We start from the raw sequence: 72,089 nt of genomic DNA, 5'->3' as shown, positions 1-72,089 counted from the left end.
GATTGTCATGCATCACACCACTTTTATCCCTTGTGGTATATGCAAACCTGATGTCAATAAGTTGAGAAGGGGATCTCCTGTGCATAAATCACAATTAAATTTTCACTTTATGGAATTTTTCAGACTCTGGGATTTAACTGACAAACACAAGTGGTCAGTTTTAGCAGGCTGCAGAGCTTCACATTACCTGGATAATACAAGTGTCATGGGACCATGATGGGAATGTGCAAGATAAAGCAAGCCTTAAATAGTGTTACATGAATCACGCTGGTTAGGCTAAAAATAAGAAGTTAAAAAATTATTTTATGTTTTATCTTGAATATATACTTTTTCTGGTTATTTTTTTCCTTCCATCCTTCCATTGCTGGAAGTAAAAATACTCTGCCATTTGTGATGTTCTGAAATGAAGATTTTAAGACAAGAAAATAACAACAATAATCAAGTTTGGGGTCATTGCTCCATCTGTTGTCTGCTGTGTTTGACTCAACTAATATGGTATCGCATGTACAACTAGAAAAGACGAGTACAGTGATGTTCCTTGCAGGTACTTCCGACACTTATGAAAGCACTTGTGAACATGACTTCGGCAACCTGCTGACATTTCCTAACCGTGTGTTCCAGGCTTCTGTACCAGTCCATTCTGAACACACGTGATGTAAGTGATCCAATTTTCAAAACCAAGTCCAATGAGACAGTATTTTAAAATCTATTTCTCATTATCCAACTCAGTGAGAAGATTCTTACACAAGCTTTTGGATTGCATAGTAAATAAATACCCATTTAATCTGTTTACATATGAGACACAAACCTGATTATTCACTCATAGCAAATGTTTTACAATTTAGGTACCAAATAGATTATCTGAAGATAGAGTTTATGTAAGTACAGAATCTATTCAAATACAAACTCAGGTGTGATAGTGAATGTCAAGGTTTGGTTTTTATGTTAGCCTTATAAAAATGCAGCTGAGAAAGTGATTGTTATGTTTCTCTGTTGAACTTCTGGGATGTCAGTTTTTGTATTATTACTTGCAACTAGCTTTTTAATTTTTACTGTTATTTGCCTTTCACAGCTAATGAAGACAAATTGTCAGATTGCTCAATTACATTTTATGTGGGAAGAAAACAGGAATTACAAGGTCAGTCTGTGAATTTTTAAGGAAACAACACAGAGAAGCTAAACAACTTTAATTCCTAGCTCCAGAAATTAATGTGTAGTATTGTTTTCCTAAAATACAGAACCATCTTATGGCTTTTTAAATTACTGTATGAATAACAAATAAGCCTATTTTGTATAGAAAGTAAACAGAAAGTTCCCATTTCTTCTTGTCAGGGGGATGCCCATAAGAATTTGTGATAGGCATCTAAATGTGGAGGTGAGTAATAAGCAGGTATTGACTTCTATTGAGATCAGTATCGAGATTTGTTGACCCAAAGAGGTTACAATTGACTGAAGAGTGGAGCAGTAAATCTTGCTATTGAACAAAAAGCAGAAGTCAATACATGTATTATTATAAGCATTTTTCTTTTGGAAGAGATAATAAGGGTGGAGTGGTTTAAGACTTTAGATTTATAAGGCAATGACAGCATACAGCTTCTATTATTTAGTCAAAGGATAGAGAGTGCCTGAGGTTTGGGTTTTTTCGTTGGGGTTTTCTTGGATTTATTTATTTTTAGTACAGCTTCACCAGTCATGCCAAAGCATTAAAGCCTGCATCAACTTTCACATCATAAACCCTTATTCTCATTGTTTTATAACTCAGCTATAACGATTATTTTGAGATTGAAATTTGGCCTGCAAGCTCTTTGCCTAAGAATCATTTTTTTCCCCAGAAGGGTGAAAGGAATAAAGAAGATCTATTGAACTATTTATTGAATGTTAGAGGAGCACAAAAAAGACATGTTGTGATTTTTATATAATTCAAGATTTAGATTGTATTCTTTATTGAATATTATTTTCTTCATAAAGCAAAGATTTACTTGATCATAAAGGTGGAGACTGCAAATGTTCTTCCAGTGCTTTCAAATGCTTGCTAAAATTAGTCCATGCCTTGTATTGTAAACAAGTATTTTTATGATTCTTGTATTTTAGTCCATTCCATTATGTTCTGGTCAGTGCATTATATTTTAGGTTATTGCTTGGGGAAAAAAAAGAATATGATACAGCACACAGAAGAAAACAGAAATCCATCCAGCTAAAGATATTAAGAGTATTAAAATTCCATACATCTCATAGTGAGAGTGACTGTAAAAAAACGTTTAATTACTATTTTAAAACGTGTATATCTGCTGCCAGTAGAAATGATCCTTCAGTGCCTTCAAAATTCTCCAACAAAAATAATTTGTTTTCTATTGCAGAAACCATCTGCCTCCCACCTTCCTTCACAAGACCCTCTTCCAGTTATCCGGGATTCAGGAACTTGTTCAAATTTAGGACACTCACTGAATCTCTTTCGCAACACAGGCTACAATAAATGCATCAGACATATACTCTGCTCTTTGCTCTGGGTTGCTGTGAAATTTAAAAACAAACTCCAGCTCGTGGTCATTATCTTGGACACACTTTGTGACCTGGTCCCTCTGCAGATGAAGGCTGCTTTGAGTCAAGCACAGCTCTGCTGGCAACATGGCACTTTTTGTGGCAGGAGTGAGGAAGCTTCCTTCTGCAGAAAACAGAGAGGAATAAACACCCCATCCAAAACCTGGGTCCAAGCTCTGCTCTGCTCCCTGGTGAAGTGCTCTCTGGTGGTGGCACTCTGATTCAGTTGCCTCCTGCACTTCCTCATGGGTGGCACTGCTTGCAGTGGCATTCAAAGCTGTGAATGACTCCACTGTTGCCTATAGCTGGGACCTTTTCCCTGCCATGCTTCTCCTTATCTCTCCTGAAGCATGGGGGGACAAACACAGGACTAATTTGGAGTTTCTTCTTCATTCTCCTAGTGAGTAATGGACTTTTCCCTTCTTGGAGAAATTCTCTTCCTGACTCCATAACCTCAAAAAGAGTATTGTCATGGAAATTATCTACTGTTCTGTCAGGCCTCAGCACCCTGAAAAAGGCCTTCAGAATTTCCTACAAGAGCAGTATTTCCAAAATCACTGCAGAAATTGGCTTATTCTGAATTTAATACTATTTTCTCTCTCTATTTATGCATGTCCTGTTCTGGAAAGGTATAGGAGAGAAGAGCAATTGTCTCGTCCCCTGTTTTGCTCCACAGGAAACATGCATGAACATAAAAATTTTTTCTCTGATGGATTTGATGTGTTCTGGAGGCCTCAGCTATCCACAAGGCTGACCAGTATTTAAGGCCCTTTGACTTTTCTCCTTGAAATAGGAAAGAGTGAAAATGCAGAAAAACAATTTTACAACAATGAAAAATGTTGTAGCTACTTTTTTCTCTGTAATGTAGAGTGATCATTGGTACTTATGCTGTACTAACAGGGCATCTGTCTGGGGATGCTGGTATGGTCTTCCTCCCAAACATAAATGAGAAGCTCAGCTTGTACTCTCACCCAATATACACAAGCAGCCTACGACACCTTTCCTCATTTCACAGTAAATATATATAAATCTCTCTATTTGAGTGTGGCCAGAGAAGAAGTCTGAGTTTGTTGTTAAGAAGAAGTCTGTCTTAGCGTATCTTGGGCTCCAACTGTACTCAACAAAATTATTGGAATGTCCCACTATGTCTGATTCTTCCCATTCCCCTCAAGGTAATGTATTTCAAGACTGCTAGCTAAACTATGTGAAGGAATAATTTCTTTTCCCAAGTAAGCTTCTTCCTGGGAGAGCACTAGGTTTTCAGAAGCCACAGCATCCAACCATGTTTTGCCCACCTTATTGCAGTTTCTGTCTATTCACTCTGGTGACTTTAAATCAGTTGGCATTTCCAAGCTGTTATAAAGGCTGTCAATGGAAATCTATAGCTACAAAGGGCCCACAGATTTCTGCAAACTTACTGAAACTTCATTCATTTCTGCTTACAAGACAGTTTCCAGCCTTCCTCTAGGGATAATGCGTGCTGTTTAATGACATACAAATTAGCATGTCTACTTGTTTTTACCAGTGTCGTAATGGTAGCAGTTACTGATACAGGTCATTAGATGGAAATAAAGGAACTCAACTAAGTTAATGGTGAAAAACTTCTGAACTTACGATGAGCAGGTCTGAGGGTTTCAAATGAACCTTTAAAGTACTGAGCTTCAGCATTGTCAGATTCTGGGTTGTGTCTTCTTGGTGGGGGAAGATTTTTTAAAATTCTGCTTTTACATATTTTTATTTTAAAAAATCACCTGCTTTTTGGTGTATGAACTGTCTAAATGACTTTATGTTTGCTAGTCTCCATTTAAAATGTGCTTATAGCAAGTTAACTGTAAGCTGGATTAGTGAAGTAGAAGGGAAAATCTACTTACCATGACATCCTTTTTCTGAAGCTCAGGCAGGCCACCTCTGCTCCTTCTGAATGACATATACCTTTTTGAATAGTATAGAATTTAAGCACAGTATTAACTGATAATACAAAATACTCATTGAACTGCTAAACACTGGGCTGAATGTCCCACTTGAAAATGACGGCATCTTTCCTAGTTTGAAAATAATGTGTCTGTGCTCCTTTTCCCATAAGTACAACATTACCTACTTAGGTCATAACGACCTGATTTTTATTTACAGTGTTAAGTAATATGGTGTCAGAATAATGTAATGCAGATATAGAATGTGACTTTTAGAAGATATACACTAGGATGCTTTATTTGGAGTTTATTAGTGTTCACAGAGACATCTGGGTCATGAGGGTTTTGATCACAATTTGCTCTTCCTGATTTTCGACTGTTCAAAAGTTATAGTGTTAAAGCTAGAGATGTATTGCTCTCACCATTGTTTGCCAGAGTGGTATTAATAGTAGAATGATGTCAAGCCAGACAAATTTAAACTGGGAAGGTAACTTTTTTAAAAAAGGTATGGGCATGGTGGGTTGTGTAGAGGAAAACCTTTCCAGTGTCATGGGGCTTGTAAGCCCAAAGGAAGTTTTTATTATGGTCAGTAGGGGATGTTGAAAAATGAGAAGTTGAAGAGCAAAAATGTAGTTCTAGCTGATTCTTGATCTTGCTGGGCAAGGCTGTGCTTTGACTCCTTTCAGGAAAGCACAATGCTCACCTGTGCTAGTGCCCAAAGCACTATGTAATTATGAGAATAACACTGAATTTTCTCCCTCCCGGCCTAGCCCGGCCACCTCTAAAAAAGCAGCAAGTGTATGGTGACATTGACACAGACCTGCCTTTGTGGCTTGGCTTGCCAGTGTGCAAATCTATGATTGTTGCCCTTAGCATGTATTTTCTAGCGTTGCTCTTGGTTGGTTCAGGGAGAAAGACTAATAGTGTACCTTTAAAACAAGTTCGCTAGTCAGGCCAGATTGTTGTCTTTTCTTTCCTCCCACACTTGCAGCCTTATTGTATTTAATAGCACATTTCAAGGCTTTTTTCTCTCTGCTCCCTGTCACTCAGAGGTATTTTAAAGAGGATTTAAAACAGCTATGATTTGTGCTTAATCCTTGATCCCTTTTGCCTCCCGCCCAAGCTTGCTTATTCACTGGAAATGGTAACCTAAGTCCACATTTTACAGCTCTAGTTTATAGTAATTTTGTCTTACGCCTTTGGAGTATAAATGATTGTTCAATTCAGACATTCAAAATTAAAGTGAAGTTGCCAGTGGAAACGGGTGCTCATTATACAATGAGCGAGGACAAATAAAAAGGTGCCTGCGTATAATAATCAGAAGATATTGACTTTTGTTGAGGTTGGGATCACAATTTATTAACCCAAGAGGTAAATATTGACTGAAACTTTGGGCAGCTTTTATTTTTTCCTTTCCTTATAGGCCAGAGAAGACTGCGGAGGATTTATTAAATAACTCCATCTGCCTGCACAGTGAGACAGAGACTTTTGCATTTTGCCTGCGGTTTTATGCTTATCTTTTGTTCTGGCTCTCCCAAGGGCAACACGATTTATAGCATATTTTAGAGGAAAATTTTAAATCATGCTAATTGCTGTTTCTTTGTCATTGATTCTGCTCTTCAGAAGCTAGAGCCCTTCTGAAAGAGGTTTTGTTTCTGAAGGCTCCTTCAGATGATCCCAGCCCCAGCCTGGCTGTCTACATTTTGTCTCATGGCCTGGCCATCTCCCCCTCTGATGTCTCAGAGCCCATTGATTTTGGTCTACAAACACCAGAGTACTGCAGCAGCCCTCAGAAAAGTGCCCTTGGGAACGGTGACTCCTTGTGCCACTGAAATCCTGTTCGCTCTCCAGAAAGGGCTTTTCAACTGAATTTTTTGCCTGCTGCAGAGACCCTCATTTGGCTAAAATGGGGACCTGAAACTGCTATTTTGCTATCTTGAAAAACCAGACTTTTGCCAGGTTTCATTCATCTTTGACTGCTCCATCCTTCCAAAGGGCTGCAGTGTAGTCTCTATGCTCGGAGGCTGGTAGACACGCAGTTGACACAGAGGGACAAGTTCCTTAGTACAACATCCTCAAACTCTTCTAAGACAGTTTGTGCTAAAAGCATATGTTTTGGATTTATGAGGCATTTACGACCTTATTCTGAGCCCTTGCTTGCTTTAAATGCAGCTGCATTTTTTGTTTGTATTCACCTGTTGGTTTTGTTGTTACTGGTAGTTTAGGGGGTGACAGAATTGTGGTTGACACTTTAAAGGAGGGACCAATCCCTGCCCCTGGAGCTACCTGTGGAAAAAAGAGCTGCCAGCTGCCACTTTGCAGCCACTGCCTTCCTCCCACCACATTCCTGCAAAGCTTGTGGCCTGTGACCCTGCTTGCTTCCAGGCCAAGAGAGATGGTGCAGTGAGATTCAACATGGCTTTCTGCTCTTACAGGTTGATTTCTAGGTTGCTTCTTTTGTCTTCCCTTTCTTCCTCCTCCTTCTCTTTCTCAATCTTGCATTTTGTCAGATAACCTGTTGCTTCTTTCTGAGCGTCCTTGTTGCCAATTGGCTTGTTTCTTTGCTCCCACATCCTTCTCAGAGGAAGTTTTTGTGTTCAGAGTTTGATTCTATGAAGCAAGGCCAGCCAGGATTTGGTTTCCATATGTTGCTAAATTTCACAAAATAACTCCAGTGAGTTTTTAGCAGGTGAGGACTGCTTAGTGAGAGCTGCAAATGTGCTTTCAAAACACTTTATTGAACCCGCTGAAAAAATCCATCTGTGAATTAGGAGGATCTTTCCTGCTGAAACCCACATTTTGGCTTCACTGAACCAAGGAACCTAACCCAAACAGTGACACAGGCTGATTTAAACATTGCTTTAATCACTCGGTTGGGTTAGAGACTGAAGTGCTGCTGCTGCATCTCGGAGACTCCAAGTCTGTTGCACACTTAAAAGTGACTGACTTGTGTCTGCTGTAATGTAGCCTGTGTGACCTGATCCAGTGGCACCCATTACCTCTACAGAAGAGGCCCATAAAACACTTTTGGGCTCAGACCAAAGTAAAAGGGCCAGAGGAAATGAGTTTAAAAGCCTGAGCACATCTCCCAGTGGACATAACAGTCCACATCACAAAATTTATATACATAATTTGAAATAATTGGCAACTTCAGGAAGCAAAGCAAAGAGGTAAGTGGAGCTACTTTAGCCAATTATTTATGAACACCTTTTGCCTTAGATGCTTCTGTAAGGAAAATCTTGCTTGCTTGGTAGTTCAAATCATTGATGCCAAAGCTAAAATACTCTGTTCCCTGCTATAAATGAGAATCACACATTTGCTGTCTATTTAACAAGCACATCTGCTGTAGTTTGAAATTTAAATTATTTGTCTCCCTTTATTTCCCAATGCTCAGATTAAGACTCTTTCCCTCCCCAGACTCTGCTACTTCTTAGTTGCCCTCTAAGTATTTTGTATGAAAGGTCATGGTCTCACAATACTGACTCCTTGCAGAGTTCAATTGTCTCTCTTTTGTAGGATAAAGTCATTCCCCATTTCTGCAGCAAGGGAGGTCCCCTGGCAGCAAAACAAATGCGGTTAGTTATGTGTGGCATGAACCTCAGCTGCACTGGGAGCTGAGCTCCCGATAACATGTAACGGTAACATATCCAGAATTACAAGGCCAACCCATCACCCCCTTTCAAGAAATTTAACTATGAAATGTTTTGCTTTGCCTAGGGAAAGTCTGCTTGGGTCTATCATCTAGTTCCCAGCAAGGTGCGGCACTCCTTGTGCCCCTGTTCCTTAGCAGGAGGAATGGCATATAACGAGGTCAAAGAGACTACAAATGTCATGCCATAAATCAGTGGCTCAGCTTAGACAGAAGCCCAAAAGGCTCCCGCTCATCTGGTGTAAACTGCCTCACTCTGCTGCAGCCAAGAGATCTGACAGCAGCAGATTTGCCCCAAGAGCTTCTGAATTCCCACTTTAGATTTATCTGACTGGTATTTCGGGTATCACTCTCCCTGCTGTCAATAGTGGAAATGTTATTAATATACTTCTAATAAATATTTTTCAATTATAGCTTCATAGGATATCCATGCTTCACCCCTGCTCACAAATGTTATGTTGAGAATATGTTCTTATAAAAATACCAGTAGCCATTTTTGTTTAATTTAAATTTAGATTTTGCCCTAAACAAATACTGATGTGCCCTGTATATTTTTACTGCCAGATTATGATTTACTAACTCCATTTTGGGGGTTAAAGAGAGCATGACCTTGTTCCATATGAATATTTAAAGATTACCTTGCACATGAAATCAGATGCTGACACAAGTCTCACAGGACTAAGAGGTTTTTAATCTTTTGAAGAAGCACTGCCACACTGAAATATATATTACTGCATTCAAAACAGAGCATGTAACAAATGTCCCACTAGCAGGCATCAGAGACTGCAAATTTAATTCAGTGCAATCTGGTCCACAAATACCAACTTTTTTCTAGAAAGGGAATGGCAATGCCAGAAAGGCCGTTGCTTGACATCACAGCAAAGGCCAGCGGCAGCGTCTTGGACATTGCAGGAAAAAGAGTTTACCATCCTGTCCTAAATGCAGGAGCTTTTTTCAAAGCAATACATTGATGTTACTCTTTCAAAAAGGTGAAAGTTTGCTTACATTTCTGTACAAATGCGATTTAGAACAGTTTAGGAACTATGTGATTTTTGTTGGTACCATTGCACAAGCCTAAAATATTAACATCTCCTTAATTTCTTTTAATACAGTTAGTTAAGAAAAAAGTCAGAGCTTTTTTAATAGAAAACAGAAATGTTATGTTATGTTTAACATAAATGAGTAATGTTAAGACTTCTATTAGACCACAGTTATTTTCTTTAAAAAAAAAAAAAAAAAGTTTAGCCTATCAGCATTTTAAGCTCATTTCTTTCCACTACACCTAAGCTTCAAACAAAAATATGAGCAGACAAGCTATAGGAGAGACTAATTGATTTGTCATTGTATTTTAGATGTACTCAGCTTGTACGAGGTCTCTGATTACAATAGTTCCTCTGTTTTGATAGCATCATGGAGGTTTTACAGGATTTGAAAATGATGACAGAACTGGCTCTTTTTAGTCTTCTTTGGGGTAGAGGACAGAGGTGGCAGCCCACTGGCACTGTTCCCTTGTGTCATATTTCTGATAGGGAATTGCAGTGTGTCCCCAGCTTACTGGCACCTCTGGGAATTTGCTGTAATGCTGCCAGAAAGGACTGGTATAGTTTGGGGGTAGCCAAGACATTAGGTTGATGTGGAAGAGTTTGGGTATTAGAGGATTCTAGCCCTGAGGAATTTAAAGCCTATGAAGGTGCACATTCATTTCCAAATCACCATCTGAGTCACCACTATGTTTGCCCTTAAGTTTATATCCTACTGCAATAGTCATTGAAAGGAAAAAGAACTAGACCTTTCCTTTGGGAGTTATGGAGGCAATGCTGGAGGATTTGGTGCAAGGGGGAATGAGATCACCCCTTCTTGGAGATGCAGCTCTGCTTGCCTTGAAGTCTCCCAGCTGACCACCTTTTTTGTATTGCTGTTCTGCAGAAGGTAGTATTGTCACAACCTAACTCTCACCTGGCCATTTCACACACAGGGTACATCATCTTTGTTCCCTTTACAACCATTGGGGAAAGGGGACCTTCCTTTTCCCTTAGCATGACCTCCCCAGATCCCTCTTTCTCCTGCCTGTCCCTTCTCCCAGCAAGATAACTAGGAATGGGAGCGGATGCCAGAGAAACATGTGAACCTTCTAATTGAGTAAGGACACAAAAGAAGATAGTAAAATCCTCATGGAGACTTTCACCTTCAGTGCCTTCCAAACATTCAGTCTTAGTTCAACACTTTTGCTAGTTGGCTTATCTATTCCACTTTAAATCTGCTTATCTTCTCAGATTTTTGTGGAGACAACATTTATTAGAAGTGGTTTTGGTCACTGTAAACACAATTTGCTCTGTTTTATCTTAGATTAGTGTTTTTCTCAGAGTGACTTACTAAGACCATCATACTGCTAAGTCTCAAAAAAAGATTTTCAGTGAGTCACAAGTGCAGCAGGATGGCATGATGCCCTTCCCAGAAATAACAACTACAGATGCATAAAAAAAATTAGAGAAAATTTGAGAATCTAAAGTTCATCGTAAAATCTGCAACACTTGTGTTATCAACTTTGCTGATAGTGCAAATGGGATTGAACCAACCAATAAGTGTTCTGGTTCAATGAATTCACTTACTGTTTATGATCCCTCCGGTCATATTTTTAACTGTTTTGGCATTCCCATTACATCTCCCTAAATGTTCTTCAAGCTGGTTCAGTGCTCTCAACCAAGAAGCTTGTGAGTTCGTGAGGGTTTGTTCTTGATCATGAATGATTCATGAAATGAGCTTAGAAAACTAAGTTTAACATCTTATTCAATGTGGAGGAAAAAAGAGCATCTTCTCCCATACTTTGTAACAACTTGGCTAAGAAGGGAGAGTCTCAATGTCTCATTTTAAACACTAAAATTCAGAGCATCTGTTGCTTTTCCAGCTCAACCTCATATCTACCAAGAAGCAAAGGAAGCATTTACATTTACTACTGTAGTCAGGCTAAAAACAAGACCTTTGTTTTTCATTTTACTAAAACATTTTACCATACACCTCGCAGCACGGTATAGCCAGGCTGTCAGAGCGCAGCTGAGAGCCAGCAAATGCTCATGTTGCCATTTCTCACTCACATTTCATCGTGTTATATTTCCCTCTAAAAGCTATGTCTGAAATCAGTTGGTCTTGTTTTTAATTGTTTATGGCTGATTCTGATTCTCTCTTAAGACAACAGAAAGCATATAACCTGGGGTGTTAAGTGCCTTTTCTTCCTTCTCCTCCCTCTTGACCTCTGTGTACAGCGGACAGAAATGCCATGTTCTTTACTACCTCATTTCTGATGTATATGCATGGCATTCATAGCCTGGGAACTTACAGCTCTGTGTCCCTGCTGTGCATGTTCTATACACATGATGTCTGAGTCTTGGTTTTCACACAAGCAAAATGGAAATAATTTGTGTCGCTTTGATGTGCTGATAAAAGTGCTTTGTGAGACCTAAATATTTATTTGTGGAACAAGCCATGGTGTGTTTGGAAGCTCTGTGTAGCAAGGGGTAGGAGGAACACAGAGACATGGATCTGATGCAAAAAAATTGGGAAAAACAGAGGAGGCCCACAGTTATTCACTTTCTGTTCTTTGTCTCCTATACTAGCTGTGCAAGAGGATGAGGATTTTTCCTTGTCCTTTGCTGAATGAAAAGACAACATGAGAGCATATATCTAGGGACTCCTGCTGAGAGAATAAAACACAATAAACTGAGAATGCTATGGTGAGAGATATATTTTGCTTGTATAATAGATATTTTGATCGAGAGCTATAAAAAGTTTAAACATAACATGCAAATTAAAATAAATTCAAATGCTTTTGTTATTCAGTCTCAGGGGCTTTTCTTTGTCCTTTGGCTTTTTTTTTTAAGCTGGAAAAATTTTTATCTTGTGGCTAAGAGAGTTATGAAAAAAAAATAGAAGTACTTCTAAACAAGGTCTTCTAAGGTGTTGTCTGGGACTATGATTTTAAACTGGTCTTGCATTAATTGCAGTTTCTCTGTCTGTTTGCTAGGCCATTGCCATGCCATATTAATGTCTCAGTGCTTTTATCTAGCCCTCCCCTATTCTCTGTTTGTTCTTCAGCGCGGATGAAGAACAGTATGCAAATATAGAATGCTTTCTATGTTTCTTTCTTTAGAGATATAAAAGGATTTTTTAAAAAGACAAGTTGAATATATGGCAATAAAGACGTACATCTTCAGAAGCAGGCAAGTTACACTCCCTCTGCACTTCACAACTGAAGCACAGTTTTTGCAAAGAAAGAGTTTGTTAGGAGAACCACAGAAAGCAGGATTTCCGTAATGATTTGCAAGGAAAAATTCTGTAACACATGGCACTGTATTTCCTTCAGATCTGCAGTCCTCTTGGGACCAAATTCTTTACTACTTAATCACTGCAGTAATTAGAGATGATGTTGGCAAGTGTTCATTGAACGTTGTGTGATTTTACATCTTAAAACATTTTGGCGTTACTTTCCATTTCCTTTATTTGGTGTGTTCTTGTCCATCCCCTGGATGATTACACACAGCTGGCCTTTTCTTTGGGAGCAGGTCAGTTTTGTAATTGAGAGCTGTGTTGGTCTGCACTGATAAAAACAGGGACTAAACTGCTCTATTTATGATTCATACAATAATTTGCCACTAAACATTTTTAATAATAACTTGTACACAGGTGACATGATGTGAAACAAATCTCTGAGTGAAACAGAGGGTTCCAGCCACAAAAAAAAATGGCCTTGACCTGCAGTGAACCTCCAGAAGTTAAAACAGCAGTACCAAAGTATGAATGAACACCAATATGGATGAAGCAGAGCTCTGTAGATGAAGAGCACGACAGTATCAAACCCATGTGTGAGAGACGACCCTGGTTATGAGCAGTGCCCAGGGGAGGGCAGGCTGTGAATGGGGGCTCAGTCCTGCTGCCCCAGGGACCCACAGTCAGCAGCATCCTCATAGTGCTGCTCCTTCCTCTGTCTGTTGCTCAGCATTGACCTGCTGCAGTGGTTCCAGGTGAGGAGAAAGGGAAAAATGAAAGGACTGTTCAACCATCAAATGCATCATTTGAAACATCCGTCAGCAGAGTTGGAATAGGGGGATTTTTTGTATGTTCTTAATAATTGCTATCAAAATAGCAAACCTGGCTTCTCTGCATTTCAGATCTGTGACCATAGCTGCTACTTCAGGAAAGTAGGAAAGAAGCTTCTCACAAGAGATCATAACAGCTGAAAACTACGTGAGTATTATCTGATATAATCCAAATATCATCTTTGTTAACTGTCTTATCAAGGTAACAATGTCCAATGGAAGATCCCTGCACTACTTTTATAAGCTTAGTCTGTCCTTTTGCATTCTAGATCTTAATCTTAATTTTTCAAAATGTTTGTGTGTCTATGTTACTTTTTAAATAACCTTTGATGAGATGATGGAGCCTTTCAAATGTTAGATGTGGAGGGTACAGCAATGGCGTGGCTGTGATGGACACCTCTCCCTGACCCCATGTGTTTAAGTATCCTTCCAGCTGGGCAGACAGTTAAATCCAACTGAGGTGTCCTTCGCAATTTGCATTTGTCTTGGCCAACAAATGGTTTTAATTTCCACTTTCAGTCTCATTTCTGACAGGCCGAAATAGAAAATCCATAGAATTTAAAGTTCAACTTAAATGACAATTGGCGTGACTAATGACCTTTTGTAAGACAAGGTGGTAGATTATAATGCCTTTTGAAATGCTTTCAGAGGAGGCAAACAGTAAAATTATATGACAAATGAAAAAAGGGAAAAGAAAACAAACTTAGTAATATAAGCAAGCTTTAACACCATTATGCTCTTAAATTATCTCTTCACAGCCTACAAATCTTTGCTTTGACTCACTCGTACCATACATCTAGCAAAGAGAGAAATAATATTTTTTTACTGCTCAATTATAATTGATAAACTACTGTATCATTTTAAAATGTGTGAAAGCCAAAAAATACACAAAAAATAACAAGAAAATAGTAGGTGAGGAGCAGCATATTAAAATGTGCTGGAACTTTCTGAGCTACCTTTATATACATCTCTCTATGCCTTTGTATACATCTATATGGAGAATCCAACTGTTCCATCAAGGACTTGAGAGCAATTGTATTCATGCAATTAGAAACACATTAATTAGGCAAACCACAAACCAAAGAGGTAATTTTGGCATAGTACACGTACTCTGTAGGGCACTGAATTTAATAGGGTCTGATGTGTTGGAGAGCTTCCATACAGGTGTATATCTAAGGCTCCTGACCGTGCCATGTGCTGCCGAGCCCTGCCAAAGCGACACAGACCGATCCTGCAGGTGGGCAAGAGGCAGTGAGAGTGCTGTGGTGCTACTCGAAAGCCTGTGTGAAGGCACTGAAAAGAAAAATAAGTTGTAACAAACATATCTAAGAACCATAAATGAGAAATTCCTCGTAATTCAAGTAAACTACGACAGTTTAGGGACCTGAAAACGGAGACAGGCTGTAACACTGATTCTGGTCTTAACCTAGCACTGAATGTTCTAGGGACAGGCAAGTAGTCCTAATGAAAATTAGTAATGCACACTAGCCCAAAACTGATTAAAGAAAATCACCACTCCTTCTAATTCTGCTTACAAGCCTTTCCTGCAATATTGATTATTTTTCAGAGGTAAGTGATAGTATCTACTCTTTCTGCAATTAACCCATAAGGTGGTTTTAGATGTCCACTGAAGTCCAGAATTACCAGGATTCTGATATCTCCAGAATAATGCTAGTTTTGTGAAAATTTCAGAAAAAAATTCTGTGCTAAGGCTGATGTCTCTGCTACTAGATGAAGACACCTATTATTCTAGTAGTGGCCTGATTTACTAGGGGACAAGTTCTGGAATTGTTTGAAACTAGAATTCAGATTGCATCTGGCCAATTGCTTTCTTTCTCCAACACTGGCTCTTAAACTTCCAGAGCTGTAGCTGATCAGCAAATGTGTGTAACAAAACCACTATATATGATTCTATTTGCTACCCTAAAATAAGTTAGATTTTTCTTTTTTCTTTCATTTCAGAGTCTGTCACATACAGAATCCTCCAAGAGATGCTACTAGTTTTGTGCTGAAAGTTGTATCTGTCAGTCTTTGTTACATTTATAACATATGCTATAATGGTACTGAAAAAGAGTGTATTTTTAAGGTTTTTTACGTAGCCAATTCAAATTTCAGATGCCTCAAGCCAAATTTCTTTGTAACGGGTCTAATTATTTTTTCCTAGATTCCTGTTGTGCATAATCCAATATCCTATTGTATATGTCTAAACCACAAAAACACAGGTACAGTTTGCACCTTTAAATTTTAAGCATTACTTAATTTTCTAGTTTTCCAATGAAATGCTCCTAAATGACCATAGGGCAGAAGGTATTACAGCAAGCAGCTTACACTGAGCACTGAACACCAACTGGGTGGCTGCAAGGCCAGATACCTTGATAGTGTGAATGGAAGCACAGGAGCACTGCAAGTTCCCAAATCTAGTGGCAATGATACAATACAGACAGTTTTCTGTATCTTACTTTGCCTTGGTTTCCATTCTTTTTAATGCTTTTGCATCCATTTACGGGGCTAAGGACAACTGGATGTGCCTATCCCTGCTCTCCACCTTCTCCAGAATGACCAGCTCTACTTCTGTCTTTAAAAAGCATTTGATAAGTGTAAGTGTGAACACTTACAACTTGGCTCTGCCCTGCATCCCCTGTTGCTGGATAAACTGTACACCAGACAGGCTTTTGCTCAAATGCCAGTTATCCCAGACTTGCTCACACGCTATGCCAGTGGGAGCCAGGATCCAGCTGGACCCAGTCGCAGCGTAAACAACCTCCTGGCACTTCCTTCCAGGAAGCAGAGCAGGTTCACACCACCTTCCATGCCCCACCATGCTGTGTGCTGGGTTTTTTGGTAACAATAAGAACCTCCTTTTGCATTTTGAAGGCTGAGTTGGGAATCAGCCTGGAAAGACAAATGACAGAAATCCAGCATGGGAATTGGTTTGCTTCTGACCTCACTAAGCTTCCTGCTTTTAAGCTCAGGATGCAGTTTGCTACTAGCTGTGAGAAAACAAAACAAGCCAAAAGGCATCTCTTTCTCATTGAAATACATGACCTGTTTTCTCGAGGCTCACAGACACTCTGGCCCAACCGTCTCCCGAAAAAACATTTGGGTTGTGCAACAAAAGGGAAGAAAATTATAAACTGCCCTTTGCTTTTGGTCACTTGAAGTCCACATGGTATTTTGTACACTATTCTCTGTGCTGTCAGACATGCAAGAATTCTACAGTGTTGCAAAAAAACTATACACTGTAAAAATGAGCTTTACTTTTTAAGCCATGTCACAGTAAATTACCTCTGAGTGTTTTATAAAAATTGCCATACTTCCTGCAGGAAAAGAAAAGTGCTGGAGAGATAAGTTTCTTATTCTGGCTTCTTTTTTGTTTGATTTGGTTTGGGTTTTTTGTTGGCTTTTTTGTTGTTGTTTGTTTTGAATTTCTATCTGTTGTTACAGAAGAAAGAAAATCTGCAAAACTTTAAACTCTGTTTATCTATAAAAGCAGTAAATTCAGAAATGTTCTCTGTATTTAAATGTATTTTATATAAAGTTATAAGCTACAACAGTGGTACAACTTCCAGACATGTTTTATATAAACACAAATTAAGGTAAATGTAGCAGATTGAGCTAAAATTACCAACCAAAATCTTAATGCTTTGGATTACTCAGTTTCTGGATAACAGCTTAGGTGATACACAGTTTTAACAGCTACATCCTGAAAGGAGGGATGCATATGCCTTCAAACCAGGAGACCAAGAGCAGCAGGCATGAAAATCAGTAATAACTGTGCAGTGGACTATGGCTATATAGAAGTTATGTATACCACCATACAAGTCATAAAAGTGCATGTCTGATTGGGAGCCTTAACAGAGAGGTCAAGGGCTCTAGGCAGAGTTATCTTCTCAGGCTCTGATGGATTTTGCCAGGTCTGTCTCTGTTACCGTGGTTTCCATTTTGCTCTCCAGGAAATAAATAGCATGTAGTGCACAGAGGCCTTGATCAGTCAGTTGACATAGGGTCCCTGCCTGTAGTGAGGTTTAAGAGAACAAGAAGTAGCTATGCAGAGACCTGTTGTGTGTAGGTAAAATCAGCCGTTTTCTTTTTATTCTTCCTTCCTTGTTGCTTTTAGCCATATCCCTGTTTGCCAAAGTTTTGGTGCTACATGTTTGTTTACCAACTAGGTAAAGAGTATCTGCAGTGGAGTTTTATAAGATGTATTGTCTAATTATTACATATTCCCAAAACTCAGCTGTTGTGTGTCCTTTAGTGACACCTTTTGGCTATGGACAATTTTATTGGGTGTCATATTAACATTGCTTTTTTTCCCCACCACTATTTACTTTCTTTTCTTGGGCTTCCTGCATTTGCAAGTTCACTCTAGAATTTCAGAGCAGCAAGGAAAATATCTTTACTGACGAACTAAGAAGTTATAAAAGCAGTGGATGCAGTTAAACACTAATATTAACACCTCTCTCACAGAAACAATAATTGCCTTCAGATATCCTCTCCCTCTGCAAAATTGCCATCCCTTCCAGCACAAGAAAGGCAATGAGAAAGGCAGGGACAAGCCTTTACTGCCCATCACTCTCCCAATTTTTCTGTCAGTGGCAATTTCAGATCATTTTATTCCCGTGCCATTGTTACTCCCTCTTCTTTCTTTGTCTCTGGGCAGTGGCCAGGTCTTTGGATTTAATGCAGGTATTGTTGTGCAGAAGCAGTATTCTCTGTCACTGTTTCTTTTACCTTAATAAATAGATACTATCCGCAAGAGAAGAAAGGCAGTATGTGTTTTCTTTTAATTCATTTTGCAGGCACTGTTAAAAGGTAGGGAACTCATTATGTTCCAGCCAGACAGGAACTTTTATTTACAATTTCTTACCTCAGTGCAACCATGGCAAATTATATCAGTCCTTCGATTTATGCATTATCATTACTTCCTCACTTTCATACCCTTTCCAGAATTACACCACCACTGACCTGATGAACCCACTTTCTTTTAAAATCCCTCCTATTTTATATTTAGAGTTTGCTTGGGGATACTCAATGGCAGCAGCTAAAAAAGCAGGCAAGTTGGCTGTGTATAATCAAAAGATCAGAGTCTACTTTCAGGTGCTTGTTTGGGGGCCACTGCTGAAGAAATGCCATCTATACCCATACAGGTATCAAAATTTTGCTATCGCACACATGGGGTAGGCCAAAGCCAGGGAAAACAGCCATTGACTCCCCTGATGCCTCCTGTTTGATCATGGATTCTGGAGAGGGCCTGAGGAGATACTCATCCCAGGACACAACTGATTCACCTCCCACCTGCCCAGAAGCAGCAATTCAATTTTTGTGCTGTCACTTTGAAGGAAGGGGACTCTCTTTTCTTTCACAAACACTGACAGCTAGACTGATAGATGGAGCTGAAGTGGACGTGTGACAGTATGATAGGGATCAATGACTCCTTGAGATTTACTTACTTTTTGTGCACAGATCAAAACTTCCAGTATGAACTGCCAACACCCAGCTGCTTGTGTTTTACCATTCTATTCAACTACTCCTGTCAACTACATAAGCCTGGAGCAGTAGCCAGCACCCTGCTGGGACTATGACCACAACCCTCAATTCTGTGTTTGTGGGCTACATCTGTTGCCCTGAGCTCTAGCATCACAGGATCACTTTCCTTTCCTTGAGGCTCCTTTGCCTGATTGTCTCTCTACCTGGAAAACAAGCTTTAACACTGTAAATACCCTCCAATTCTCCAGATGAGTAAGGCAGCACAGCAGGACTGAAAGCATTGTCTTCTCCTGAGCTTTCAATACCTTTTCCTTTCCAGCTTGAGCCCCTCTCTGGCTCCCTACATCTCCGGCTACATCATCCATTTTGTGCTCTGTTCCCTCTTGCATCTCTTCCCTTACTTCTGCTTCTAATGACTCTAATTACAAGCTCAGCTGTCTCATGCAGGGGTATGTTACAGGTCAACTTAGAACTCACCTTTATTACCTGGAGTAACAAGGTGGCACTAAAAGCTGTCTCATACCTGTCTTTTTCCCTTAGAAGAATGACTAAGAGCTTGATTAGTTAATCTTAATTATCTACACTAACTAAGCATGTTGCCAAAAAGGGAATAGGCTGCTATTATACAGCAACTAATATGCTAAATTATTAGAGACTGTACTGGAGAAATGTACTCTTTTATCGAGAACACTCCGAATTGCTGCTGCTCAATTTGCTGTGAGTTGTGAATTTGCTCTGAGTTATTTTTACCATTTGAGAATTGCCAGGCTTTATACTATGTTTTGCACAAGAACTCGGCTGCCCTTTTGCTGTTGTGTTTGTAGTTCCCTTCCAAGGAAGCTGCCTGCTGTTTCCCAGGTTTCTTTCTCACTCCCTCTTAGTATCTCCTTTAGCTATGAGAAATGCAAATAACTGTTTTAAATTCTATGTTTTGCAGGGAAACTTCCTGCTGGGACTCAACTCAGGCCAACTGATGTCTTCTTCCTGCCTGGAGAAAACCTTTGTCCTCCAGGCTGATGGCAGGCACTTAAAAGGAAGCACGCTCGCTCAGTTCCCATTAGCCAGCAGTAGGAAGAAGAAAATTGCCCTTTCCACATGTTCTCCGCTTGTACAGGGTTGGGACTGTTTATTGTAATTGCTTTTTTTCTTTTGTATAGTCCAATGGGACAAGCTGAGTCACACCTTGATTCTCATCTCATCTCATTTCCATGTGAAGGTTTCATTTCCCCTCATGTGCCATAAATCCCAGGCAATGGTCCTGTTCTTTTCCTGACAGCAACCTCCATGTTTTCATTGCACTTCCTGTATAGGCAGCTGGAGATAATATTTTTGGGGGCTCTGAACTTAACTCCTCTGCTCAGGATGTTGGTGGAAGGCATCAGCATAAGTTGCCATTTGGTACCACCTGGGAGACTTCATGTTACTTATTCATTGTGCTGCCCTTCTTGTAACAGGGCCAGCCTTCAGTGCAGATAAGGGTGTATGAAGTAACTGGTAGACATGAACTTGTTCCCAGAAAGGTGTCAGTTCAGTGTTAATGTGGCAGAGACAACTGTTCTATTCATACACTTAAATCTGAATAATTTTCATTCAGATTGCTGATGGTCCTTCTTTGCCAAACAGAACCTCAGCATAATGCTAAAGGGAATATTCTGTTTAATATTCTGTTTCCCGACCCTTTGTCTTTCCTTCACCCATGGTAACTACCAGCAAGTTTGTGAGTGTATAATTTGAATGAAAGTTCTCTCTAGCTGTGAGCAGAATATAGAAAAAAATCAATAGCTATTAAGATATGTAATACTGCAGGATATGGGATCCTACTGGTTGAAAAAGCAAGGAGCCTTTATTTATACACATTCCCAAGTGCCAGAATTTGTTATCTGGCATCAGTGCCTATGTCCTGCTCTTCCCCTAGGTTTTCCTTTTTTTTTTTTTGTTGCCAAAAGCTGAGCAGAGAATGTTTTGCCCATTGCACTCTGCTGTGTTCTGTGCTAGTTCCTTGTGGAAGTGCCTTCAGGTGCTTTCCCCAGTCCTCACAATATTTGTTCAAGAACAAGCTAAGAAAAAAAAAGAGTTACTGGAGGTTTTAAAACCTATTTTCTTTTTTTCTAGTGTTTTGTTTAGGCTTTCCTCCTAAGCAGCTTACAATCATATAAACAACGTGCTGAAAAAAACTCAGTCTGTTGCCATAAATTCCTACAGGTCCAGGGGCTTCAGGAGCTGGATATTGCACCTACAGGCCTTGGAGTCAGAGATAAGTATCAGATAATTCACTCCTCTAAAAAATACTCCCTTACATCCAGAGTGAGTAGAGAACAGGAAGGGGGAAAGGCAGATGGGAGGAGGTGTACTGAGAGCAGAGGCAGGAGCAGGGCACCTGGCGTGTGGGATGAGGATGGAGAGCCTTGGTATACACAAGTCCCACAGCTGAGTGGGTGCTTGCCTCTCCCCAGTGCCCGTAGCCAAGGGCTTTAGCGTGCTCCTCAGCTGCGTCTCCTGCCTTGCTGAAAAGCACACGCTGCTTCCTTCAGCTTGAGAGGGTTCAGACCATCAGCCCAGCCCCTGGGGCTGCTTTAGCAGAGAGAGCAGCCATGTCAGCAACTGCAGCTGGGAGAGGCATCGGCTGGGGGGTCTCTTTCCACAGCTGGGGGTGTCTCCCTGCAGCTGAGGGTCTCTCCCCTCGGCTGGTGTTGCTGGGCTGGTTGCTCTGCAGGGCAGCTGCTGGGGCGTGCTGCCTGTGGCAGTGCTGTGCTGCTCCTGCTTTTGGAGGCGCTTGGAAATAGTGAGCAAAATCTAATTAAGAAAAGTGAAATACAGCAGGGTAAGTCAGCTGCATCAGAGTGTGAAATGGAGCCATTACAAAACAAAACACTGTACAGCAGCATCTCAGGAGCTCGGCAGGCTTACGGTGATGCTGCCAGAGCTCGCTGGCATCTGAGTGGGGCTGCACCAGCAAGAGCTGGTAATGTGTTGGGCTGTTGATGACTGTGGCAGGGCTGTGCTGTGCAGCATGGCTCCTGCTCAAAATGGGGGGGCTGGAGGGGCAAAGCATGGCATGGGTGTTGCAGCAGCACACTGGCCTGACTGTGCAGGTCAGGAGGGAAAACCTTGCTGGAAAAGCATCTCTTGAACAGGCAGGAATTGTTGCACCCTTACATATTTTTAATTGTTAGGTAATTGGCAGTAGTTTTCTCTCTCTAAAAGTTGGAGAAAGGGCGTCTTTAATGTATGACAGTAAGTTCAGCACAAGTGAAGCTGATTTCAAATATGCTAGAAAGGTTAGCCTCAGTAATAGGATTAGTAAAAAAAGAACATGTTGTCTTTGTAGCTAAAATCCTGAGGCTAATTTGTCTTGGTTCCACCCCTCTGAAAACTTTTGTAACAAATTACTTTTGTCAGGAACACTTAATGATGTTTCACCGTTAAAATGTTCACAAGAAACATCTAATGCCTGCTGGGAAAATTATCTGTAAAGGTTATCACAGTAAGGCTTGGATGTAAAATGTCAAAGGACAACCTTCTCTTTCCCCTTCTTCACCCTCCCACCCCAGTTACAGGCAGAAAAATTGGGGGAGCTTTTGCAATGCTGTCAGCCAGGCAAATGCCTGCTTCCTTCCAGCTTCTCACCACTTTTGAGAGAGCCCCGGGTTGCATCTTATTTAATCTAGCAGGTGATCTGAAGGCAGAGAAAATTAATAATTCACTAAAACTTTGCCAGAGAGAAGAGCTCCATGTCTGCCACTGTCACCTGAAGGACAACTTCACAACCAGGCCAGAAGGCACCTGTGGCTGAGAGCTACATGCTGCTCTTGTGGAGGGCAGCACCAGCCATGGACCCTGCTGCTGTGGGGGGATAGGCACAGGGAAGGATTGCCTTCAGCATCAGGGTAGCAGCACATGGACTGCAGTCTATTTTACTTCATGTGTCAGTACTCTACACTTTCACTATTCAGGTAAAAACATGGCTAAACACATCATCCTGCCACTCCCACAAAACCCAGCATATTTAATGCACTGACTGTAGTCTTAGTGGTTTCTGGCAGGATTTCTGATCCTGCCCTCAGAAACCAAGACGCTGCAGAGCAACTTTAAGATTAATGTTCCAGTCCTGTTTGGGTTTTTTTGGTATGCTGATGCCGGCGGCGAGGGAAGCAAGCAGTCCAGAATCAATGTGATTGATAAAGCAAGCTTCGATTTATTGAATACACAGTGTTACTTTTATACCCTTTTCCAAACCTACATGTAGTGAATTCATTGGATAGTAACCACGCATAGTGAGTTCATTGGATAGTAACTACTTGTAGTGATTTCACTGGACGGGAACTACTTGCAGTGATTTTACTGGATAATAACACACATCTGAGTTCCAGGGTTCTTCCTTGTTTTCTATCATTCTACTTCTCTACCTTGTCCTTGAGTTAGTTTAAGCTAACAGAGATTGTTTATACTTGTGTTAGGCTAAAAAAAGAGATTGCTTGTACAGCTGCTGTTTGTGCTACGCTCTCAAGGCCTCTCGAGGAGATAGCAGGGGCCCATGGCCCTGCTGCTCAAGCCATTCTGCAACATGCTGAAGCCTTTTATTTTGAACAGATGCAACAACACCCTTAGATATTAAAAGTTTTTGTTTGATATCTGCAAATATTTGTGAATGCAGCTATTCCTGTAGCTGGGAGATGTACGTGTGACCAAAGTCACTCACAGAAAGGTCCTTGCAGGGCCAGTTCTATGCCGTATTCCAGCCCTCTCCAAAGCAGCAAGGAAGAAAGTCTCTGCATGCTTCTGAGATCAGCATCCATTCTCCAAATTAGTGTGGGTCTTATTTACTAAAATATCCATCTGTAATCTGTTTGCAGGATGGAAGTCAGCAGCAGACATTATGGTCACTGTTGGCTGCAGTCTTTGGCCTTGATTTTTCTTGTGGTTATGTCAGAGGTGCATGTACTCAGCAATCCAAAGCTTGACATAGTCTCCTCCCTGCAATGCTCTTGTGGACCTGTGCAAACTCCCCCTGGACGTTAGATGAGGAACTCCTGAAAAGCTCTTCATTGTTCCCACTCAGCAGCTTTGAGCAATGGTAAATTCCCTTCATAGGGCTGATCATTCTGGCAAGTCTTTGTGAGCACTAGCCAGGGTTCACAACTATCCATGTATCTGTGTACTGCAGACTGATGAAAATGTGAACACCCAGGAAAACAGTTCAAAGACACTGGGTGGCTAATGAAGGAATGGTTATTGTGACAGTAGGAATATTTTCAAAGGTAAATGCAGCATGTGGTGTGAAGCACACACCAGTCATGGAAAAAACTTCAACATTTTTACTATCTTGTTTCCTGGTGTTTCTCAGACAGGTCAGTCTGGCCTTGTTTTTTCTGTTATTTGGGGTTTACTTATTTATTTACTTTGTCTCTTCTAGCCAGTGAACAGCCACAAGTGCCTGATCACCAGAAGTTCAATCCCAGTCAGTGGGTAAGTGCTACAATCAGTGCTCTCTGTGCTTCTTCTTGGGCGTGCTGCACTATGCATTGACTTACCAGGATAAAATTCCTCTTGTGTATCTGCACATCAGAATCAGGCCAAGGTAGTTTTGCCCAACACAATCTCTCTCAGTCAGTGCCATTTTCCTGATGTTTCTGTAACGGTATTTTTTTTTTTTTTTGGCAATATCTTAATGATCAGGTTTACTGGCTTTACCTGATAGAGGCGTTTTGCACTTATAGTAAAGAATTTTGAAGAAAAAGTCTTTACAAAAACCAAAGGCTATGAAAGCTGTCTAGGGCTGCATTTGATCTGTGCCACGTGTATGCACATTCTTGTTCATTGTGGTTTTAGGTAACTCTGCTAACAATTGGTAACTAAAACATAGTGATTCCTTGGGAGTAAAGAGAGACTATTTATGTTTGTTAAGCTTCCATAATGTGTTGACATATTTAGTGAAATTAAAGGAAGGGTCAACATCCTTTGCTGTCTTTTCCAGTGGCATGTTTTGGAATATTTCTCTTTTTATTCACATGCCCTGTGTTTTCAGGTGAATACAGTTGTAGCTGAGCTGCTCTCTCGTGGACAGCTTTCTTCTGTTTTGTGCTGTGTCATACAGGTACAGATTTCTGACAGCTGCAAAACATGCCTCAGATAATTCACTGAATGCTGGTGATGTGACAAGCAAAACCCTTGAAAATCCCCACTGGTTTTGAAACTGCAACAGGAAGCCCTCAAGGCTGAGTTCATAAAAGATGGCTTTGCAGGACTAAGAAAATCGCCACTGTGGTTTTGGGGGTCTTAAAAATATAAAAATCTCCGGTATTATTTTTGTAACAAACAAAATTTGCATCTCTTTCCATGTTTATGACCTAGACAGCATAGATGGATATGAAAATCACTGGGATGATAGCTTCTCACCGTTTTTTCTTCAGCAGTGACTTTTCTCTGCAGATACCTTTGTCCCTTATGCCAGGTTTCCCTGCTTCTTTTTTGCAATATTTGAAAACACTGGCTGCAGCTGTTCCATTGCTTGGAAAGACCTCAACGCAGCTGGTGATTATAAGGGGAAAAGTTGTCTAATAGGCACAAAAGGACCTGTGGGCTGCCAGCAGCTCCCTGGTCAGCAGGCAGCACTGCTGCTGGCCTGCAGAGAGAGGCCACATGCCAGTGTCAACTCTGGGACTACCTTAGGACACAGCCCTGGTACAGCAGCACTGGCATATGCTGGTCTCTCCCTACTCCGAAACACAAGCCCTTCCCACCTCTGTAAGTCACTTCACTCTCCTATTTGGTTTTCCCCAAGTGTAAGACAGAGGAGGTCAATCTGTTTGAGCTGTCTGCTGTTCAGCAGGCAGCAGAGCAAATTACGTACAAAACTTCCCGAGAAAGGCAGCTGGTTATTCTGGACCCTCTTTTTCAGAGTGTTGTGAAGGGAAATCAAGGTGGAAACACAGCCTTTGCTCTGAGCTGGGATGACAGTGAGCACTGTTATGGTGGTTTCTGACTTGGCACATTGCTTCCCATTTCTGGATTAATCTCAAAAACAGAAAGAGGTTTCTGATAAGGCTGGTTATGGTATTGGATATTCTTGTGATTATAGGAGCATGGTCTGTTACATGCACACCTGTACCTCCTAAATAACTTCACCACAAATGAAAATATTCATTTTATTCTCAGTTAAAAAAACCTTTTACAGCCATTCCCATATTGTTAACATCCTTCAGGGAAAGACACTAGCTGGATAGAGAACAAATAACAGTATCTGCAGGGTTATATATGTAGTCATGTGAAGCAGGTTTGTCTCTTGAAGGTGGAGAACAGTGCATGCCCCATACATGTCCCCTGAATTTGTGCAGAAAGGCCATCCCTGAAAGTGGGGCTGTTAACAGCTGTTCTCAGGCACCAAATGAACTCACATGTGGACTTCCTGTTGCTCACCCACAGTTTTTATGTGGACATTACCTTTCCTTGATCCACATATGTTTGTACCTGTGGACTTAGAGGGGAAGAGCTCATGTGTGGATGGGCCTTGCCAAGTAGGCATCTTGCAGCTTGCCCTGACGCCACAAACTACTCCTCTCTTTGAATGTTTTCTGCAAGAGTAACTGAGATAATCAAACCTTAAAAGCAAACAAAGGGGAAAAAAAAAAAACTCTCAAAGCCCTCAAACTAAACTTGAAAATGCTGGCCAGGGCTGTTGCCAACCTCCTTCAGCAACGCTTAAGTGAGCTGAAACTTCTTTGACAGCAAAAGTCGTAGGTGGAAAAATTTCACACACACAAAAAAAAGAAAGTATATGCACAGCACTGAAACAGCAGTGCCAGAAGACAATTTTTAAAGGTCAGAATTATTATAGGACATTAATTACTAATGAAATAATGCTTAAATTGCCTTAGCAAATTTAGACACTGTGTAAGGCTACACATTGCAGAGTGCAGCCACCTGAAAAGAATTTGGACACTTTAACATAAAATATGCCTTGCTCGGAACAAAGCTAGAAGAACATAATGAGAAAACAATATGACTTTCCTAAAGCAATTAGGAGGTAGTGAGAGTAAATAAGCTTTTGCGGAACAAAGTACGAGTGAACTAAATGAGAACAAATAAACTGGGAGTCATGTTTTCTGCAAGTGCAGGAAAGAGAAAGCAAATAGTCCTGGTTTTTAACAGTGGTGACCGAGATGTCAGCAAAAAGCAAAAATGTCTTTGCAAAGAGGGGAAATTGCAGGACAGACAAAATATACTTAGCAGTTACTGATCCCAAATGCACCAAAAACCCCAAAAGTCTTTCCGCTGGCATCAGTGAGGTCTTAATTTGGCTCCTGGAGAGTTTAGGCAGGTTACTTAGATTTCAGGAACACTGCACAGTGTTTCTAGGAAAAGTGAATAAAAAACAATTCTGAAAGGTATTTGTTTTTGTCTTGCTCTTAAATTCAAAGTAGATCAAGGCTGGAAATGTATCTTTTGCTATTAAAAAATTGTTTTATCACTTTTTCTGATAACGTGACATTGACTAAAGAAATATTTAGTTACTGATCTAGGGTAATTAACTGTTTATCTGGTAATCTATGCATATTTTAACAAGAAAATAGCTGTTGGAGTAAAGTGATAAACAAGTTCTAAGTTTTCCTTTTTATGGGAGGCTGAACAGCAGAACTGAAACTGATTTTTGAAGAAGTTTATAGTTAGGGACTTGGCTCCATCCCTTGTAGACAGAGTATTTCTGAAACTTGGAATAGCATTTGGCTTCTCTTTCCAGCCTTTCAGCTTGCAAAAGTGCACAATGCAGGTGTGTGGATGTCTCTGTACTCAATCTGGGTATAGGCTTTGTAGGCTTTGTATATAATACATTACATATGTAAGATGTGTATGTATTTCTTTAGTAATAGTTGCCAATAAATACTTCTAGTACTGTAACATTGTCTTAAGCTACCTGTTACAGGTATATGTGAAAACTATAGCAGATTTGTCTTCTCAGCTGTGAGAGGAAATTCTAGCTAACAATATACCATGAATATTGCGATAAAGAGCATAAAAAAGAGTTGGAAAGAGGATATATCCTCTAAAACATGGAACACAGAGTTCAAAGTTAACTGTGTTTATTGTTTTTCCATTAAAAATTTCCACTGAATTGACTCAACAGCCTGAGATAAAAACAGCTGAAGATTTCTTTTTTTTTTCTTCTTTTTTTCTTCCTTTTTGATGGGGACATGTAGATTGAGGTAACTCTCCAAAGATTATCTGCTGAGTGCCAGCTTTTAATGAATCCCATTTGTTTTCTTGATTAAGTCTGCTATTACCCCTGTTTAGTCTTGTCAGGAGCCCATTAGCTGGAATTTTCATATCATGGTTTAGAAGAGAAATTACCCTAGAAGAGCAGCACTCATCATCAGTCAATTTTCAGTGTATTTAATATAGATTACAATTTATGAATTTAGGAACCTGTAGCCTTATATATATATGAGGCATGCATATATTTATATATGCATGAAAAAAAACAACAAACAACTGTTCTTTGTGGTGAAATTCATAGGCCAATAAGAGTTGCAATCAAATACCAGCTTGCAGTGATAACATTGTATACAGATAATGTACAGCTGTAAGGTTTCTTCTGTGAACTTGTATCTGACAGGCTATGTCAGGTCTGTGATTTGCCAGACAGAAGCTTCTTTATGGAGAAATGACTCTGAAAAGGTTTGACCTCTTATTTTCAAAAGATAAGTGTCCAGATGTTTGTCAAGCCTTGTGGTCACAAAGTACTCAAGAGCTTTGCAAGTGCTTAAAAGCCACGTGATGGGTACAGTGTAAAATGGATGTTAGTGTAGCAAGTTTTTCAAGTTCTTGACTTTCTTGAAAATGCTGTAATAGCCCTTTAGGAGATTTAAATCTCCATTCCTTTTCAGGTTCTCCAAATGAAAAGAGCAGAGTAGGGTGAAATGTACTTTTTAAATGACATTTTGCAAATTTCAAGATATGCCATTTCAGCCTCTCCTGGAAGTGAAAACTTGGACAGTGGAATTTGCAGAGCTGCCACAGAAGTGTTTCATCAGTGAAAAGAGCCAGAGAGGACTCCAGCTGAAGCACGGGGTCATGCTCTGGCATTATTTTGTAATGAGAAACATGACTTCGCCAGGTACTTGGAATCAAACATTGCAAATAGTTGGACATTATGCCATTACTTAATATTATCCATTCAACGCCCTCTTTCTCTTTTCTTGTTTTCTTTGTGCCACTCTAAATGACTAGGCTGGCCTGCTGGCATTTCCCTTTTTCCTTCTGCATTTACTCCTTTCTACCTCATTTTCTCTAAGTCCTGAAACAGAGTAGGATCTTCATCACTCTCTTCTCTTCAGTTAGAGCTCCCACATCATTTTCTATTTGATGAACAGTGTGATAAACATCCTGTAATCAAAGCCAAAACAACTCCAATCATATCACTATTCCACAGGAGCTCCCAAAGATGTCTGAAAGAATTTCTGGGCCCAGAGGCTATTACAGGGAGCACTGGTTGGTAATCATGGATTTTTTAAAAAACTATCTGAACTGCAGAAGGAAAATCCTTTCCCATATCCTTACCAGGGCTGGATCAACACACAAGGACCCATTTCATAACTAACCAAGTCTAAAAATTCTGCTCTGTGTTAAATTTCTTAGCTGGATGGAAAATAAACTTCTTCATAAAACTGGTAAATGACCATGACTCTCTCTCTAAAGGATGCTTTCTTAAGAATAATTCAGATGGTATAAGATAAATGTACCTCTCACAAAAAAGCAGCTTTTGCAAAACCCTGTTGTTTCCTTCATAATATTCTCCCTAGCTACAAGGTTCTTTTCCTTCAGTACATGTATTATAATAACCCTTTCAGTCTGTTCTGCTTTACATACTCCACACCATGAATCTCTAACAAGGTTAGGGGTGAGTAACAATTTAAATCTACTTTCAAATACAGCTGAAAAATCTATTATAGATGCAACCTTGAACTTGAATTGTATAAAGACAGCTGCTTTCTTAGAATTCTCACAATTGATAGAGCTTTTTGCTTGTAAGTCTGCCTGGACTTTCTGGCTGTATTGGTAACTCTTATTCTGCCTCTAGACTTTGAAAAAATAAATGTATAAGTTTACAGACTATAACATTACAACATCTATTGATATTTGTAATGATGAAGATTGTAAAAATACTTGACTTTGATAAGTTAATCTGGTTAATTATGTGTTAGTCTTCCTGCTATTTTACTAGGCTACACAAGGGGTTGCTGAAATCCAGCATTATTTTTTTTCAGATATACATTCATTTTTATGGAAATGATAGAAAAGAGCTAGAGGACACTTTGAAATGAAGTTGTTCAAAGATTTTCCAGCCCTGGCACGAACTACAGAAATAAGATTAAGTTCAAAGGATCCATGCAAGGTAAAACAGTCTCTCTATATATATTTCTGGCTTGTTGTAGAAATATTTCTGTGGTCTCATGGTTTCAACCCTTTCTGGTACTTCTGATCAAACAAACGTCACTAAAAAAAGAAAAAAATTCCAACCTCCAAGTATCTGGCTTGAGCACCCATGATGTGAAAGCTCTCTTCAGAGGAATGATACCTCTCCTGTGGCCATAGGCATGGTCTTGTTGGGAAGGGCTGGTTTCGGAGCTGAAAGTTTGTGCTTCACACCTCACAAGTTTCCATTAAACTTTGCAATCAGGGTAGCTGCAACAAAGCTGTTAACATCCTTATGGAAATGAAAATGAGGCTGCTGTTAATTCTATGCTCACAAACAGATCTCAGCCACTGGTAGACCTGCTCAGTCCTGGAGTAACTATGTAAAAGACCAAGTGAGATTTTCTTTGTTTCGTTTTGTTTTTAGAAGTGCTAAGCGGTGTTATCTCAGGCCTGTTAAGCACAGATATAAAACTTTTGCCTTGAAAATATTTGATCAAATAATTCACCTGTTGTTCAGATGAGAATATCTTTATCAAGCTCATTCATTTTCATTAAATCAAAGATTATGTTGTATGAGTAGTTCTGCCCCTCACTAGTCCCTTTTATCCCAGAGAGCTACAAGATAGAAAGGAGAGCCCCATAATCCTTCTAGCACTGCCTGGAATATTACTTGAGCCTCCAAGACATAAAGCTCTGAGCCACTGATCCCTCTGTGGGAACACATTTGTTCTCCTTTAGTTGAAATTTTTAAAGAAATCTGTAGGCTTTGCAGTTTGATACTGTCAGTTTTACCCAATATATCCTATTTCAAATGTATTAGAACACATGGAATAGTACCTGGAAAAAGAAAGTCAAATTCAGAAAGACATGGAAAGTTTGTGGTCCCTAGGCAGAGATTTCAGATGTCTATATTTCATCTTCATTCAGAAAATGAGACATAAATTTTAAAAATGAGACATTTTGGAAGATTATTATCTAATTTGGTAATTCAGCTAATGAAATGCAGTTAACTGAATATGGCTCATGATATTAATTAGTAGTAAGATGTATGTCTTCCTTACGATACTTACCAACCACATTGATGACAAGATGTCAGCAGGAGCACTGTGGTGTCAGCAGTGGGCATACTGTATGTTGTTCCATGCATCAGTCCTGAATAATATTGACTTATGCTAATTCCTAAAACAGCTCAGCCCCTTCCTCTTACCTAAAGCTTTCCCATCTGGAAAAGAGATTCATTTCTAGAAGGAATGTAATGAGACAGTCCTCATGGTATGGGCTTTTGACTGATTAAACATTCATATGCCAAGTCCCTTTATGGTGCCACAGAAGGAAAAATAATAATAAGTAAATGACAATTAATATACTAAATTGAGTAATAAAGAGCATAGCTTTTCAGCTATACTAAAAAGCTACTAGAAACTTCTAAAAATTCAGAGCAACATTTTACTTCCTTAAATGTTTTTTCTTTTGAGCTGTATTGAGCAATTATGCCTCTTCAGAGGTGGTTAATTTTGTGAGCAGCATATTAATAATTTATTAATGTGTTAAAGGTATTGATCATACAAGGATAGAATTATGCTTGAGTTCCTTCTATAATCCATTAAAAAGCAAGTAAATTGCTTCAGTTTCATATTAAAATATAAGGCCAGAAGGCTGTGGTTTAAAACACATGTAAAGTTGTTTTCCTGTCTAAACTGCAGTCATCTACCATTGATCTGTTGGTAACACACACGGATTTCCTGGGACTCAGCTGCAGGTATTCAAACCAGAGACTCTTCCTCCTTCTCCCAGTGTCACCCCAGTGCCCCCCTCCTGCCTTGCCTGTGTGGCTGGGCTGTGTGCCTGCTCTCTCCTCCAAACACAGCTCTGCTGAGACCCTCTGGGAGCCTTTAGGGGCAGATTTCAGTAGCTGTGGCAGTAGTCTCCATTTCTTCTGTTTGTGACCACATTTCTGGGTTTGGGACACTACACTTGGAGGTGAATTCTCCTGGGGAAATGGTGGGGATGTCTGCTGTGGGACCAGAGCTACAGCTTGACTCTTTATTCTTTCCAGCACTCACCATTTTCTCATGTTTGAGTGCAAAGTCCATAAACATTGTGTTTATGTAAGGTGAGTACTTACAGCAAAGTCTGTCAAGCTTGCACAGATGCAGGAATCTACATGAATGGTACTTTTTGCTGCATCAGAGAACTTAGTGCTTTCTTGACTCTGAACTGCTCTGCCACAGTTGCAGGAATAAAGCTTTAGCTCTCAGACTCAGGACCGTAGGATATTTGTGACAGGAAGATACATTGGCAATGAAACTAATCAGTGCAATACCTATTCTTCTATTCCTGTTCTAATGCAGAAGGAAGAATGATATAATTCAGAGGAAATAAATAATTGGTGAATAATTTTATTAATCAGATTTACTCTGGACCATCAATCTCATTATTTGTTTATCACCCAGGCTTCCACTAAATCTATTCACAATTTAAAAAAAATTACTAAGTGAACAGTATTGAACTGATCCTTAATTAGGGCAGCTGAGATGTCTTGTATAATTAACTGGGCTTTGTTAATAATTATTTCCTGTTGGCTGGAATTGTTTTCCACAAGTAAAGGAGCTATAGTAATGGTAACACTAAGAAATCTTTGATTTTTCAGTGTAAAATAATGGCCAGGCTTACTGTGCTTAAGTTGTATAAGACCTATTTGTTCCCACTGATAGGTGAAAGTAATCACGTCAATTTGGCTGTACCACACAGGAAGGTTTTACAAAATCAGTTCTCTTAGTATAGAAATAACTGTACACCCAAATCTTTAAAATGTGGCTCTTCTAATTTGTGCTTTCTGATGACGAGCCTGAGGTTACTCCTCCAGCAGCCAGATGTGATTTGTGGCATATCAGTAGGAGTTTCTTTTATCAGAGACCAAGAGCCTAAACTTAGTGCCCACACATGGCCACACCAGATGTGGTTCAGTGACATAACTGAAATCAGCTGTTGCTCATAAACAACAGGGTGAAGGAGCTGCACCTCGACACAGATCCCCCAGACCTCCTAACTGGTGAGGCCTCTACACTGCCCTACACATAGGGCAGATCTGCTGCCCTATGGCTGGGATGCCAGGGAAGAGGTTCTCCAGGAGTTGTGCTCCACAGCCACAGTCATGCCTTGCATCACAGGTAGCACCACACAGCCAGCCTCCAGCAGACACAGAGCTCTGCTTGGAGTTACTGCAGGGAATACTCATTGGCTTGAAGCCCTAGAAACCTGCTCTGGTTTCTTAATTTTAGTAAGGCCTCACTGATGTAAGTGATTCTTTTAGAGAAGTTGGGAAAGGTGTGAACAGTATTGCTGGAATTGGGGCAAATGGGCTTTATTTGCAGGTTATCACTACTTCTTTCGTCTTCCCTTCTGGTGCTGGCTCAGGGCACAGCCCCAGAAAGCCACGGGAGTGCTGTCCGTGGTATTTCGAACTCTGGAGTCCATCCAGCCCTCTGCGGGAAGTCGCAGCAGACTCTGCTGTGTGGGCCTCTCGGAAAGAGGCATTTGCTAGACCATTGCCTCTGATTTCAAGAGAACTAATATGTGCTCTAATCTAGGAAAATAGTCGTCATGTTACAACTCGAGGTTGTTTGGGATTCATTATGAAGCTGTGTGAAAGACCATGTGGGTTAAACAGGTTCACTGCTAATTAATACCTTTACTCCTAACAAAGTAGCTCCTTGCTCCTGGGGTTAGGCAGAGTGTGAGAAGAAATATAAGCAGGGAGCTGTGTCTGCAGGGTCTTTCAGGGCTGAGCCAGCACATGAGTATGTATAAACTGTAGGGAGCTGCACACCAGCACCAGGGGTAACTCAGCCACCCAACAGTGTGTTGAGTACCCAACTCTCAGCAGCACCAAGGCAGCAGGGCTGAATTTGTATGGTCAAAATCGAGGTGTGTTCTGCTTATGAGCTCCAAAGTTCATAAAAACAACAGGGTTTATTTTTTTGTATAATTTTCTGTGACATTTGTGTAATGTGAATAGTCATCCCTGGAGAGATCTTGGACTGCACTGCATTGCGTTCAAGCTAGAAAGTGCAGAATGAATAGCTGTGAGAATTATTCAGCTGCCTCTGCTCTCTGCCTGGCAAAGACTTCTCTCATCTGCTCATTTATAAGGAATCTAGTGAATTTGGCTCATTGCTTTTGGATCAACCTGTTGCCAACATTGAAGCCTAAGTCCATAAACAGCAGAAACCTTTCAAGGCTTTGGGATGATGGGAGCAATGTTACTTCTTACTCCCAGAGAATTGAAATCATGGTGTGATGGGGTTACCTGACAATCATTCCCATTTTTGTCCTGTTCATGAATCAACTGACCCATTATCTATGCATTTTGTTTTATTAACTAATGTCTAATTATTTTTTTTCACTGCTGAATCCCTTACAACTCTCTTTACAGTTTAGTCAGTAAGAAGATTAAAACATAAATGCCATTAAATATGCTTTAAATATCAGACCTATTGAAAGATTTCCAGGTTCTGTATCCTCTTAAAATAATCTCAATTCAAAACAGAGAGGAAATGTCATCTGCATGAGTGTCTTCTGAGTTTAAGATTGGATTATACAGGGAATTATGTAGAGCAGCTTTCTCAATCTGATAATTAAAACAAAATTTATTCTTTTATATATGATATTTTAAATCCCTGTAACATTTGGGCAAGTTTTTTGTGTTGTATATGTGCTGTTAAACTCACGTGTAAAATTTTCCTGAGTAACTACATGTGAATTAAAGGTCATAGAGCTTGAATTCAGATTCAGTCAAGCTCGATTTCCTGGAATGTGAAGGTGATTCCTGGTTCTGCATGAGATTAAAGTGGGGTGCAGGTAGGTCAGCCCATTGCTCTCAGCCGCCCCATGTGGGATGTTCTCCTGCTCCACAGGGAAGTCAAGGAGAGTAGCCAGAGGTTAATACTGGCTGTTATGAGTGTCCTTCTGAGCCATTCTGAATATGAATACCACAATATCCCCAAATATAAAACCTCAACGTTTCACTGCCCATTTAACAATGAGTACAGTGAGTCCTGGGAGTCCTTCTGAAAAGGGCCAAATAAAGCCCCATTACAGCCACTCCAGTTTGCACATTTAAGTGTGGGAGACAAATGCTTTCAGAGGGTCAGGACAGGGCTTCTAAGCTGCCCTAAGCCCTGCAGCTCATGTCCAGCAGGAGATACCAAAGCAGTTATGGGATGTCCAGGACAATCCCAAATGCTTTTCCCACAGGCCTGCTAACACAGCAGGGAAATGAAGGGGGTCCCATCAGCCTGATGTGCCAAGAAACAGGGCTCATTTCCAGGAACAGCAGACAGGATTTATCTCCAAGGTTGATGGGTACTCTGCTTTGTGGGGCAGAAAGTAAAACCTTCACACCAGCTTGGCTTTATGCCTCAAGGTGTGCTCAGCACAGGCTTTGGCAAAATGTCACAACACTGGGGGGAGAGTACTGCAATTGACCCTGGAGCTTGGGTGTGGGCTTGTCATCTTGCTCCTCCCAACACGGGCCAGACCCCAGACCAGATGAGCCACGGGATCTGTCTCTGCAGTCACCTCCACTGTCAGCGTCCGTCAGGGCTGGTAGTGCCCGACTCCCTGTGCCTTTCTCTGCAGCAGCAGCTGAGCTGGGAGACATGTCCTCTTATGTTGGAGCGCCCCTGATAAATATTGACCAGGGAATTTATCATAAATATGCAATGAATCTATGAGCTACTGGGAAATGTTAAAGCAAACATGTTTAGGACAGAGGCTTTCAAAACCGGCCAGGAAAATTCTTATTCCAGCAAGAGGTGACATGTGCCTATTCTTTCTTCAGCTGGCTAAGCAACAGCAGGAGTGTTTCCTACTAAACAGCCTCATTAGCATAAGAATAACTACAGGGTAAATTTTCAAGCTCATTCCAAGTGAATTCAAGGGGAGGGGGGGAAATATTCTTTTAATATGTGCAACTCATGCAAACAATGATATGAAACTAATTCATTTCATCATATTATCACCATATCATATTAACTTAAAAGAAATAATAATGCAACATGGAAATGTTTGCATATTAGAGAGAACTCTCATTGTACCCTATTAGCACCATATCGTATTAGTATTGCATTAGACTATTATGCTCCAGTGCTAAAATGATGAAATCCCACTGTGAAAACTGATATTGAATTCTTGTAATGTTTCAGAACCATTTTTAGCACTGCATATAAATAATTCATGGAATCAGATCTAATGAATTGATGAAAACCCCCCATCCCTTGACATTGTGAAAGTATTTATGAATGTAAAGTCATGAACAGGATTTTAAAAAATGTGTGTGTATATGTATATATATATATATAATTTTTTTTTTTTTTTTTTTTTTTTTTTTTTTTTTTTTTAATGGAGATGGGCTGGGGCTGAAATAGCTGGCTTTTGACCAGACCCTGCGTGCTTGTGTCACACAGAGCCCTGGGTTGGGTGGCCACATTTCTGTCAACATGGCAAATGCAGTGTCTCAGAAGCGGCCTGGGCCAGGCGAGAGGTGCAGAGCTCACCATTCTGAATGTGCTGACTCGGGAGCCCTCCACAATGTACTCAGATGCCTGAGTGGGGAGACCCTGCCAGGCATAGGGTCACTGCACCAGTGCTACTCTGGTCCATCTGCATTGGCTTTCTGAGGTGTTAAGATCTGAGCCTAATGACAAATTGTTAATGAGAAAACATGTATTTAACTCAAAGGCTTTTATGGAAATAGCATTTGGGTACTACATGGTGATTGTAATGGTAGTTACTAATGTACAGGAGGCTGAACTGTGTTCTATACAGCTGTATTACTGGCAAACCGGCTCCCTGTGACTCTTTTAGGAAAACAAAGGACTCTATGAAGATTAACTCAGCCTTTAAGAGCCCCACAAGGAGCAGCTAAAGCAGACAGCATCGTCCATCTCTGTGACTGAAAAAAGAGGGAGTGGCTGTGCTGGCACAGGGAGCAGGTGACCTGTGTGCTGATGCCTTTGTTGTTGTCACTCATTTACAGTCCGAGTTACCATCACCTTGATCCTCTCTTGCTGCTCTCAGGTATCTCTTAGGTTGTGCTTCAGGCCTCTCCTGTCTCTTCCCTGGCAGACTGCCCTCATGTCTGATTCCTCACAGCACTTGGGACCCCTGATCCAAACTACACTGCTGCACAAGCTATGGGAGAAACAGCAACACAGGACCCCTTCATAAATTTATCAGCTTCCTTTCCACTGTGGTGTAAATTTAGGGTAGGAGGTCATGGAGAGTAAAGCTAAATTACTGCTCCCTTTTCTTTTTAAAGGGACGAGAGGATGCTGGCATGCTGCTTACCTTGCTGCCAGACTCAGAGAGAGGAGCCCTTCTGTGGTTGGCATGTCTTGAAGGTTTATTGCACTCTCCAGACTTGTCCTTTCTTCAGTAGTCTGGGATGCATCTCCTGTGCTTGCAGCAGGAAACGTAAATCAGGTGGGGGGGGGCATTACTCTATTTTCTGTGCAATGTGGGTGAAGTTTCTCTAAAGGTCAGCAGGAGTCACACACTCAATGCTTTCCTCTAGTTAGGAGCTTCCAAGGAAAAAAAATTCAACAGTGAGCTATGGGATGTTTTAGGGCTTGCAGGGTATTTTGTGACTCTTTACATTATGCAGAGCAAGAGTTGGTGAACAAATATGAAATGCAGGGTATTTTGTGACTCTTTACAGACATGCTTTACACATGACTGTTTTCTTTAAGACTGGGTTGAGAAAGGGATCCATTCTCAATGGAGAAGTTTGATAGTAGGGTAGTGGGGGAGTGTTTGTTTTTTCTCTACTCATTTTTTTTCCCCACGCACAGTTTTGGTTTTCCATCCTTTCCTCCAGAAAATACTGCTATAATCATTGCAGAGTTGCTGCAAGAGCTGTGCTTAACTCCAATTTTTTGTGTCCAGAACTTGAAAAATTAGCAGTGTTTGGAGTTTATCCCAGCTGATTCAGCTACTTCTAGTTTTCACTGGTGATATTAAGTTACACATATGTTGCTAGTAAAAATAATTTATGTTCTTCCTGTAGTCAGTACATTAAAAATTAGATAAGATGTTAGAGAGCATTTTTGTGTGCTGTTTTTTCAGCTAAGTTGAATACCAGATTCACATTTATTTGTAAGGTAGGTTGAGGAGAGTTTTCCTCTGTGTCCTCCAGAGTTGCAGAGATGGTTGAGTTTTCGCCTAATTTGTATTAAAAGTAATGGATTTTTTTATTTTGTTTTCATGTTGGTGTATGAACCATGATAGTAGCACATACCATGTCTACACCAGCAAATAAAAACGTGCTTGTTTCACCAGAATATTTATATATATATATATATATATATATATATATATATAGGAAATGGACCCTAAGTTAACTTACTAGTCAGTAAACCATTTTTTCACTGTGCTGCCAAAGTATTTTTTTAAATAGATTCCAGCAATTTGTTATGGTTTACTGAATTTGTTTTTGTGGGTCAGCATGGCCTAATTTTTCCTGTGGAAGCTCTTCTCCAATTATAACTGTGAATAATTTTGGGCGAATGTGACAATTCATGAATTGTTCCATAGCTATAAATATCGAACATTTAGAAAAGACACTTTAACCTCCAAACATTTACTGCTATAATTACCACTGAATATCATGGTAAGCTGGGAACAACTGTTGCTAGTGAAAAAAGCTGTATTTTATTGGAAAAGTGAGTGAAAGCATGGCTGAGATGCCCAGGGAGCACTTTGGCAGAGATGAGATGATGAAATGGAAAGCTGTGCTCCTGCACAGATAGGACCAGGGACAGGGTTGAGCTTGGTGCTGGTGGGTCCTTGGCTTGGGACACAAACTAACCCATGGGGACACAGGCCAGGGATGGTTTGTGGCTGCTGTCATGGAGGCTGGCTCTGAGTGCCACAGAGGGTACATCCCTGGCTCTCCTCCCACCTGTCCTTGCTGGTGGCCCCTGCCAGGATGCAGAGGGGTGAGCTCCTATGCTGGAGAGATGTGATGTCCACCACCAGCAAGGAAACTGCCTCCTGTGAGCTGTTTGCCAGTCAACAAGTACAGCAAATTCTAACTTTAAGAAATGCTTTCTACATTATTAACTAAAAACTACCATATGCTTTAATAAAATTTCTGGCAGTTTCAGTGGGTGTCTAATATAAAATATTATCACAGATTGGACTGTTTCAGTGCTGGAATTATTTTTGACATCCATGAACAGCTCTTCCAACAGCATGTTGGATCTCTCACAGAGATCAGTATTCAAACAGTTATTGTTTTCTGGGCACAAGTGCTCATTGCTATTTGCCACTCTAAAAACATTCTTTAATAATCAGTTTGGAACTTAGATTTTGGTTCCCCTCCCCATGAGTGAATAAGACTGGTGCAATTCTGTTTATGCACTTCCTTGAATTTGGCTGCTGTGGGAATAGGAATGACTGCAGTGTAAGTTAGCAGCTCCAGAATGTGTTTAGTTATTTCATGATCTCCACAGCTCTGTGCTTTCTACCATCTCCCATAACTAAGGATTGGAGATCTCTCTGCTGCTGCTGCACATTTTGGTCCCACTGCAGATGAGTAATACATGTATGCATGGCACATTGCAGTAGGGTACCAGGAATAGGCTTGTGGGGCTGTGAAAGAGCCATAAAGGCTTGATTTCCAGATTTCCTTTATTTTTTAGGAACCTGAATCTCTGTACACTGCACTGATATGCAGAAATACTCCAGCGATAAGCAGGTTGTATAGCTCTGGGAAAAATTCTTCCTGTGTGCATTGTATTACTTTTATCTTGCTGGAAATCACTGGGAGACTGGGGCAGGGTGTCCCAGACTGGTCCCCTAGATGTCTACCTCAGATACATCTCTTCTATAGATTTCCTATAGCCTTTGTGTCCCCGCTTATTCATGTTCCTGATGCCAAAAATGCTGGACCCCCAGTAGTATTGACCTCCTTATGTCTGTCTCTGTTTCTAAATAGCAGCGGGGAGAATTTCTTTCAGAATCAGAAAGCACACAAGTTGAAGATGTCCACGACCCTTGTGTGAACCAGATTGCAAACAGCTCAGCTCCTTAAAAGTTTGATTTGGCTTACTGTGGTGAATACAGCAAACTCTTTTTGTTTTCCAGAGCATCCCTGAAACGTGTGCACTCAGCCATCAGGACAGGTCTGAACCTGCGCTCTCAAGCTGGACATGAACTGAGGTCCCCAGGAGCCAGAGGAGCCTAGATCCAGGGAGACATCAATGCTTCCATCTGTCTGCCTGAGGAGCAGGAGGGAGGGAGGTGGTGCAGCAACAAGGGGGGAGCCGACCTCTCCTCCAGCATCTGGCGGGACCACAGAGGTGACCCTCCACCATGTGCAGACAAATGCAGTGCAGTGAAAGAACCGCTGCTGTGCTCTGAGGGGTAAAACCAGGATGAGTCTGCAGAAGCTGTCTTTTTTTTTTTTGGAAACAAAAGCCATAGTGTTAAAACACTCCAGGAATCTGAGCAGTTCCTCAGGGGATTTGGTTTAGGTGAGGAGAAGTCATCACCATCATCTGTTTTTGTGTAAGTATTGCAGGTGTTCATCTGATGACCTGCTAAATGAGCTATTCTGGAAATATTTCCCTACATAGAAGATGTCCTGGCTGCTCATCTACTGCACACAAAAATGAAACATTTGTCATTTGTCAGAACAGTGACCCTCTTCAGTAGCTCCAAGTTTTGAAAAAAACATTAAGATTGGTTCTGCGATAGGGCATAAGCATAAATTAGTGAACTGGTGGTGAACGGAAATACTGTCCTGGGGAAGGGGAAGGAAAAATACATGAGAAGACAGATTACACCAGGATTGCAATGAAGTAGGTAAAAGAGATGCTTTACAAGTAACAAAATAGGAAGATAGGAGAGCAGTTCAGGGTCTGCAGGCTGTTTGGGAAGTGCTCTTTGAGGGTTAAGCAGAACTGCCATTCATCTGTTGTGTGTACTGTGGGTCACCATTCCTTCAGAGGAACAACAGTCATGCATCTCATTTTATGAGGGTACAAAATTATGATGTATGGTGAAACCAATAGGTAAGATAGAAGAAGGATGTGAAGTAGGTCATTAGGCAGATGTTGAGATAGTTCTGAAAACACAGTCTGTGAGCTGCAAGGTCAGACTTCTAGAAGGAGGGTAAGATTGTGCTGGTGCCCAGATCATAAAGGGACTAAAGCAAGGGGGAAGCTGCATCCAAAAATCAGTGTGTGCATGGGTGGACTTGGTAACAGTGCTGGAGCTACAGTTGCTCATGCCTGGATTGAATTTCCTGGCACTATAGAAGGTGTCTGATACCTGGAAAGAAAGAAACAGCTTGGGAAAGCAGACCAAAAATTGTCATTAGGAACATAGCCCAAATCATGGCCTGGCCCTGCTTCTGGGGAGCTTCCAGAGAGAGCTCATGCTGACTTGGGAGCAGGTTTAACCCCAGCTCCTGGGATAGGACTCTCCTGCCAACACACAGGGACAGCCCACGCCATAGCAGGATCCTGGCGAGCAGAAGATGCTCTGTACCTTCTCCAGCACAAGGCTCTGCCAAGTAACTCAGCAAAGCCCAATGGTAGCATGCTTATGGATTTCATATGGATTTCATGCAGCTTTAACAGGCTTCTGCACAGAGAAAACATCCTGCGTTTGGCAGGATAATAGCTGAATTGCTCAAAGTCCAATTACAATCAAATCTTGCTAATTTGTGCCCATAACTGGAGATTCAGTGAGAATGACAAAACTTTAGCAAGTTACAGAGTAAGTGGTATACACATTTTAAGAAGTGTGGCTAATGCATTACAGAATTCATTATCACCTTACAAAATTCTTCACACTTTGGAAAAGGATGAGTGCTCTTAATTCATGTATTTTGACAAGGTTTGTTTTTTAAACATCTTTTGTTATAGCTGATAAATATTTACTGTAAAAAAAAAAAAAAATAGTAATGAATTGTAATTAAGGAGACGTTATAATAGCTTCTTCTTAGCAAGTCTGTGCCATTTTGGGGGGTATAGACTGTGGCAGGCGTGGATAGAAGTGAATGTGAGGCACTTTATTCTGCTCACAAAAGCTGCTGATGAGGCCAGTGCCTGGCAAGTCCTTTCTGCAAAACAGCAATACGAGTGACTCCATTTGTCTTCCTGATGGGGATCTGGTGCTTTTAAAAAAAAATATTAAAAAAAACCAACCCACCAAACAAAATAGCTCTCATTTGGCATAATGTTGTCTTTAGGAAAATAAATAAACTATAAATTAAAAGGAATCTTTTCAATCACGAGGAGGGTATCTCTGGCATTCTGAGAAGGTGCCCCATGGAAGAAGCTTGACTGAGTGCTTATTACTGTTCTTAAAATCTGACCGGTTTGTTCACTGCTAACTTACTGTATCTCATTGAATAAGAAATACAGTTTGGGGGAAAACAGATCAGATTTGCAGGTTGGAGGCTCTGCAAAAATGTGATTTGAACCTAAGTGCAGCAACCTTGAGGCAAGGCTGCCCTTCCTCGAATGCCAGATGCGCAATGAGGGCAATTACCATCACCCACACCGCTCCCTGACGCGGGCAGCGAGCGAGGCAAAGGTCAGCTCATGGCATGAATCTTCATACTGATACCTGGGCTGCCCCAGGCTGCAGGCAGGCATTTTCCTGGCTTGCCAGTAGTGCAGTGGTTGCAGATACCTGTATCTGCCTGTGTACCGCTTGTAAATCTATAATTAATTACCGTAGGTTAAACAGACTGAGGAAATAACTGGAGTCTTTTTTGAGGAAATGTAATAGTCAATATAGCAAGACCTCTGAATTATGGATTCAGCAATGATTGCTGTTTCAGAGATGGCGTTAGACGAGTATCATTTTGTCAATTAACCTTTACAATTCGTAGTTTATTATAGCCTAGAACAATCCATTTTTAAAGACTTTTTTTTTCAAACACAACTCTTGCTGCTTTAAACACTTACTACCTGCTCTTTAGCCTTTGAACATGGACTGTTATACTTGCTTAGCATAATGTATAACCCTAGGTCACAAAGCTAAAGCAAACCCTTTTAATTTATGGAGGATTTAATATTGGCTGAATATTTTTAAGAATTTCCCAACTTTATGATGGCACATCAGGTCAACCAAGGATACAAATGTATCTGTGTTCCTGGGTCCAACCACTTTACCCTATTATAATTTAAGCTTTAATATCACAACCTAAAGTGCCCTGGTAACTAAGTAAAAGAAAAAAGCATTCTTAGTAAAAAATGTGTGATAGAGAATTCTTCTGCTACAGCAGATAAAATGACAACGACAATGACAAAGTAATTATCATAAAAATTATTTTCTAAAAATAACTTTAAAAATATCTACTGTAGGAAATGGAACAGACAGCAGTTTTGATGAAAAACCTGGGGAAATGGCGATACGGTTTCTTTGCTATACAAATGCAAGTATTTTTCTGCTAGAAATAGTGTTGCTGTAGCTGCAATGGTAGAAGTGTAGGAGAGAGGCAAGGTTTGCAGAGAGAGGTAGTATTTTCTATTAGAGCAATTGATATAGTTGGAAAAAAAAACAACTAAAAAACCAACACTTTCAGAGGACTTGTGTGACTGAAAGCTTTGTCTTTTTTCAGTTGGTCAAATAAAAGATACTCATTCTGCCTGCAAACCATGCTATTTTTATATACAGACGCTTCTGTGCATGTGATTTGTCCAGCAAGAGGACAAAGAATTCTACCATTCTCAAAACTGGCATTATTTGGTTAAAATTGACTCTGAAACACTAAAAACTTTAAAATGCTTCTTTAAGATGCTGCGAGCTTAGGACTGGCTTTGTGTTATAAAGAGAATAATTGCAACTCATGAAAGAACTACACACATACGATAAAATGTGGTCAACTCTTCTTTTCAGTAGCTTTGAAGCAGCAGTAATCTAACAAAGCACCTTGCTCTTGCTGTGCTGACAATGAGTCCAGTGTACAAAAAATAAATTAAACAAAAAAAGACATTTTAATTTCAAGGTTCACTGGAAAAAACATGAAGAAAAAAAAAAAAATCAATGTTTGCCAGAGAGAAAGACAAATTCTGAAGGGAAATGAAAAAATGTATTTACAGAATTCAAAGAGAACTTTATAAATAATGGGGCAATAAAAAGGGAAATAAAATATTTGTCCCTCTTAACTCTAAATACGCAGGTAATATTCCCAGCAAATCTATCACATGAAATGACCTTAAGAAATCATCCAATTATATTGTTATCAAGAAATTATTAGGAAAAGTAAAAAAAGCCTCAAATAAAAAAAAAAACACCCAGCTGTGATAGCATTAATGACTGAGGCTGGGTTCAAGCATTGTCCTTGCCTCCTGCTTCTCGTTGCTCCCAGTGGCCCTGAGGATGTGACCTCCCCTGCTCTTTCTACAAGGAGGAGAGCAGGCAGAGCTTGCTTCTCCATCACCGTTGTGCTGGGTGCTCATGGAGGAGTGCTCGGACCAGTCACCTCACCATTGCATGGCTGCATCACCCCAGAGCTTGGAGGAGGCTACAAAACCTCCCTGGGATGCCCATGGCACATGCTCAGCTCCTGTGGAGCTCCGGACGGCAGGAGTGGTGGGTCCAGGCCCATAGAGCATGCCTGCACGTGTGCGTGCTTCTGCCCTGGGGACATGCCGGTCAGCTGGGAGGTCCCCGGTGCCGCGCTGCGACACTGGGCGCATCCGGACTCGACGGTGCGTGGAGCGGGGCTGCGGGGGCTGCAGCCGCCCCGCGCTGCTGCAAGGACGAGGCCCCCGGCAGCCCCGGCCGTGCTCACCCGCCTGCCCGGGGCTCGGGCACACCGAGCGGCCGCAGAGCCGCGCTGCCACCGGGGCAGGCCCTGGCGCCCGGCCCGCCTGCCTGCGGCTGCACGGCGGCTGTGCGTGAAGCCTGTAGAGAGAGCTGCAGCTTCAGCTATGCGTCAGGCACAGCCCCGTGTCACTCTGCTTCGACCCAACCGCAACCGGTAGATTTAGCGTTTTATCTAAATTAACACTCTCGTTCCCGTCCGAGTGTTCCCAGAGCGAGGGCCGTGGGAGATGGAAGGGAGCAGAGGGAGGGCAGCAAGGGGCTGTGGCCGCGCGTCCCCTCGCTGCTGTGGAGGGAGCCGTGCGGGGCTGGCCGCTGAGCCCCGGCGTCCTCGGTGCCTCCTGCATCCCAGCGGTGCCTCCTGCATCCCAGCGGTGCCTGTGAGCACAGACCAGGCCTGCCTGCTGTGTGGGACTGGCTAATTAACGGCAAATAATTTTTAATTAAATCCCCCAGACAGACGGTGTTCTCAGTGGATAACAGGGGTGAGAAGGATCAGACCAGAAGCACAGCCATGGGTGCTGGGCAGCACCTGCCCTGCCTGCAACTCACTCCTGGGGCTGTTCTCCACTGCGTTTAAAATGCTCTTCCAGAAGCACTAGTGTTCAGGACTAAACCTCGTCTTTCTGCCACGTCTGTAATGCCTTTTTCCCTATTAGTTTTCTGATTTTCAGACATCAGAGCTTTCTGCTAGGATGTTTTATGGGTTTTATATATACTTTGTCTGACATCTAAAACACTTTATAAACTTGATCCATTTAATTCTCCTATGCTGTTCAGGGTGCTGTAGTGGTTTTATCTTCACTTTACTGGAAAGGAGATTTACATTCACAAAAAGCCAGGCTAGAACTGGGGTAAGGACCGGGCTCCAAGCTCCAGATGTGACAATAATGAGCTGCCTGCTTACGGCAGTAGCTTGTACGGCTCTGTCTCCTCAGCGTGACCCTGCAGGTCAGGCCATGGATTTCCATCTTTCAGGCATCTTTTTGCTTGAGGTTGGGCTAAACCTTGCTGAATGTATGGGGTTGCGTGGGCGCTAACTAGATGCTGCCCTTTATTTCAGATAGTAGAGCGGGTAAGCTTCTTTAGGAAACAAAAGAGGCTCCAGACTGAAGAGAAGCATGTAGCACCACCTGCAACAGCTGCATGTGCAAAAGCCTTCAGAAATGTGAACTAGGTTTTGCTAGGTGCCTGTGCACAGACGTGTGCACACATGAGAGAGAGAAAGAGATGAGGAAGCACAATGGCTCAGGGAGGGAACTGTGCAAAATAATGTTCCCCCTGAATGTGCTTGTGACTATGGCCCTGAGGAAAGTGGGAGGGACAAAATTTTTTTGCTAACTGCTGACCTGTGGTAAAGACCTGTAAGGAAGATCCCCATCTCTGGTGTTGGTAAGTAAATGAGAATGCATTCTGAACCAAAAAACCAAAACACTTCATTTGATCTTCCTAACTAAAATAGCCCAACTTTTTTGGTGTTCCTTTTATTAATTTTTTTTTTTTGCTGTGTGTGTCAGAAGGGATTACAGTATTTAATTTAGAGCCATTAAGTTGGATTGCCTGATCAGCATCAAAAACATTTACAAACTGTGGGCTCACCTAAGCACATCAACTATGCTATGCTAGCCTCAGCCCTCCAGAGCATGCACTGATGCTCTTGGGTTCGGAAATGATGTTGGTGCTGCTTGGCTGGTTTGCATCTTACTCCAAGAAGGTTTTAAAGAGCCCAGCTCCTGAGATAGACAGAAATTTAATGATTTAAGTAAACCAATATCTTGTCAGCTGCAAAGTTGGTTCAGGGTCTGTAAATCTGATCAAATGTGCTGAATATGGTTAAGGCTGGACTCACAACTCTGGGAGGAGAAATCAGCTCTTACTGGACAACAGGATTTTATATCCAATAATTTGGCTAAATGAAGCTGTTACACAGGATGGTGGCAAAGAGCTGTGTTTTGCTGGCAGGCTGTAACATCACATAATACATGCATGTGGTGTATGCAGTAGGTGCTGCTTTCTCCTTCCAAAATTTTTATTACAGCTCTAACCACTGACACTTTGTTCTCTGCCAATTCCTTTACGCCCTTCTTTCATGCTGGCAAAAATATAGTGGGACACCTAAAGCTGTAGGCCTTGGCAGGATCATGTGAATATGCTGAGCACATACATGCTGATTAATTCATTGCCTTAGCAACTGAAAAGTCTCAGATTATTCTCCCTTGTTTATTGCCCCTTTCAGAGCTACTGTGAACAGCAAAGATCATCCACAGGCAAAATACAGCATCCATTAACTGCTTGCACCTGCAACGGCCAAAAAATTCGTTTGGTCCCAAAAGATTACCTATTTCACACAAGTCAGATTAAGTGTTCTTTGAAACATCAGCCCAATAGCCACACCTACACACACCACCTAGACGTGCTACTCAGCTAAAATTTCCATGGTGCCACCAATGGCAGTGTACAGCAGTTTCCTTTTGCTTTGTGGGCGTACAGGTGACTGTGCAGTGTTCAGGGGAGGGGAGACTCTTGCTTTTGGAAAACAGTGTGCAGATGGAGCCCTTGATGGTGCAACCTCACCTTGGTTTCTCCTCAAAAAGCTCACAGATCTGCAGAGAAAGAGATGTCCAGGGTGCTACAGTAAGCAGAGTGTTTGGGTCTCTATCTCTGTGTATTGATCATCAACAGCAGCCTCACAAATCCCGTGCCATCTGTACACTGGCAGTTGCAGCTCGGTGACACTCAGCCCTGCACAGGGAGGGCCCCATGGCTGGCTGGCTGGTGTGCAGCCTTCCCACTGCCTCGGCTGCTGAGCTGCATCCTGCTCACAGGGAAGGGGCTACTGAGGGAAATACAGACGGGCTTGCTGGGTACTGGGCAAACAGTGCAAAAGGAGCTCATTAGGTGAGGATGTCTCAGTTCAAGAGCAAACATTATGTTAATGTTCCTTTTCTTTTCTTTTCTTTTCTTTTCTTTTCTTTTCTTTTCTTTTCTTTTCTTTTCTTTTCTTTTCTTTTCTTTTCTTTTCTTTTCTTTTCTATTCTTTTCTTTTCTTTTTTCTTTTCTCCTTTCCTTTCCTTTCCTTTCCTTTCCTTTCCTTTCCTTTCCTTTCCTTTCCTTTCCTTTCCTTTCCTTTCCTTTCCTTTCCTTTCCTTTCCTTTCCTTTCCTTTCCTTTCCTTTCCTTTCCTTTCCTTTCCTTTCCTTTCCTTTTCTTCTTTCCTTTCCTTTTCTTCTCTTGTTAAGCTTGCATAGTGTTCCATAAAAAAACCTTGTTGGCTGAATCCTTGCTACCCAATGAGTGTGTTGCTAGACACAAAGTCCAAGGATGACAGTCTCTCCAGCTCTGCAGTAATGGACTGTGGTAGCTATAGAACACTTTTTTTGCTCTTTTGGAACTTCTACCTGGTTTTATGCTACAGTGACCCACTGTCCCTCATTCAGGTGATTTTGTTACTGGGGGCACCCAAGAGAAGTAACCAACTGCCTGCTTCTCCTAGCTGTCCTCCCTGTAGGTCCAATGGTGCCACACGTGCAATTCCACATGTGTAAGTTCCAACAAAAGTCCTGTCCATTTTTTCTGAAAGATTGTCTAGAAGGTCTCCTTTTCTCTGATAATCCCTGGCCACAAGTTCCCAGTGCAGCTGTCCCCAGCCATATTGTTTAGTGCCTTAAGACCCTGGAAGTGCACAGGGAAAACAAGCACTGCCCACTCACTTTCTGCCTTGGCATCTTTGGAATCCTGCCAGTTCTGTGGCAGCTTCTGCAGCTGTTTTTGGGGATCCCACACCAGCAAAGGGTCCATCTCTCACAGAAAGAATGGTAAGGTCCCAGTGCTTGTGCTGTTTCCTCTGCAAGACCTTCAACCCATTTCACCACTTCTAGAGTAGCTGCTTCTCTCTTTTTCTATTGCTATGTAAACACAAGCTGCCCATTGGTAAACTCTGAGCTTAGAAATGTCATAAGTGCTGTCAGAAAGAATGTACATTTCTTCAAGGAAATTAGGTGACTCATCCCTGTGTCCCTTCTATGGCTGCATGGAGTGAAGTCATGGCTGGGATGAAGCCAACTCCTGGCCATCCTTCTATGAATAAGCCCAGTGGGACTGCCTATAGGCATTTGACAGACTGAACTTAGAAATGTGCCCCTTGACACAGAGCCACCATATTAAAGGTATTGAAATACAGGTTGTGTAAGCCTGAGGGAATGTGCAGAATTAATGAAAGGATTGCTGCATATTCCAGGCTTTGTAGACATTAAATAATATCTAGATTTCTTCACACACTTTTTTTTTTTTCCCCCCACATCTGTGCAAACCCTGATTCTTTATATCCTAATAAATAACCAACAGCATTCTGACTCTGGTGTGACACTTCCATACTAGGGTGTTTTCTTTAAATTTGCAACTGTTGGCTATTAGAAATGGTTTGAGGGTATTGGTTTTGAAAAGAGGCATTTTTTCCTACATACTGCTTCCACTGCCCTTCTTAAAAGATGCACGGTTTGATGTAAATTTTTGAAAAAAATAATGAATATTTGACTTTCGGGCTATGGCTTTTTATGAAAATAATGTAATACATACTGATGCTCAGAGCCCACTGGGGTTATATTAATTGATACCCAGAGATGAGTTAGTCTTCTACCTTAAACCACTCCTCCTCCTGCAAGAAGGATGGAATAATGAGAGGGGCTGTCAGCAGAGTACCAGGTAAATATTGCCATGGGCATAAGGGCTCTTCCTTTCCCTAGAGCTCTTTTTGGAAACAAGCAAATGACTATCAATTAAAAACATATTTACTTGATGCAAACAGCAGTGAAAAGACTGATGTTTGCAAATACCTCCTATTTCCAGAAACAGTACTAACAAAAAATTACTGCCTCTGATAGCCTGGTTTCCACCAAATATATTTTTACCTTTTTCCAACAGTTAGCTTATGGGGAGGGGGAAAAGCCAATACTTTAGAAGCTCTCCTCAGCCAGAAAAAAAAGATGAAGAATTAATGCTATCTCAAGTCAATGTTCTTGAAACAGAACTCTGGTAACAGTACTTAGTTAATCTTCTTGTCTCTACCTGTTGGCGGGAGATCACATTGGTTTTGTTTTCGGCCTGGTTTGCTTGATCAGCATGGAAAACTTAGCTCAAATACTTATTTTGGTCAAGCAGCACTTCAGAAAGCTACTGATGCTGCCTTTAAGAGCCCTGCATATTTTAGTGGGGGCGGGAAATACTTTAAAAAGTAATGATATAACACTAACTAGATCTATTTGAAATATTGATTATATATATCTTCTGAAATAGGGTAATGGGGTATTCCTGGATGCTATATGCATGTTTATACGTCTCTGAAATGTTTGATTAATGTGCATCTAATCTTTCTTTCTGCTAATAGACCATAATATTTCTTACTAAGAAATAAATTATTTGACCACTGGTACAAGTGGCTGAGAGAAGACCATTTATAACGCTGCATCTTCAGCTAGTGTTTCTTCAGCAAGTAATCCTTGACCTGGAAAGCTGTTTCACTGAAAATGACTAATTTTGCCAATTTTATTTTTTGCTTTGTATATGTTCTTCTGGTGGCAGTCTAATCTATCCTAAAAGACTGATTTTATACTTCACAATGAAAAGAAAATAGACAAAGGAAAACCTTTATGAAGCAAAGTTTCAGTTCCATTTGTGGAGGTGTTATGCCAGAATTGGGAAGTGCAAAATGATGCATTGGCAAGTAGAAAGAAAACAAACAAACACACCAGAATTGACTAACCCATGTTTTTCTTTGTTCATAAAATATATTGTCATTCTGCACTGGTTTTCATTTTTCTTTTCATTTTTCTTTTAAGATTATCTCACATTTTACTGTTTTCATCATTTTCTATGTCACTTGTTTTGAGCAGTGCTACTTTCCATATCTCTCAAAATAGCTTAGTTAAGAGATTCAACAATTCGCAGGTAGTGTTAACAACAGTTGCTCTCTGCCAGCCTCATCTCTATCAGCCCCAATCTTGCCATTTATATGCTATAAGCAGCAATTCTCCACACAATAATTTTCAAAATTACAGTGCTAAACTTTAGGGAACAGAGGTGTTCACCATGTTAGCACACTCGGTCACAAGCTCAGCTGAGAACACCGAGTATTACATAGGCAAACAACTCACAACAACCTGCAGCTGTGGCACTGGGTGGATTTTATAGAAAAGCTGCTGAGGGTTAGTTTGATCCTTGGCAATTTCTGTAAGAGAAATTGAGCAATTGTGTATGTATTTTCAAGAGCTCAATAAAGATCAATTGACAATGTAATCCTACATCAGGTCATTGGGATCATGCCCTGAAGACAGGTCCTAGTGCCCAAGTTCTCTTTCTAAACACAAACTAAAAAGCGGTAATTTGAAGTTTCCATCCACTTTAATGAGTCACACAGAGTTCAGCCTGCCCTGCATCTGATCTTCAGAGCCCTTTAGAGAGTATCCAGTTGTTACCCAAAAGCAGGAGCCTTTTAAAATGTACACCATTTTTGAAATTAGAAAACACCCACTGAACACACCTCTCAGTAAAAGCCAGCCCTGCATTTTAGCATGACTTCAGCTTTGGTCTGGGGGCACCTGAGCCTTTTCTGCACTAGATTTTTCTGGGAATGACATTCAGGGGAACTAGCAGTAGGGTAAATGGCATCTGTTGGCTTTGACATGGAGTCTTTTTGATCCATGTTATGGATTAAAGTTCTTCCTATAGGGTCAACACTGACTTTTGTAAAGCAGAGGAGGCAAGCTTTAAATGAGGCTCTCCTCCTGCCCCTGTTTGCAGCTTTCTCGAGAACTTAAACCTCCAAAGGGCTTGTGGGAAGAAGGGAGACAAAGTTTACCATTACTGGAGAAGGCAATTAGTGTGACCAGTCTCTCAATAAGATACGAGCCCTGTTAAAAGGAAAATGGAGTGTAGGGGAGAAAGTTTTCAAAAATCAGCTGTGTAGGAAGAGCAAAGTGTTATGCAAAACTGGAGCAAATGAGCTAATCACCTCGGCACCTGCTTTACCCCACCCTTCCTCTTTTGCCTCTTCCTCCCCTGTTATTATCTGGGGAGGTGAGAGGCCATGTCTGCTGGTGAAAAAGATTAAAGAAAGTGTTTGGGTTATTTTTCTGAAGAGGGGACTTTATAGTTCAACAAGGTGTTTCTGAGAGAGTTGAAAGGGAGCAGCTGTACCTGCTCATGTGGTAAGTACCTGTGTTAGGGGCTAGTACTGATACTTTCTAACTGTGTGAGTAATGTAGTTAGTTATGTATGTTCACCAACTGAAAGTTAAAACTGTCTTCTAATTAGATGGGGAAAGAAAATGGGTGTAGTTTGCCTTTTTTCTCAAAAGCTTCTTTTGAAACTATTTTTATAGAATCTATTTATATAGAGAAATATATTTTTTATAATTGTGAAGTGTTCACTTTCTTTCCTATTAAAAAATTGCTATCTAAGCCTGTCTGGGAACCTGGGCTAAATCTCTGCTCTGTGTTTTGAGCTATCTTTTTTGCTTTTGGGAGAAATCCATAAAGAGCTAGAGAAGGTCTGAGTGTCTCTAGTGAGGCTGATTCTGCAGTGGTAAGCTATGGTCCTGCTGGTGTTTGCAAAGGAATGAGTGACAAGCTTTGCTTGTGGAGGATGATATAAGAAATGGTTTCTAGAGATTTTTTGCCTTCTGTATTTTGAAAGAGGTCTATACTTTTTTCACCTTTTTTTTTTTTTAACAAAGAAAAAAGTGGTTTTCATTTTATTATTTGAAAGGTACTTCATAGGAAGTTCCTAAGCATTTTTGTCAAGCTTGTTAATAAAAGGAAGGAAAAGAAGCACTGAGCATAGCAAATGAATAGCACAGGAAGCTTGGAAAAAAAAGTTGCATTTATAGGAAGTGTTATCACAAAGTACATTTCTCTCAGTCAGGCCAAGAATGATCTCTTGTCCTGTTTTGTTGTGTTAGTGCTAAGGTCTGGTTTGTCTGGGAGAAGCAACTTCTCAGGTTCAGCTTCTGTGCTCCCAGGTGAGGTTAAAGCCTGCTAGCAGTGTGAATATGGGGTGTTGGGCAGGTCTTTGCCAGTGCTTCCTGACCTCAGCTGGGTGCTTGGGTCATGGTGATCAAAGAGGATAAATGCCACCAAGCAGGAAGCCTCGTACTGAAAGCTCCAGCTCCTTCAGGCTCTTTAGATGTGTTCCTCTCTCCCTGGGATGGGCCCCCAGCCTGGAGTGAGACCCTCCTGCTATGGCACTGACCACCCTCCTCTGTAAATTGAGCACAACTTTAGGAAAGTGTGTTGCTCTCCAGGCTTGCTTCTGAGAAAACAGCTCTTGACATGCAGCAAAACTGAAGGCAAACCTGCTAAAACAGTGCTAAGCTTTTGAGTGAAAAGTTCAGACACGAGAAGTGGAGAAACGTAAATACTTTCAATTTTCCTCCTTGCTTAATTACTTGCAATTTTTCTTTTTCTAAGCTGTGATTCAAATGTTCATGTCTCAAGAGAGCCTCGGTACCACAGCTGGGCCCTGGCTCTGGGCAGGGGGAAGTGCTGGTGCAGCTGAGCTATCCTTATGTACTGAAGGACTGGGGGGGACATTAGTCCCAGCCGGCACCTCTGGTCTGAGGGAATGTGATGGCATGGGAGCAGCAGGCAAATCTGCAAGATGGAGCACAACACCTGCCACTAGTGCAGAGTAATAGGCACCTTCCCACAGAGGCAAGTTTTATTTCCCTGGAAATAACAGATTGCTGCAATTTTTCACTTGTATAGATTCTTTTTCTCGTGCACCCATATTGATCTGTTCCACTTGGTTTGGTTTTAGAAAGAACTTTCTTATGCATGCAGCGTATCACCCTTGGGTCCCTGCTTGTCTTTCCTCAGCATCCAAGGAAGGGTGGGCCAGGGCAATGTCCCAGTATATGAGGTGGACACCAGCCCTCCCCCCCCCACCCCCCCGGTAGTTATGCAGGCACATCTTGGACTGATGCTGTTGGTAGTACTCCACAGAGAACAAACAAACACAGCTTGTAAGGGGATAATTTTGGTGACAATAATGAATAACAGCTATTCTAGAAGAAAAACTGAAGTGGGTGTTTGGATATCTGATAGTTATGTGATCTTAATTATCTTAAATTGATTTCTCATACCTCTTCTTCCTCTCCAGTGTGGCTACTAGCAGAAAGGAGATAGGGGACCCTGTAAGGTACCCTACAGAAAGCTACCTGTAAGGCCTTTCTATGTCACAAATCAAGTTTTTTGTCCCCTGCCCCCTCAGGGAGAAGCTGTTTCAAATGACAGTGAAACATTAGAAGTAGGGAAAGATAGTTTCCTTTCCTTCCTTACTGGTTTCTGAAAAGCATGGTTTATAAGCTGTCAATCATTTCCGATAATCTCAGTCCAGTGTTTATTCAAAAATCATGTTCAGTGTAGCTGGAAGTGTTACTAACTGATGAGCAAGTCTGAATGCTGAGAATGAGAAATGATTGACATTCTTTAAGGTAAAGAGGGAGACTCTTCATCCAGCAGAAGCTGCCACTGCAACAGATGCTGTTATAGCTTCTGACACTGATCGTGATGAGTGGTGTGTAATGTCAGTAAAAGATGAGAGGCTACAACAACAAAGTGAAAAGGATGCCTCTGAACACGAATCCCATGGCACCCTGGTAGCAGTTAATAGCCATGACTTTCCTGGCTAGAAATATGACTTTAAAAGGTCAGGCACATATTAGTTAACTTACCACCTATTCAGTAAATAAGCACAAGAACTTGCTAATGAGTGATCTATTATTATTTAATTATGGGTTATTTTTTTTTATTATTATTATTATTTTGTTCTTTTTTCCTATAGCTCTTGGCAAGTGCATTGCCAGGTTCCCTTTTTTATTTCAGGTGTTTCTGTTGAGTAAATATAGTAGATATTTACAGAGAATAATTCATAGCAGAACCACATGTGGTCCGGAAGACTGTGATGGATTGGGGAGGGTAATACTGCATTCTGGGCATCTTGCTAGCAGTATCTTGCAGCAAGTTTCCACATGCAGTTATAAACTTATTTGTGGAGCGGAAACAGTTTTAGAGCTAATAAGCCCTCCCTTATTTTACTACAGAAAATCTCTTTCCAGGTTTACTGGAGCAGCATTGGTCTGGTGCAAGGCTCCAGTTGGATGCTAGGATTTGAGTGTGTTTTAAGTGGTAACTTTTGTGCTAGGCATGCTTAATATCTGTAATCAACAACACCATAGTGTAGAGGGCTTGTTGCAGTGGGGATGTTTCTGAGAGGCTATGTGTAGGCACAGACTTCCTTGATGCCTATGAGGAGTCAGTCAACCTAATTTTGTTTCTTCCCCTCCCGTATTGGGATGTTTTTCTCTTGAGTTAGGTAAGCACAGTGTCCTGCACCTCAAGGACCGTGCTGTGATTTGTAAAACATCTTCATCTGGATGATAGGAATTGGTGTAAACAGACTCTTATAGAGTTACCAGTCTGCTAGTGGATGTGTTGGTGAACCTCATGTTTTGCATGTCATTAACTCTGAATTTTGAAAGTTGTCTGCTGCATGGTGCCTAGAAGTTAGAGCTGTTTAACCCATAAATTCCAGATTCTTTCCAGCCTACTGCACTGACATTCTGTCTTCTCCTCCACTACAGGAGATAATTATAGTATATTTCTGTTAATTGTTTGTGAAACACTTCAGAAGGGCTCTTGCAGAAGCCTGGTAAGGAATCATAACTGTTCTGCTAGATGTGACACCTCCAGGAGCTCTATCTTTGTTGAGTTTCTGTTGCTTTCTACACACCAAACAAAGCTTCTCTTCCTACTCCAGCCTTCCCTTTAGGAATCATCCTTAGTTCAAAAATCCCTCTGTAGGACCATGGGCCTTCAAAGGAGACCTTTCCTTTGTACTGCAGCTTTGATACAAATGAACCTCAGAGGTTTAACTGCCAGATAAAAGTAGAGTGCATTAACCCCCACAATTGCTTTAATGAAGTCAGGGTGAAGTTGTGAAGTCTGGGTCACAACTAATGGATGAGCCATTAACACCTCTTAGGCATAACAGCACTTTAAAATATCAAACAGAAAATGCATTTAGTGACTTTCAGGTGTAGAACTGGTTACGGTGTTTCAGAGCAAGGAGTCATGAAAAGCTTGCAATTTCACTGCCTCTCCCCACCTCTGCTCCCTGCCTTCCACATATTTATGTTTAAAGTCTGGAAGATTTCTTGCCATTATGAAGCTGCCAGATGGCAGGTTTTTTTGTTGAAGTGCTTAACAGTTAAAGTACTTGTGTTGATCCAGAAACTTCATTTCAGAACTCCAGTTCCGATGAGCAGTTCCGTACTGGCAGTTATCTTTACTGGCATACTCACTTCATTTATCTAAGAAAGTGTTGAGGTCCTAGTCTCTATTAGAAGGGATTTCCTACTGGGTAAGGTAACTTTTCCTCTGACACCAAGGGACTGGATTAAGACCAGTCAGTTTCCACAGTGAAGCAGAGCGCTGTGGAAGGATAGGCCAGAGGAGGTTGTCCCAACAGAGAGTAAGATTTTAGCTGTTCTTCAAAAGTTCTTGCTCCCCTTCAGTCTGCTTGCAGAAACACAGGAACTCGTTCAAATACTGAGATGTTGCACAGTGGAGGGTGTTTCGGAGGATAGTAGGGGTTTGCTGTCTGGGACTGGGATGCAAGATGCAAACACGGTTTTGTGGAGGCGAAGACCTGAAATAAAGCTCTCCAAAATGTATTGACGTTGCATCTTGTCACAAGATCTTTTACAAAAGGCTTGGTTGTGCTGCACACCTTGTTTTGGGCCTTTGGTGCTGACTGCAGCCTGGATTATATTCTCTGTAAAACAAAGCTGATGCACGGTGCTTAGGGATTTTTCTGACAAAAAGTTGCTTGAGCTACTACGAGCCTGTGTAGAAATCCTCCCACATTCCACAAAGGAGCCTCTGTGGTGATGGCACACCCCACCTTTGGGGAGAGGCTCAGCAGCATGTGATTGTGATGTCCTGCAGTCTAAGCAGCTGCTGCTTGGGACAGTGCTGCTATTGGCCCTGCTGAGCTGGTTCTCCCCATGATCCCATGCTTGGCCCTTACTTGGCTGTTCTCCTGGTAGGCTCTGTGGTGCTTTTGTCCCAGGCACCTTAGAAAGACATTTTTATTGTACTTGGCAATCACTTGCAAGCTGTGGTTGAGTGCATGTCTTGCATCTGCAGGCTCATTGCAGTTCTGAATTAATGGTACCCGCCTGGGAGAGGATGTGGTTCATTGGGACAGCTGGGATGGGAGAAGGCTGGGAAACTACAAGCATCCGTGCACATGCATGAGACACTTCTCTGGGAGTGCGCACTCAGTTTGGATGCTTGTATAAGACTGTAAATGATGACCTACCTTTTCAAATCTGCTGTGTCATGAAAACACTGTTGTCACAGGTGTGTTTGAGCTTTCACGTCCATGTGAAGAACCTCCCGTCTCCAGCCTGGCCAGCCCATTGCAGGTAGCATTCCACAAAGCCCCTGTGAAATGTGGCTTTGCTGCATCGTGTCCCCCAGCACTGCAGGGGTAAGAAATGTTTGCACAAAATGCTCTTTGCAGCTCCCTCAGCATGCTGGGGTATACAGGTGGGATTACAGAGTCATAAAGAAAAGATGGATGTTTTAATTTCCTGCCAGCAGTTTGTTAGTCTATAAAACTGAAATACTGAATTGTTACTTAAGCCTTCTTTGTATCATTGTTTTCATACTGAGCAAACACTGCATACTAAATTCAGAAGGTGGAACACAAGCTGAGTCACTGACATTTCTGTTAAAACCCTGCATGGGGAGAAGGTGCATCTTGTGTCTAATTCTCCACTTTGAGTCAAATTTGTATCACTATCCACATTCAGAAGGAACTGCTGCTATAAAGCTACAAAGCCTTTAGGCTTCCCAGTGAATCCTTAGGGTATAATTTAAGGAAACAGGGTCATGTGTTGGACACTGTGTCTTGCATGATGGTGTCATTATCTCTTATGTATTATCAGGCTACTAATGCTGACATCTAATTAGCACCAAGAAACTGATTAACTCTCAATAGGGTCAAGAGAAAGAAGAAAAATAGATCTCGAGCAAGCAATTAGGTCATTTATTTAATAAATTAAAATACTTGTGATTATAAGCTCACTCTGGCAATTTTTTTCTGTACTGCTCAGCTCATGGCAGAAACAATGGTAAAACTCAAATAGTGAATGTATCACCATGTTAATGGCAGCACAATCAAAACAGAACACAAAAAAAACCCGCTTGAGCTTTCTCTAATGGACAATTTATCATCTAAAACAGATGCATTTATTAGAGGAAAAGTTGCATTCAAATAACAGTAAATGTAGGCTGTTCAGATTTCTTATTCTTGTGATTGCCTTGTTCCACACTAAGGAAGCCAAGTACATAAAAGACACTTCAATACACACTTGTTATGTGGTAGACGTGTATGTTTGTTGTGTACCCTTTGCAAACTAATCTGAATGCTCAGAAGTGGCAAGTCAGATAAATATTGAGCAGGCAGCAGTCACAATCTTTATATGTCACCCTTGCCAATTAATTTGTCATGTTTTAAAAATAAGGCAGTTTTTTTTCCATTTTTTTGAAGTGTAAAATACACCTAGGTGTGCTCCCAGGCAGTGCATTTGACCTGCCGAACCTGGTGTTTGCTGCCCTTACTTTGGGGCCCCAAAAGGGTTTGGCTTGTTACACAGCAGCACTTCAGAGCACTCTAATAGACAAGTCAACCATGCTCCCTTCTTGCATGCTCAGTTTAAAGCGTTTCTTAATTGGGTTCATTTAAATGCTAATTTTATTGAATGCAGACTCCTCTAAATCACTGAGGTGAGTTCTTGCCAGACTCCTTCGGTAATAATAATATTTCAAAAGGTTTGAAGTTCAGATCAGGTTTGGACAAGCACTGGAGGGTCTGTTTGCATGTCCAGCATTGACTGCAAACTGTGAGGCTCTTCACACCTTGCTTTCCTCTGGCTTCCTGCGTGAGCTTTCCTCTTCCCAGGTTCAATTCCTTTGTCTACTACTTTGAAGCCCTCTGGCCAGCATTTAAGGCCACTTTTAATAAAATAAATAATGCATATATTTTTTTCTCTCCATCTGTACATATGCTACAAAGAAAATTCCAAATTTCTTTTAACTGAGAACTACACAGGACTTTACAGCCACAGTTAGAATTCACAAAACAAACCTTCGTAGCATGAGAAGTGCATTTCAGTGCACGGCTGATGGTACCATGCTTTAGACTGTGCTGGAAACTTACAAAAGTGTGGTTTTCTGTTTGACTTAAAAGTAGAGCCTGTGGTGCCTGCAGCGATAGGGTCTGTTGGAGGGAGCAGCTGATGGCATGCTTTCTCCCCTTGCTTTTCCTTCCTGGGCTTTAGCTGTGTGATTTGTGGGTTCTGCTCTTGCCCAGAACCACAGTTCCCCTGGCTGCTTTCCCCTGATCCCCCAGCCCCTTTAGAAAATGGAAAGGATAGTTAGACCTTTTCCAAGGCTCAAGATTAGTTTGGAGCTGGCAGTGATGGGCTCAGAGGAAGCTAGTTGCTTCTTCCCAGCTTGCTTCAGTTGCAGTCAGGACAGTGGCTGGGGAGGGACCCAGTGGCGTCCTCTGCTCCTGCCCCCATGAGCAGCCTCTAGTAGCTGCCCTCTTCCTGCTGCTGCCCCAGATGCGCTCGCCCTGGCTGCCAGTGTCACCACAGGCACAAGGGTGGTCCTGGCTCTCAGTCCAAAGGTCTCGGAGGCAGGGAAAATGCAAGTGAGGCTGATTCACTGCTGCTCTCCCAGTAATGCTGGTCCTCCAATAAGTGTTCTGGTCAGTCCTTGGAAGTAGCACTCCTACTGCCTCCAGCAGGTCCGGAGTTAATTCAGGGCTACCATGCCTATCTCTGAATGTAACAACCAATGCCACAAAAGTAATTTTTAAAAAATTGGAAAATAACCTCTCAAAATGTTGTTTCTTCTCTTAATATTTTTTCTTCATATTAAAACAAATCTATTGAGGAGGGAGTATGTAGCATCAAGCAGTGAGAAATTCATCTTTAGTACCTAGTATTAAACAGATGAATTTATTTTTGAGAGTATATTGAAAAAGTTGTCATAAACACCAACAAATGCAAATCAGCTTTCAAGATGACTTTTTGTTATAGGCATATTCCTGAACTATTCATCTGTGTTAAATGCATTTTGCCTTGAATCATATGTCATGTTGCCAGAAAAGAGTTGTTTCCATGCCAACTCATTTGCAACATGGGGGGAAAAAATCAAAGCTACTAACATCTGCAAGATGTCAGTACTGATATAAGCCACTTGCAATGAAAAACACAGAACTGCAGGAGGGTTTGCCAAACAGGCACTATATATAGGGTAGAATGTCATAAACTAATAGCCGAACAGTGCATTTCCATTCCTTTTTTGGCTGTATTCTTGTTCTAATCTCTTTGCCAGAAAAGACTTGCAGCAAAAGGAGCATCAGTGTCTTCCGTGTGCATTTCTCTTATAAAGCAGGAATTACTTGGATTATTCTGTCTTTTTTTTTTTTTAACTCAAGCCTCCACAAAAGCCACTTAATTTAAAACATAAGAACTTGTACAAGAAATGCTGCTTCACTTTCCATACTACTTCCTTTCAATTCTGTCGACTGCAGGGTCTGCTTTTATAAAGATCCTATTCATCAGCAAGATTAATGAGACTTGATGTCTGAAACTGTGGATTCCATTTCACAGCTACTATTTCCTCTGCATTTTTTCCCCTCCCCCTTTCTTTGTTTGTTTTTGTTGTTTGTTTTTTTTTCTTGATAAAAGAAGATTGTTTGTCTATTACCTACGTATTATGAAATGCCAGAGGCTGAGGCTCTGAAGCCTGAGCATTTCAAATATCAAGGTATATTTAATTTTGAGATGATCTGGGCATTGCTGTATTGGGAGAGCCATTGGAGGTGGCAGTACATTGTGGGTTTTTTTCTGCTTGGTGGTATTAAAAACGGGTCTAATTTTCAAACCTCTTCATTAATACAATGATGCAAATCCATTATTTTCTCTCCAGACGATATAGCTGGTGCTGCTATATCTGCATCTACAGACGCTGGAAGTGTTACGCACCACGGGCACTGGTGTCTCACCCTGGTAACACCGTGTTGTGGCATTTGCTTGTTGCAATACACAGGGTTTGGATTTCTGGGCAGCGTGCGGGGATGGGGCTAGATGCAGCTTGCACCAGCAGATGGTCCTCCCCAGACAACTGCCCTGGGGAACATGCTGTGTTGGGCTGCCCCAGAGGCACCTGAAGCAGGTCCCTGCAGTTGTCCTGTGCCCACCCTCCCTGCTAGGCTGGAGTACAAAAAAAATCAGAAAACATCCTGGAAAGGTGGCTGCTCCCCTGGCTGGCATGGGCCAGCATGCCACTTCCACTCACAAAGCCCATCCCCATGGCGCACTGCTGGGGCGGGTGTGAAGCAAACCTTCCAGTTGTGTGTAATTGCTAAATTTCACAAAGGAATATTCATGGTTTCTGAGTATTGCTTACCCCATGAAAGCAATTACCGGAGTTGTCACGGCAGCAGTGAACGGAGAGGAGTTAATTTCATGGGAGTCGTCCTCGCATAAGAGAGACTTGAAATATCAAATTGAAACATTTATGGCAAAACCTTTTGTAAAAGGAAGGTCCTGACTATAGCTATGCTTTCTGGTAAGGCAGATTGAGGTGGGAAATAACTAGTCTAATGTATTTCAGATATTTTCATAATGTCATTTCTACTATTTTTAGAATGATAAAATTCTCATACAGATAATTTTTATACTTCATAAAGATCTCAATCCAAACTCATAACTTTGCTTTATTAAAATGCTTCTGCTGAGACTTTTTAATAGGAGGTTAACACAGGCAAGCAGAGCAAATGTAGGAATAAATTCCTACATCACTCTATTTCACTGATTTTTGAAAGTTGAACCACAATGAAGAACACTTAAGGATATGCAAAATTACTTAGAATTTTTTTTAATGACAATGAAAGGCCATGAGCTTTGCTGTTACTGAGCAGAAGTTAATGTTATAGCACCAAGACTGTATAACACACACCTCACAATATTGATTTTCTGTGCAACTTTAGTGTGTGTATATGTATTAATATGTATATACAAACATACGTATCTTGCATGCATATTAATATGCATATTAATCTGTGTAATAGGTTGGGTAAACAATGTGAAATTGGCTTCTGTCTGAAATACACTGTAGTTAAATTTTTGAGACAACTGTAATTGAAAGAGATTAGCGGGTATTTCTGCTTCATAAAATGTATGTGCTTTGTACAGTGGCAATAGAATCCTTATAACTAAGAAGTTTCTCTTTTTGCTGTGTGTGTACTACCTCAGCAGAGCTGAGAAATATCTTTAGAAGAGGAAAATATGACTGTAAATGATTTTTTAAGAGTTCATTTGAACTCAGTCAGGCACAACACCTAGAAATGCTTTAAATTGGATTTTTTTTTTTTTAAATCAGATTTCAGGTTGCCACTGTCCTACACTGTTATGCTTAGAATTATAATCTGACATGCTGTCGCACTTTGCCTGTCACCGCTCTCGGACAAGCGCTGCATCTCCTTCCCTTCACGCAAACACTAATGCAACAAGGTCTGAGTATATTTTAAGCAGTGTTTTGGCTTCAAGAAACTAGGTGATGGGTTTATCTTTATAAAGAAGGGGCTGGCGTGGTTCAAAGGGAGGACTGGCTCAGCAGGTGTGTCGGGGAGGGCCTGTGAACGCCGGCCTTGCTCGCTGCTCTCCAGCCCTTGGTTGCTCAGCTTCCTGCCCCTGCTGACAACACTGTGGGCAAGGTTGGGCTGTGGCATGACAAGCACAGCACTGGCCTTTCCGTGGTGGGGCTCAAAGTGCTCTTTGGGGGATAACTTATGCTGTTCTGTAATCAAAGAGGTTGATTGTGCCATGCTTCTTGCCTGAAATAAATATTTGCTGCTGCTGAAGTATTCCTCTGAGAAGAAAAGGGTTGCTTGTAGGAGCCCAAAGACAGAAGCTCAAAGTTTCCAGATTAGTGTCCTGTATGTGCTCAAAATGTAGACCTGTGTGCAGGGAAATGCATATTGGCAGAAGGGCACGGTCCTGAGATACTGCTGCCTCTGCTATAGCTTCTGACATGTACCTGCAGCATCGTCTGTTCTCTTTCCAGGTTTGGCTATAGATAAGGTTGGCCCAAAACAGAAGTTACAGCAGTAGGGCACAGTCGTGTTCTAACAGGCGACTCCGGTAGCTAGGATTTCTTATGGAGAAACTCTTTCATAGAATGGTTTGAGTTGCAAGGGACCTTAAAGATCATCTAGTTCCAACCCCCCTGCATGGGCAGGGACACCTCCCACTAGATCAGATTGCTCAGGGCCCCATCCAACCTGGCCTTGAACACTTCCAAGGATGGGGCTTCCACAACTTCCCTGGGCAACCCATTCCAGTGTCTCACTACCCCCCACACTAAAGAATTTCCTCCTAATGTCTAACCTAAATCTCTTGTCTTCCAGTTTTGATCCATTGCCCCTCATCTTCTCACTACAAGTCCTTGAAAAAAGTGCCTCCCCAGCCTTCCTGCAGGTCCCCTTCAGGTAGTGGAAGGATGCTATGAGGTCTCCCTGGAGTCTTCTCCAACATGAACACCCCCAACTCTCTCAGCCTGTCCTCACAGGGAAGGTGCTCCAGCCCACAGATCATCGTCATGGCCCTCCTCTGGACTTTCCCTAGGATATTCATGTCCTTATTTTGGGGGTCCTAGAATTGGACACAGTACTCCAGGTGGGGTCTAATGAGAGTCAAGTAAAGGGGGAGAATCGCCTCCCTTGGCCTGCTGGCCACGCTTCTTTTGATGCAGCCCAGGACACAGTTGGCTTTCTGGGCTACGAGTGCACACGTTGAGCTTCTCGTCCACTATCACTCCCAAGTCCTTCTTCTCCAGACTGTTTTCAATCCATTCTCCACCCAGCCTGTATTGTGCTTGGGATTGCCCTGACCCAAGTGCAGGACCTTGCACTTAACCTTGTTGAACTTCATGCAGTTTGCACAAGCCTAATTCTCAAGCCTGTCAAGGTTTCTCTGGATGGCATCCCTTCCCTCTTTTTTTCTTGTTTACATTTTGGAGAGATGAACAATGACATGAAGCAAAACTGCCATTGATTGTATTTGGCTTTTTGCTTTTCATGGAGTCCTGTGGCTTTACCTTTCTGAATGTCAGACAGTGCCATTGCCTGCATCCCTCTCTATTGCTGTGCTAAGCATTTACTCTCCATCTGATTCATCACAGTGATTTTTTTATCTGAATTTGAGTTGTTAGCATCTGGCTTTACTGCTGTGTCATGGCTGTTGCTATTTTGGAGTGACTTCCATTGTGGTAGGCTATTTAGCCTCTGTTTTTTCCTTTTAAGAGTTTTGAACATATGTCTGTCTGCTAAGTAGGACATTGTCCTCACTCAACAGCAGCACTTCACTGATTTTGCTGTGTTGTGATCACAGGGTTAGTTTTGGAGTAATGTTTGTACCTGCTGCCTGCATTTCCTAAGATAGTGGTCACTTGATGAACCAAGGATTGGTAATGGACTCTTTTACTAGAAATGCCTTCCTTGCTTTTGGCTGTAGAAGAGATAATCTACCAGGTTCTTTTTACTTAAGTTATAATTTTTTATTTATAAAGGAATATGTTCTGTTTCTTTAAACCATTTGCTGTTCTAAAGATTTTTGATCCATTAGTAAGATATGCTATTGTGATGTTCCCTGTGGAGGGATAACATGATGGTAAGGTTGGCAGGTGATGTACATTGGTGCTTTTCTCTGTGAAGACTGTGGGCTTGTGATACTGGCTTGGTTTTGAGCCCACAATATGCCAAATACACAACTATCTGATGCTGTTCTTTTGTGTACCCCTGAAGTATTTTTTTTTCTTAGCATATTACCATGGCTAAATTCCTGTTACTTTTATGGCTCCTCTATATAATAGGAAAGTTTCATTGTCCTTTCACCTGATCACTTAATATTTTTTCTCTATTTTGAAAACCACCTTTGAACTTGGAGCCTTTGAGCATTTTTTCCTGACTTGGCTGAGCTTTCAGATACAGACTTCAAGAAAAATACTTTAAAGAAGGTTTCAAGCCAATAATTCAAATTATATCTTTTCAAAATTGATAAATCTTCACTTGTTTGAAAACTGGAATGACATTTACACCAGACCAGCCATTTCAGTATTACTGAGCCCAGGGTGAGCAACCTGTAACTGTCCTATTTAGTCTCCCGATGGACTGGGTGCTATAATCTTGGAGCTTATATTTCTGTATGTCTCTCTTATTGCTTTGAGTGAAGGAGTTCTTTTTCATTTAGAGAAAACATGCATGTTCAAGTTTTCACATTGTATTCTTTGCTCTCTTTGCTCAATTTACCAGCTACTATTATCAGTATTGAGTCTGAACTTCTTTACTGTTTAAGGGCCCAGAATGTCATTACTCTTTGTGTCAGTGCTTTTTGGCTAGAATACTTTCTGAATAATTCTAAAAAAAAACCACAAAACAAAACGAAAAACCAACCAACCAACCAAAATAACAAAAACCCAAGACATTAAAAAAAGCATTCCTGTCTCCAAGAGTGACATTAAAATCTTGGCCTTTGCTGCTTTATTCCTAGTAAAATCCTGTTTCTTTAAGTCTTAAGATTTGATTCTGGTGAGCTTCAGTGGGAGAAGTTTCCTGCTGTAGACTTCGGTGGGTTGCACAGGGTTCTTGCCTAGGAAGCCACCCAGATTTCTCTTGTCTTCATAATCCAGTATGGATGTGTTTTAAAAAAAAACAAAGCAAAACCAATAAATCAACAAAACCAAAACAGTAAATCAGGTTGTCATTAGCAATATACTTTTTGGGGATGACTGCAGTGAGGTTTCTGTGTACCTTTCTTACCTTCTTGGGAGTTTTGAAGGAGCTCACCTACTATTTTGTGTTTTCCTCTTTTATTTTTCTTTTTTTAATCTTGTGCTATAGGAGCTTTGCACCTGTATTTTGGATCAGCTTTTTTCAAGTGTTCACTTGACATACATGAGGTTTGTGAGGAAATATACTTAGTTTCAAAGAGAAAGCAAGCTTTGAAGCATTTTTTGTCTGAAGAAAGATTTGTATGCCTTGTACTGCTTTTCTCCCTCTATTCCCTTGCCTAGTCTCTAAGATATTACTTCACCTTCTAAAACTTGTTTTGCTTGCATTTGTAGATCATTGTGGTTGTAATGATTCTCGTTGCTACAGAGAGATTTAGGCACTTAAAATTTATTTCAGTTCTAGTATTGCCCGTAATGGGTGTTAAGACTTTCCAACCACTTAAATGCAGTCCTGAGGAGTTTATCATCATCTGTTCCCAGGATCTGGTATTTGATACTTGTTTAAATATCTTGCTGTTCCACTGAGGGAAGTATCTGTGTTGGAGAACAATGCAAGCTCTAAGCTGCCTGTGTTCCCTCCATCTCTAGTAGATAAAAAACATCTCTTGTGTGTCTGCTCAGATGGGTTTGCTGTATAAGAAAAGAAGGTTTGATCAGATGTAGTCTGTTTAGGTTGTAGTCAGGTTCAGATCCTCCCTGGTTAAACAACAAACTACAACACCTACAATTCAAACATGATTTTTGCATGGATTGCCCCTCTAACATGTTTCTGAGACACTGAGCCTCCAAATACTGAGTTGGATGAGCATTTGTTTGTGCCTCAGTGAAATCAGGCTTTCACTATGTGATGAAACTTCATCACACCATAAATATTGTCACTCTGCAGAGATGCTAAGTACACCAGCTTTGCTTCTCTCACATAAACCCAGTGTTGTTCCACCAGGCTCTCTACTGCATGCAGGGGAGCCCCTATAGCAACAATAAACGTTTTGCTTTCTGCCACTTTCTGCTTGCAAATAGAAATGTATTTGCTTTGCTCTGTATAATTTCAGCACATTTCAACTTTCCCACCCTGTGTTAGCGGTTTAAATTCTCAGACTGGAGCACAGGTATTAGGGAGGAGGGCCGGAATTAATTCTGTGCTAAAAGAGCTGTTCTAAACAAAATTACTGCTGATGCACTTTCTCTTTTCACATTACAGGGGGAGATCATACATGCATCGCCTTGGTTTTACTGTAGTCTGTGCAAATATCACTCCTACAACAACTTGAGGCTATGTATATCGTATTTTAATACTACAAATATGCAGTAGTTATGAGCATGCTTTCCTGATGTGAAATGCTTTGATCAAGTGTGCGCCAGATACTGTGACTGAGCAGCATGGGAACACACAGAACATTAGTTGATATTGCTATTGAAAAAACCCAGCAACAACAAACAAAGCCATCATTATGTAGTACAGTCTACTCTGGAGACAGCATTTCTATTAAGAGTGTAGCTATTAAGTTTAAAAAGACCAAATACATATACTTCTTTTTAAAGTGTAATCTGGTCCTTGAGAACCTTATGTGAGGCTGTTAACACTAAGAAGAAATCTACTGTCAAGAAATTGCATTAAGGGACTAAATTGAAAGCAGAATGGGAGAGTCTTATTGCTATACTGCGTCAATTATATCACCACTTTTGTTTCTTTACTGCAAGACTGATAGGGGCCTACAAATGCTTAGATCCCAAGGGATTTGAGCATGTCTGGTTAAAATTGGAAATCAATAGTATTCTATAATCACAAGCAAACTGCATCGTTTTCATTGGAGTGAATGATGGCAGCCATCCTCAGACATGCCACAGACATGGGTCCATCATGTGTTTTTGTTGGAGCCTTCCGATCAACATGGGAAGTACAAGGACCTGGTTTCTTGAAGAATTAGGAATATTACTTGTCTATTAATTAGTAAGGGAAGAGGAAAACGTTCACTGACCTTCGCATTCAGATGAATATTTTGTAGCTGAAGAAGAAAGAAGATAATTCATTTTCTGGATGTTGATTTTAAATGTATTGGCAGTCCTGCTGAGGAGGCAAACATAGTTTAGTTTCCAGTCCTGTCAGTAGACTGCAAATTCATCTCGGGTCTGGCTGAAGCAAACTTAATCTCTGAAGCTGAGAGGTAATTCAGTCTCCATAGTTATTCTGTCCTGGCTTTTGCTTAAGCAAAGGCTACCAATTCAATGTGACAATGAGAATGACTATCCACTAGGGGCCAAACTATGCCCACCAAAGGCTTGATTTCCATTCTGAAGCACTTTTCTTCCCGAGGAGCTGAAATTGCATGCTTTTTTTTTCCTTTTTTTTTTTTCCCCCCTTTTTTCTTTTGAGTCCACCACTTGATGTATTCAATTCCAGGCTGTCCTTGAGCTCTCCAAGTCTCAGACAGAAGTCACAAGATACGGTTCACTTGTTCTAGAGAAATATGGAGCAATTACGAATATTATGACTGTATTTGTCTATAGGGTGGGCAGGCAAAATGTAAGTGGTTCTACTGATGATGAACATGAAAGAGATCTCAGTTTTCAGAGATGGGGGAAATTATGTCTGTTGAAGGCTCAAAACCAATTTTTTCAATATATGTAATAGCTGAAATGATCCTGTTCACTGTATTGAAGAAGGGAATGTGAAAGGTCTCAACAGGACATGACTTCGTAAAGGTCTGATTCAAAGCTTGGTGAAGTCAGTGGGCAGCTCTGGAGCTAAACATGCTCCTAGACCATGGGCCCCTCGTACATCTCTCTGAGTAAGCACTACTGAGACTCGCCAAAGCACACACCTGTTTAAATGTACATGTTCTTTGTGGATATTGGCAAATCAAATCCAATTCTGTAGATTTTTTTAACAGGAATTTGGCATAACCAGTATCCTGTATCTCCCCACAGAGTCCAAAACCAAGAATTCTGAGGTTGTTCTTGAGCTGTTCTTTTTCCCACAAGGTACTAACAAATAAGCTATTGGATTAGTTACAGCTTTCATTAAATGCAATTTAAATATGACATACTTCTATAGTTGGAGTCAGCTGTAGCCAAACATATGGGCATAGTAAAGCATTTCACAGAACTGAAAGATTTTGTGGTCCTGCTGAGAAAATGATAGCCTTACAGCTTCTCACTTAATTATTCTAAAATTAATAGTAACAATTGTTGAAGTTCCCCCTCATTCTAACAGAGTAGCTTGTAATATTCCTGGCTGGAATTCTTAGTGGTGAAGGTAGTTACCCTGCCGTGGACACGGAGAGACTCTGGAGCAGCTTGGGATCCTCGCTCCTGCTCAGTATTTATAAAGAGATGCCTTGCCACTCTGAGCACAGGCATGAAATACTGCACTCATTCAGGGGAAGGGGCCTGAACCTCTGTTGCATCCGGTCTGGAGATGACATCCTGGTTGCCAGGTCTGTCGTGCTTTGTTGCATGCTCTGTTGCTGGATGTGTGCTGTTGCCAAATCATTCTGAGAGAGACAGGCAGGGATGCTGCATATTTAGGTTACTTCCTGGGAATGGGGGAATAATGTCTGGGGCTTTATTCCAGCAATTTGAAGTTAATTGTACAAAGTCAGGTAGCCACAGGAGGTGGGAAGTCTATGCCAACAGCACAGTCCCTGTGCAGTCAGGGTACAGGATCTTTGGTTCAGGTCATTGCTCAAGAGCAGGGATGTGAGCTGTGGCTCCCCCATGCCACAGCACTGCCCATGAGGCTGGTCTTGATGCTGATTTTGTGCCTTGGCAGCGGATGCATAAACAACAGGGCCTGGATGGTGAGGAAGATGTGTCTCTGAGTCGTCTTGCTCTGGGCCACTTGTGAGGTGCAGCTCAATGTGGCTGTGTGGCTCAGCCCTGCCTGGCAGCAGCTGTGGAGGTTTCTGTGGAGAGAGGCAGTGGCTCTGAAATTGTTTTGAGGACGTTAGGAAGGCTTGAACAGTGGGACCCATGCACATATAAAGAAGTGGATAAGTGCTGCTGCCCACCCAGCCTGCTTCTCTCTACAGATCTGGCTTCAGGCATAAAGAAATGGTGGAAAATTGCGGGGGAAACTGAATATTGGTAAGACATGGGCCTGAGCAGTGATGGGAAGCTCACTTCCACCTGGGCAGCCAGAAATGGGGCGTCAGGCTGCTGCTGCCCTGGGAAAGGGCTGGGAGGGGTGATGCTGGCAGCAGGGAGTGCTGCGTATCCCCCGCCTTGGGGTGCAGGGGCACCCAGTGAGGCTGCCTCTGCAGCATTCTTGCTCTGCCCTCTCCTCTGCACTACCCTGAATGCCAGTTGGGGGGAGGGATACCTTGGGTATGCAGGCTTTGTTCCCTTCATTTTTCAGAAGAAAATAATGTTTCAGCTTCTCTAAAGACCTTATCTGTATGCAGTGTCCTCTGTATCCTGTCCTGGGATCCAGCTAGGGTATTTTGAATTATAAATGCAGAGAGAGTTCATTCTCTGAAAGTAATCAGGGGGATGCTCATTTATTCTAAAAGCTTCACAGTTTTTAACATGGATCCAAACATTTAATTTAAATATACATTGCTTATTGTTGTTCCCTTCTCCCATTTGCTTGTAAAACTTGTTCAGAAATGAGAAATAGCATCATGTACCCATAGCAGGTGGGAAAAAAAAAAGATATAATGAACAGCCTTACTGCAATCTACTTGCATGGATTACCTGAACATTTATAAGTAACTAATCTGTTCAGAGGAACCAAAATCAGCCTGCATACATGAAAAATGCAGAAGTTGCAAAAATAATTTAAGATAGAATTAACAACTCTCCAGTAGGATCACATATTGCTAGTTCTAGGAAAATAGACTTTGTCACCTTATATATAATACTGGAATATTGAAAACAATTCCTCAGCATGAACACGGCAGTTTGTATGTGTGCAGCACAAGCCCCACTCCTACTGGTGTTATTATTAATTAATTGGCATTAATGGCTGGGTCACAGCAACGATGACAAGACAGAGAGGACTTCTCAGTGACAGCAGCTTCAGCACATGTGCATGTGCCCATGCACCTAGGATCTTGTAGTGCCCATGCCAAAGTCCCAGGCATCAGGTTCTTTGTTGGGCTGAGAGTGAGCAGCTCTGCTCTCCGTACCTGTGTAGAGCTGGATCACACGAGACACTGTCACTGCTTGGGGCCAAGATAAAGGTTTCTGTGGGAGAGTAAGATCAGTAGCATTGGCAGGACACAGAATGGTAGCAGAAAGAAGTATGTTTCTGCACTCTTATGACTAGTACATGGAAAATGTTTCCAATTCACAATAGCTGCTTTCCTGGAGAAAGCTATCAAAGCATTACTTTAAACAAACTGTCTTATTCGAAGGACTGTATCAAATCTATTTTATCCTGTATGTGGCCTCCAAAGCACCTGTGAGCCCAAGCCCTGCGAATGCTGTAAATTGGGAATGGCCAGAATGTAAAAATGGTTAAAATATGCAGAAGTTAGAAATAAAACAAGTTGTAGTAAAGTCAGTTTTATTTAGGGTATGAATTCCAAATAAATGATACAGTGTGGGACTGACTGCTTAGATATTGTGGACATCTGTCTGGAGATTACTCCCTAACAAAAGTCTTAGAAATCATTCATATAGTTTGTATTCGTGTCAGGTTTTGGTCACAGACAAATTCACACATTCAGCAATGTAGTTAATCTCCTAGATACCTACCACAGAAGAATAGGGATTAATACATTTATCTTGTAAAACAATGCAGTCCTCCTCTGAATTACAACCAGAAATTAGACTGTAGTTATCAAATATGCTCAGTGAGGTTATGAATCAAGTCACTGCATTGTTAAAATCCCTGTCTCTTATCGCCTCCCATTTTGAAGGCTGCTGCCATCAGAGCTCCAGCTGCCAACTGGGTTTGCTGGAGGCAGGGAAGTGCAAAGAATTCCTGTGTGAGGGCAGAGAGAGGGCTTTGCCTTGCAAATGTCATCCAGAAGTCCAGAAAAGATACTGGGAGACGCCCCTGGACTCGGTGATCCATAAAATCTTCATGAAAGTCAATGACTGTTCCAGCAGGGATTGGAGCCATCGTTTACATGGCATGCCAGTGGTGATAAATCTGTCCTGCAGATGTGTGCAGGGCTAGTGGGTGTCATGCTGCATGCCTGCTGAAGTCTCTGTTAAGCTCAGAAAATTTATACTAATCTCAACCTAAACAGAAAACACAACCCAAAATAGAAATCAAA

The sequence above is a fragment of the Apus apus genome, chromosome 7 (genome assembly GCF_020740795.1).
Source record: "Apus apus isolate bApuApu2 chromosome 7, bApuApu2.pri.cur, whole genome shotgun sequence".
Taxonomy (NCBI): Eukaryota; Metazoa; Chordata; class Aves; order Apodiformes; family Apodidae; genus Apus; species Apus apus.
Note: the sequence above shows the minus strand (reverse complement) of the source record.